The sequence below is a fragment of the Apteryx rowi genome, unplaced genomic scaffold, assembly GCF_003343035.1.
Source record: "Apteryx rowi isolate R43461 unplaced genomic scaffold, aptRow1 scaffold_153, whole genome shotgun sequence".
Lineage (NCBI taxonomy): Eukaryota > Metazoa > Chordata > Aves > Apterygiformes > Apterygidae > Apteryx > Apteryx rowi.
In genome coordinates this window covers 937,247-1,009,335 of record NW_020447786.1, presented here as the reverse complement: position 1 = coordinate 1,009,335, position 72,089 = coordinate 937,247, and the positions used below count along the sequence as shown (strand labels likewise).

Genomic DNA, 72,089 nt, shown 5'->3' with positions numbered 1-72,089 from the left:
GTCCTGCTAAGGCAAAAAAAACCATCTTCATCTTAACAGCTTGGCGTGCACACTCCTGCTGTGCATGTTTTCCTTGAAGAATTGCGGTTATTGGTAAGTAATTGTTCTCTCTACCAGATCACAGAGAGTATTATTTTACTATTTATTTGGAATGAAGAATTATCTAACAGATCATCTGTATCTGTTTTTGAGAGCTAATTTGTAATTATGTAGTGGTTCCCCAAGCCTCTTAAAATATTTGCACTTATACTTTGAAGTATTTAGCGTGACGTGGTTTATTATTTACAGTTATTTGAAGGTGTTTCTTATTTCTGTTCTTCAAGCTAGAAGGGAGGAGGAGGTATATTTTTTCCATTAATTATGCGTGAATATAGATATACTCTTTGTGTGTGAATCCTTGTAACTTTTTAAAAGAAAGATTCTGCTTCTTGTAAGGACTAAGTTATAACAGTTCCCAGGTGTGAAACGCCAGCAACAGGGAGATGAAAGAGAAAGGAGAGGATTTCTTGAAGAGGTTGCAAGATTTAATATATTAAAATCCATTGATAACTTCGTGCAAAATTGGGCAGGGAATAACGACTCCCTTGAGGAGCTGATCAGCTGGCATTCTCAAAAGAAGAGTAGGAAAAGGAGATCTCACTCAAAGGATCGAACATGGAACTCTCTTCTGTCTCCAGGTACTTTTTGGTTTGCATGTATTCGGGCAGGGAAATCATGTTCTCTTTTACAGAATATCTGTGTATCTCTAGAAGAAAAATAATCCATCGAGGCAGGTGGGTATATATATGCAGGCTGCATATTTAATAAAGCAGACTTATTGAATAATTTCTATCTGGAAAGAAATCATTAAATCTTTACTTCCAGTTCAGTGCTGTCTTCCTTCTTAGTCCACGTTTCTTAAAATTTGGAGAAATCCTCATAATCATCTCATCTATCATTGAAGGAGTGGCCAAAATGATTAATTAACAAAAACATGTCAGCTTTGGCTCAGTGCTGCAGCCCAGCCATATGACTGAAGCATTGCCAGATTTGGGAAGATGTATTGTTTTCACAGGAACTGGCGATCTTAAAAGAGATTGGAGCAATCAGATGATGTATAGATGCAGCACGTTCTATTCAATATCTCAAAGCAGTAGTAGTTTCCTGTACCAACTTCAGAAAAGCACAGACAGGCTTACAGCCTGTGTAAGCATCTGCCTAACACAGAGCTGACATGGTAATCAGGGTAGCACTGCCTTTTGTCAGGGCTAGAGCTGGAATTTTCTGCACTCTGCCTTTCACCAGCCGATTCATTAGCCTTTTGCAGTGTGGCTGAAAGGTGGTGCAAACTCAAATAGGCTTCATCTCGTTGAGCTCTCAGAATCTTTGCTTCTAATTTGAAAGTTTTAGTCGTCTTTATTACAGAGCAAAAGATTGAAAATGACCCAAACTTCAGGTATAGAGGACAAATATTAAAAGTTAGGTTGTTTTTGCCTTTGAAATCCCTTACTTCTTAGAGACTGTTGGTGAGTGATGCCCTGGGGCAGGGGAGGATGGCTCCAGAAAGAGATCCCCTTGAGTGTTTAATCAACCTTATACAGTAGTCTGCTGTGGATGGTGAAACAGAAATCAGTGTTTCTAGTTTTTTTCCCATGCCATAAAAAAGAACCTGTGGGAAGGTTCTGACTGTGTCTTTATATAAAACCAGGATATCCAGTAATTAGTGAGAGATACCTTCAGGGCAAGCTCAAATTTTGCAACACTTCCCAAGGCAGGGAGAATGCCCTGGGCTAGGGCAGTCTTGGGAAGAGAGTGACTCAGGAAGATTTTTTTTTTCTCTCTAGTCTTGATCAAGTCAAAACTTAAGAAAGCTTTGCAGAGATCTGACTGTTCCCAAATTTACTATACCTGAGTGAGGCTCTTTTACTGCTTAGGGTAGATAGCATTTTCAGGCTTTTTGTCTTTAACAGCAAAGGCTAAACTTCTTGTGGTTCTTAGCAAAAGCTGAGATTTGACCATGGCTCAAAGCTGGCAAACAGATTTTGGTGATTTTTTCCCCCAACAATACAGGTTTCTCCTCAACAAGGGCTTTAAACTCACATATAATTGGCATCTGCCTTGAGTGCTGATTCGATATGAAGAAGTTGAAGAAGTTTTGCGCTTAGGTAGGATGGGTAGGTTAGGGAAAGCAGGGACAAAGGGTTTCTGGAGCTGGCTGTGACTCCCCTGCAGGACCTGCAATGGGACTTTGTGCTGTGAGAGGTGGAGGGGTTGCTCTAGCAGCGGAGCTGTTGGGAAAGCTGGCTGCTGGGCAGTGAGCCAGGAGGAACCAACATCATCCAGCTGCTCCAGGGCCAACGGGCCTGCCCAGCCCAGCCCCAGCCTACAAGGGGCCCTTGGAGCTGCCCTGAAACTGCTCTTCCCCTCAGCTCTGCAAGTTTGGGTTGGGTGGCTCTCAGACATACGATGATTTCAGCACACAGTGTGTAGACTGAGCCAGGGTGGGTAGCCCAGAGCGAAGAGAAGACCTTGCTAAGGTTTAAGCCTGTTTTGGGTGGACTGATCGCTCTGTGCGCTCCTGGACCTGCCACTACATTCAGGCTCTTTTAATGTGTCCCTCCCTTCAGAGGTCTGTTTGACGAGCCAGCCTTAAGACACCAGCAACTCCTTACAACTTCTCCTAATTTCTGCTAATGATGCAAAATAATTTAATAGCCTTTCATACATAAGGGCCTTGAGCTCCTAACTTTGGGAAGTGGCATGAATATTCTGTAGTACTTTGGGCTCAGAGCCTCGGACGTGGCCATCTGAGATCTGGATGCAGTGACCCAGCTGATCTTTTCCACTTGTATGTGTAATCCCTTCTTCTTGTTTTGTGGTGTTGAATCTCCTTCTCACCTCATCCCCTCTCCCCAACTGCCTTAATTTTACATTTTTCCCTGTCCTGATCTCTTGCAACACAAACATGCTGTAGCTTCTCCTGTTTTCTTCCTTTACTGGTCTCCCTGACTACTGCCCATTCTCCCTCTCAGTGTTTTAAGTCCTTTGAATAATTTGTAAACACTGAATCAAATGTCTGCTTTGTCCAGACACTCTCTGACTTGGCTTTGACTTCTGCACTCAGGTGAAACTCAAGTGAAATTCTCTTTTGGCTGGGCAAAGGCCAGGATTGGCACTGCCACCTTCATCTTGCACAGCTTGTCAGCCACTTTTGCTCTCCCTGAAACCTTGCCTTCCCCCTCAGCTTCTATGACTGTTCCAGTTCTCCAATCTCTGAAATAATTTTTTTCCTTTGGATGACTACCATCCCATCTCCAGCTTTCTTTAGGCACTGTCCTTTGGTTTCCTTCAATAGGAAGGCATGTCATGCACGAACAAACATTCAGCTGCCGTTTTTCTGGGCTACTGGTGTGCAGATCTCTCTATCACAGAGCTGTTGTCCTCTGTGCAGATAGTAATTTTGAGCACTTGGATTCCCTCCATGCATGTTCAGACCTTAATTCAAATTTAACAGAGCTAGAATAGAGCTCAGTTACTTTCTCTGCCCGTGATCTCAGTTAGTTATTAGGCAATGTTGCTCCAATCACACCTTCCCTCTCAAGAGCTTAGAAATCTTGGCTTTGACTTCTGTAGCCCCTCAAGGAGTGCTCCCTATACAGATCTGCACCATTACCTCACTCTCCCTCCCCTCTCACAAGGTGTTAAGGACATGGATTTCCTTTTCCCCGGGTGAGGATGGCAGTAGTAGAGGAGTTTGTCCTTTCCTAGACCCCTGTGTGGATCAAAAGCAAAAATGAGGAGAGCTGTTCCACGCAGCTGTAGTTATTTTAGACTATTAAGTTGTTTTGAATGCAAGCTCTCTTTCGGACATCTCCTTCAAGTTCTGCTTTGCTGTAATGCCAACAAAAACTTGCTATTGTTAGGTTTCTGCAGCGTTACAACTAGCACCATGAGAAGGAAGCACTTCTCAGCAGCTCACAGATAGGTATCTAAATCTCTGTCAGGGGTTTCCCTTGAGCTAATTTTGGTAGTTCCCCACTCAGTATGCTGGCCTTCATGGATCTCCTTGGCACTTAACTGGAGGTTTGGGGTCCCAAGACATCAAGGCCTATTTATTCCTCCTAATATATACCGTAACAAAGTCCTTTTCTGGAATTAGCTGCAAGTCCAACAATACTACATTTCACTGCATCTCCTACCCCCGCAGGCAGCCTTTCCTGGCCTGGCAGCAACATTTGAGAGTGCGGGGCCAGGCTGAACCAATTCAGAGATGCACTTTTGCTATAAGACATTTGCCTCTGTAGGCTCCCATCCTGCCCTGCTGCTCTGGTCCATAGCGTGGGAGGGTTGCAGGCTAACACCATGCAAAGCCTATCTGTCGCAGCGGGACTCCCTTTTATTCTCTGACTACTGTTCTGTCTTCAAGTGGGCAGGGATCTCTTGCAGAGAATTGAAAACAGTCTCCACTCCCATGGGTGTGGGATTTTGCCTTTTATCATGCCAGCAGCAGACTGTCTATGAGAATCCAAATGGCACTCAGCATGGGCTTTGGATAATTAATATTGTTTCTTTGCATTAAGGTAGTACTTATGTCCTGACTGATATCTATGTTGATAAAGATGCAGTCCCTCCCACAAGTGGACCAAAAAGGATTTTAGGGGGAAAAAGGGGATTTTTTACTACCTGACTGACTATGGGGACAAAACTCCCATGCTTGGTCTCCCAAAACATAACCATCCTTCCTTTCTTGAGTTCTGGAGAGGCCTTTAGATGCTCTCCCATAAAGCTTACATGCCTGTGTGCACACAGGACCTCTCCTGCAGAGTAGCTAATGGGTTGGTAGGAGCTTAGCTGTTTCCTCTCCCTTCTGTCCAGACAAACAAGAGCAGAGAGACAGCTCAGAGAAGGCACAGCTGCCTGGGGCTTGTCCACCACCCTCTGCATTGCTGCAGCAGGGGGGACAGAATTTTCTCGCTTCTGCTTTCTGAGCGGAGCCATAAGAAGGTCTGTCTCCCACCGCAAGGCAAAGCAGAAAAGGGGGAGGAGTTGTTCTAGCCAGTCATGGTTATTTTAGACTCTAAAGTTGGGGGGGGGGGGTTAGTGAAAGCAGCTCACTGAGAATTTAATAGATGAGTTTTGCTATCAGTAACAACTCCCCTAACCCCCAAGCAGTTTATTTCATGTATACAGGAGTAAAAAAGGGAAAAGTAAGAACACCTCTGGGGAAAATAAGGGGTTGGGAAATGGCTCTAAATGCAAGCACGGGATTGCCAAACCCACATGTTCAAAAAGTATGAATCAGATCTCCAGGAATCACAAGACTGGTGGTCTGAATTTCAAATATGAAATCTGGGCAGTTTCTGAAGGGTATTTCCCTTCTTGTTTTTAAAGCTCTAGGGGAAGCTGCATGCCCTCAATTTGGGAGAGACATTGACAAGCTGGAGTCAAGGCTTAAATTCTTTTATAAGAACGCATTCTTCTCGCCGGCTGCATGGTCCCTGCACAGTCCTCTGTCCTGAGCTTGAGATGATATTCCCAAGATCCTAATCCCCTAAATCTGCCTCATTGCTCTGCTCTCCCTTCCGGACTCTTCCTATTACTCCTTCTCACTAGGATATTGCTGCCCCTCATATTTCTGATGAGCTGTGTCAACAGACAGCAGAACCCATGTAGCCCACCGTTATGGCACCACAGAGTCAGTGAGAGACCACAGAGTCCACCACTGAGCAGCTGTTTTTATTAAGAGCAGTCTTCCCACCAGGAGCTAAGCAGCAAGGAAGTGGCATCTCTGTTTCTGTCTCACGGACTTCAGCAAGTCACAATAGCCAGCACTTCAGAGAGTTCAGATATGTAAGTAGCCTCTGCCACAAAAACAAAATGGCACCCCCCCAAGGTGACAAGAGTTGCTCCTGCTGACCAGGTTCTGGAAGGCTGTGAATTGTTGGAGGTCAGCCAGACAAGCATCAAACAGGGCCTGATGCATCTACAGCACTGGGCAACTCCCTGCTTCTTACACCATCTTGCCATGACAGCGCCTGCCTTCCTGAAGACAGCAGAAACAGCACAGTCTAGTTTCCAGATTGTGGAAACTTTAGTCAAATGCTAAATCTTGGCATGGCCATCCACAAGTAGCCTCCCTTCCTGTCTCTAGAAAATAATCAGTCTTTTAGGCTGTCCTCCTGCTTTTATGACTATGTGAGAGCCCTCTATGAGCCAGGGCTGAAGATATTACAAATAAATACCTCTTTCCCCCAAAGTCACCCAAAGAACCCCAAGACCAGAAAAGGAGAGCGCTGTAGCAAGCTTCCCTAATGCTAGACTAAATCACTCAATCTGTTGGAGCCTGAACCCCTAGGCAGAGAACAGTCTTCACCCACATCTCCAAATATGAATGTGTTGGCAAAAGATGGAAACTTCCTCAGTCTCCTGCCTCACTTGAGGGCTTCTAGATCTATACCTGATCTAAATTGCTGTTGCCCAATTCAGCCTTGCAAAGTCAGCTTTGCTGCAAGTCCTTTCTTGTCTATCCCCACTGAGTCCCAAAGTCACTGCCAGCACCGTGATACTGGGCCTTGTAAGCTCTCTAGTCACGCTCCAGCTACTCAACTGGAGCTGTCCACACAAGAAGACCTGCAAAGTAATCCCGATGGGAGAGGACTCCCAAAGACAATTGCCTGCATAGCACCATGAGAAGACCTTCATAAGACCACACATGTTAGATTGGCCTCCCCACACTGGACTGACATCTTCCACTTCAGCAGAACCCACTGTTCTCAGCAGAACCCTTATGCATTGCCCCTGTGTTGCTTGTAAGTCCCAGCTCATAGTTACATGAGCATATCCAGCAGGCCTTGTCAGTGTGAAACATGGGGAAATCCCAGGCTATGCGGCTCTTCCCGTACTCCCGTCAGGTAGGCAAATTACCTGTCACAGGAAGAGCATTCAGGAGTTAGAAGGAATTGCATGCAAATGGGAAGAGCAGCCAAAGAGTTTCAGTTCTCCCAGACCTGCTGAGACTGAAATCTGCAGTCAGCAGTGCACCTGCTTCAGTAAAGGGTAGAGCTCCAGCTGTGCAATGGGTAAAATTTCACAGGCTTTCTCCTTCGAAGCTGAGCAGTGTATTTTGCATCGAAGCATTTGTATCACTCTCTCATAAAGACAAATCCAGTTTACTTACAAGCCAGTGGGTAGAGATGGTAACCAGTGGGCTGTGAAACCACTAAAATCTAACAGGAGCATTAGCTGTTGCAACGGTAGCTCATAAGCAAGAGCTGGTCTGGTTCCAGAGGGAGGAATGACTCAAAGCTGGTTTATGGTTACCTACAAGCCATCATGCCCATCCCAAGGCTCCCCAGGGCCTAGTGCAGTAACTTCTGCTTCCTGAGTTCAGTGGAAGGGAAAAGGTGCCTAGGTGTCTATTGATGAGAATGAATCCACTCTTGCCATAGGTTGGAGGTAGTACCAATAGCAACAAACACTCCTTTCTGCTGCATAACAAGCAAGTGTGGGAGTATCCTGGCCTGGAGGACCAAGCATATTAGCCTGACCTGTAAATGAAGTGTCTACATCAAAGAAGAGGTGAGAATAACGCATACACGCACAGCCAGCAGCAGCAGCACCTCATAAACATGCCTGCTTGCCTCATTAGAGGCTCTTTATCTGGTAGATGGTCTCATTTACCAATATAAATACACAATTCTGCTTCCATATTTGTTAGTGGAAGACAAACACTGTGCATGTAGAACAGCAGAAGCCGAAAGAGCGAAGTGAATCCTCATCTTGTAAAGATCCAACAAAATTAACGCTGTCAGAGCCCTCAGGGAACAGACCTAACCACACCCCAAATAATTCTTGCTTCGATTCTTATTCTCCCAGTCTCTCTCAAACCACACCTACCTAAGGGGGAGAGAAAAGACTAGGAAAAGTCCTTTTTAATACTCACTGTGTTCACATGCCATAAATAAGTCTACATCATTGGTTGGAGCAAGGTGACGAGACCTTTAGCAGCTACCAGGCTGAGTCTCTGTGGCGTAGCGTCTTCAGAGAAGAAAATTTAACCTTCTCTTCACTCTCAATCAGTAGTTGGCCCTTATGATCCTCTCTTGCTTGCTACAACAGAGCAGCCTGTGTGGGCTATGCTTTCTAGGAGAACTGAAGATACAAATTCATGGCCTCTTAGGCTTTGTGCACAGCGCGGGCTCCAGGGGTAAAAGATGTGGAGCTGCACAGCAAAGCCACCTGACTGTGCTCGGTGCCAGGGAGAGCTACACCTGCACCTCTGTTGTAATGCTCTTCTTAATCAAGGAAGCAAATGTCTCCGTAGATCCATATGCATCTTCCTCATCCAGGAACTGGGAGTACACCATGCAAGGTGCATGGATTATCCACTCTAGTCTTTTTTTTCCCATGTTGCAAATCTATAGGATCTGGTGAGCTACTCAGTGAATCCGATCTTGATCTGTCAATGTCTTGAAACGAAATTACACTCCTTGGAGTTCCTTGGTGCTGCCTGCCTCCAACCTGGCAAGCAGTTACTCCCAGCCCTCTTGCATACTTTTCCAGCTGCTTCTGCCATTGGAGCTGTACCCTGTGGTTATTTTGGGACTTAGAATGTCAGTCCCTGAGCGCTGAATGAGTAATTTTAGTCATTCCTCCATCAAGTTCCTCAATGTGTTCAGGCTCTGGAAGAGCTCTCTGGCCGTTTTAATGAGGCAATATCTGTCTGGTTTTAGCAATGTGTGCCATCAGCCTATTCAAATCTCCTTCTCCTTTGAAGGAGAGGGATTTCCTTCTCTTTGCTGTGAACTTTCACTGCTCAGCAAGGGTACTGTGGTAAGATGGCCTCGTAGGGCACAATTCTGCTCTTGATTTCTGAATACCGCCGACTCTTTGAAAGAATGGATTTGCTGCTTGTTCTTTGGCTTCTTAACAGCAGCCCTTACCCAACTAAATTCAACTGGGGGAATTCCACCTGTAAGACGTGCAAGTAAGGGCAAAGACATCCTCTGCTTCGTCCCTGTCAAGTTTCTGCTCCCCAAGGCCTTGCTTTCTCTGTTGGTAGTTCCTGCATGCAGCAGCAAGTCTGTTCTCCAAGTGTTTCGCTAAAGCAGAAATGCCCACACATTTTTTCCATTGTGAACCTGGCTACATCTCTGCCAACTCACGCAACAAGTTATTGTTAAGTAATTGTTTGAGTCATCAACTGAGCCCACACCCAAGCAGGCTTTTTAGATTTGACACATGGAAGATTCACTACTGTTGGCATGGCTTAGGGGTACTCTGCCTCCTACTTTGGCCTGGGACAGTGACAGTGACTGCCTGAAGACACTGCAGCTGGGCTAACTGTGGCAATTTTCATGCCTCCTGCTTGGCTTCTCTGCTCCCAGCCACCACCAATCCTTTTCTTTCCATAACAAAAACTTAATGTGGCACAAAAGAGCCACCAGATTGCCCCCAAGGAGGGGTTTCTTCCCCCCTTCCTGGTAGCTTCCTTCTGCCTCCTCCAGTTGCTGCAAATCAGATCTCTCTTTCTCTCCCTTGTCATAACTATATAATACACAGTAAGTATCAGAGCTGCTTCCCCAACTAGTGATGATACCTCCTACTGATCTCTATTTGACATGTGGGATTTACAGTTCAATTTAAGTGTGGCACTGTTGCTACACCCCAACTCCAGCAATCAGAGGATTTGAGAAGTGCATTATGGGGGGCTGATTTTTCATATGGTCATTCTGTCTGACACTACCCTTGTTACCACCTTTTTACATGCACAGCCAAAATGCTCAACACATTTTCAGAAGAGAGAAGATTAAAAAAAAAACAAAGAAAAACAGAAAAAACCAAAGTGAATTACTGAAATTTATAAGGCTAATACTTTTTAGGGCTAGTATGCACAGGCCTGAGGCCTTCCAGATAATATAATCTAATACTTGGAGATCCCCTGATGAAAGGCACTATATATGCAAAGTGCTTTATAAACATTAATTAGTTAATGTTGAAAATTTTGCCCAGGGCAAAAAAAGAAAAAAAATACCAAAAATCCCCCTTCCCTCCCTCCCTCTAGTCCCTAACCATACAAACTTAATGATTCTGTGTGTGCAAACTTAGAGCACGTTTTAATTTCTGTTTACTTCTGGGGAGATGGAAGCACAGGAAAAACTTTCATATATATTATGCTTCTGCAAACATTGGTAATGTGGCTGCTTCTCCTATCGTGTGATTTAAGCTTTGTGAATCAAGACACCTGAACACCTATTGCATAATCTTGACCACAGTGTTTGCAATAAAACTGCCCAAGCTTCATTAACAATTTCAGCCCATCCCTTCACAAACCCTGTAATAACCAACCAGCCAAACCATGTTTAGATGTCTTTGTGACAATAGCTTTCATTCTAGGCCACTTTTCCAAACCTTGGGGAATTCAGAGCGCAGGGCAGCTGGATTTAGCATCATTACACCACTTAACAGAGGGCAATGGACAAAGTAATAAACTTACTGCAAAAAGAGGAAAATTAGGCTGTATAAAGGGAAAAGTAGACCATGTTTTTTGTACCTTGTTGCATGTGGGTTGAGGTTATGTTTTAAAGCAGCTAGTGTAAAAGGCAGCAGATCACACATTCAATGATATTTCCAGCAAGACACATACTTCTCTCTCTCTTTCATGGTCCTTGCTGGTGAAGCAGTCAGCTCCTACATAACATTGCAGGGGCTGCCTTGGACTAAAACCTACATCTGCACTGGTCTGCTGGCTCTTGAGTAGGTCACCCTGGCATAGAGAGCCAAGCCTACCTTCCAGTACAGTCCCCCACGGTCCTTTCAGAGTATTGTGCTCACCTCCATGCTTTGCAATGTTTAGGAGCCCTCATGTGCAGCATTTTATCACAAAAACCCTTAAATATCCCCCATGAGGCCCCTTCAAACTCAGCTCAGTCCAAGCAGGTCTGCACCACAAATGCTCTTAGTACACCACAAATGATCACATGGGCTTGCCTGGCTCTTGCTACTCTGAAGAATAGCAGGACTCATGACCAGAGGGCAGATTTCAGGACCAGGCAGTCCTACTCTGAGCCCAGCTGGGGCAGGTGGCCATCTCCTACCACTCTCCCCCCAGCTGCAAGGACAGAGGACACTCCAAGGGGAACAGAGGGGCAGGCAAACCACCTCCCTGAATACTGATGGTACCTTGTGGAGCCTTTTTCCCCTGTCTATCCTGTTTTAACTCCAAACTCAAATCATGACTGCCAGCCCAGACCCTGGGGTAACTATGCTTGAAGAGACTGACACAGGCAAACAAACTAGTAAAGGAGAAACTTTGAAGACAGAATGGCATAACCAACTTCCCCTGCAGTGCTTCGGCCTGGTCCAGTGGCTGTTTCCAGAGTCCTGTCACCCAGTACCCATGGCAGTGCCCCATCGGCTGGGGAGCTCTTCACTCTGCAGTTGCAATTGTCTCTGCCTGACAGGCTCTTGCACTGACCGATTTTGGGAGCACTGCAAAGTAACCAGCGGTGCGTCCCTTACAGTGGGTCTTCTGCACAGGATGATCTCTCCTCACCTCCCACACCTGCCTCATTTGTGCATTTCACCCGCAGCAGTTCACCCTCCTCACACTGCCATGGCTGGGAGAGCCGCCCTGCAAGAGATTGCTGTACAGGAGCAGCAAAATATCCAGCAGGCCACAGCCAGCCATTTTATGTTTAACTGGGCTGTCCCTGGGAGAGCCAGGGGTAAGGGACAAGCTCTCCCAGTCCATGGCACAAAACGGTGGTTGCTGCATGGACAGATGGTCCCTCAGCCTGGTGTGGGTGCTGTGTCCCTCCAGTTCCTCGCCCTGCTGCCCTCCTCCCCAACACAGTGCCTGGGCCAAACCTTGTCCCCAGGAGGGGAAGGCGTCCTTCAGTGGCAAAAAGGTCACTCCTGGGAGATGGGCTTTGCACTGACAGAGATTCCCCTGGAAGATGGGGTGAAGGTGAAGCAGGATGTGAGACAGCCTAGAAGCAGTGGTGCTGGGATGTCACGCGGGTGTAGCCACAGGCATAGCCTGTCTCATCCACCCTGGCGCACAGCGCTGCCATCTCCGTGCTCTCATGCCTGGTCTCAGGCTGAGGAAAACAGCTCTGCAGTTGTACCATCTAGTTCATTGCCCATTTCCCTGACACCGTGCAGAGCTGTGCAGTGCAGGGAGAACCCAGCTGTGAACAGTCATTGCATTTCGCTGTTCTCTGCCTGCAGCTCAGTGCGTGTGCGTGTTGCGTGCGAGGTGGGAGCAAGTCATACCACGAGCCAGGGTGCAGGGTGCAAGGGCACAGCTCAAAGCATGGTATCCCTGGCCACATAGGCTGTGGCAGCTGCAGCCAGCTTGCTCCATGCCGTGCAGTGGCTGAGGGCACATGAGGATGTGCTGGGAAGACCCCTGTCAGAGCAATGCGCTCCTGTCCACCTTGCCTGCCCAATGGTTCAGAGGGGTGATCTGGCAGGTGCCTAAACACCACGTACCACACGAAGCAAAGGAACTGGCCGCAGGAGCTCCAGCAAGGTGGTAGGGCAGCCGGCAGGAAACTGAGGCAGTCCTCAGGAAACTGAGCCCTGGTACAACCTCTTGCTGTGTATGCCTGGGATGTTTGGGGAAGGAACCAGAAGTCTCATCCAGACCATCCTTTGAAGATCTGTCTCTAAAGCTAAATATGTACTGATTTTTGAAACTTTTTTTAACTTATAAAATGCCACAATTAATTAGCTTTCCATAAACCATGAGTTGGGTCTCTTTCGGGTGTGAAACAAGAGAGCTTGGAGAAAGGATTGAAAAAAGGATCCTTGAGATGATGCTGGGGAAGACAGGAGCTGATACACAAGGGTGGTGCCAGAGGCTTTAGTTGTATGAATATGAATGATTGAATTAGACCAGTTAGATATTATCCTTTCCCTTAGCCTGAGACTTGATAACTGATAATGACAAACACTTAATGTGAAGCAGGGTTAGCCCAAATAACCACTGGAAGTTCATCCACCCCTGAAGAGTAGTTAAAGCTAACTTCAAAACTTACATTACATCCCCAGTATGGAAATGGGCAAGGAACCAGGGCAGCACTTGAAACACAAAGTAAGTGTAGCCTGAGCCCTTGCACAAGGACAGTCACTGAGCTGTAGAGCCAGCTGCACTGGCTCTCCACTGCTGGCTATAGCACAGACTCTCAAAGGTCCTCACCTGCTCTAAATTATAAGTAACAGCTATTCTGACCCCACCTTTCTCCTGAATTGCAGAGCTATAAATTAGTGCAGCTCCAAAGCACTGCACAGGCCCATGAGCTGCTGACAGTTATCAACATGAACGCTCACCTGTCCCAGTACAGTCATGTCATTGAACAAAAATCACCTCCAAAATAACAGCAAAAAGAGGCCTAGTGGGGTGAGGGTTGGCCTTACCTGACCCCTAGAGCTTCTGGAATAGAGGTGTGGAGCTAACCATCACCACCTGAGGAGTCAAATAACCTGAAGGGCAGCCATAAGCAGACCAGCAGCATGCTTGGGAAGGAAGTGTGCAGGCAGTCTGGTCCCTAACCATGGCACAGGGCTCTGCTGATCAGCGCTGGTGGTCTGCAGTGCTGAGGTAAGCAATTATTACTCATGTTTTAAATGTGGTTTGATCAACTTTGGATGAGACATTTGGATTCTGTTCTTCCTCAAAACTTGCTGCTTTACTACCAGCAAAGTCATACTTATGCTGTTTCCTGTCCAAGCTTGGTCCAGAGCTGCCATACAGTTTGCACTGGGAAATGAGAGAGAGAAATATTAAAAACAACAGTATTGCTCTGTCTCTCCCAGCATCTGGGCTTTGAGTGCTACCGGAGCGTAGGCTTTCCAGATGGTGCTGGGAGGCAAATTTCAAATGGTGCAAGTAAAACAAGACCCATCTTCCCTGCCACTGAACTTTATGTTCCCTTCTGTGAACAATCATTTTCTCTTGCTCACAAAAACTACTTATGCTCTTCAGTTGTGCTTTAATTATACAGCAGCAAAGGGGTGCTAGCTTTGTAGCAGAAATAAGATCAGCTGTTGCAGGAGAGAGGTTAAATAGTGGCTGCCCTTGTATGAAGTGAGGTGGAGAGCAGGTGCAGGGTGGCTTTGACCACTCTGCCATGCTCACACAGAGAAAGGTGAGAGCCTGCGTGTCCTGCCTGCGGAAAGGAGGATCGCCACCACCCTTGGGGGCAAGCCAGGGAACAGCCAGGTCCTACCCCTGGCATCAGACGGGACTGAAATGCAACGTGCGGCTTCTGTGGGAAACTGTTAGTGAGCTTGAGGGACCAGAAGAGAGGAAAGGGGATCAAATGCCTCCATCTTAAATGCAACTGAAATGTCAGAGGCAAAGGTAAAAGAAGCCCATGTTTAAAGAGCTCCTCTCCTGTGACCGAGCAGAGCCCCGGTGGCAGAGCGCAGCCATTGCTGCCACCACTCTTGGCACTTCTTGTGCCCTCCCGGATGTGGCAGGACGTGCCACCTGCCCCCTTGCCACCCTCTGCGGCACCTTCCCCATGCGTGGCTGCTTCCAAGAGCGCTAATTTAAAATCTGTACACGCTGAAGTGCCGTTCCTGGCTCAACATGCCTTTGATGAGTCTTTAAATACAACTCTTATTCATTATAAATGCATCAAGTTTTGCTTCAGTGCGCCTACAACTTAAAAAAAAAAAAAAAAAAAAAAAAAAAAAAGAGAGAGAGAGGGAGAGAGAAACACCCCAACAAGCAGGAAATCACTCTTCCAAGGCTCTCATCTCTGCCCAGAGGAGGGTTAGAGCAGATGAGTGTTAAAACACATCTTGAGGGTCAGTATGCTCGGGACACTTTTGGCAAAGACGGAGCACGTGTTTCCATGTTGCAGTTGCTCTCGGAGGTGTCTCTTGCTCTACTGGACTCATCCAGTGCTGGTGTCTCCATGGCCACCCCGTGCCAGGCTTTAGCTCCCCCACTTCTGTGCCCTTGGCAGGCAGCACTCAGCAGGCCAGGCCAGGCTCGCGCAGCTCCAGTGCTGCTGCCCTGTGGGCATGGAGAGCAGGTCTCTTTTCACCATTTTTAGTTACTAGTGAAGAGGTGAGCTACTGAGCTTTAACTCTTGTTCTAGCGGTATTATGCCCAGCAGGTAAAATTATTGGGCCACAAATTGCATTCCCAAGGACCCAAGCCTTGATGGCAAGCTCCTAAGTATCAATGACAGCTATTGATGGGGTCATCTGAGAATCAAAGGCTGCAAAGATTTGCCCTGGCCTCGTCCAATTGCTCCCACCTCCAGGCATAGATACAGTTCATCTGTACATCCGATTCAGGTGAGCCTTCTCATGGGAGTTTTGTCTGCACGTGAATACAAGATTCAGCTAGCAAAGAGTAATCACTTACACACGTATCTAATACAGAAGCACCTGAATGAACTAAGCTATACTTTCATGTTGTGCAGTTAAGGATATTTAATTTTAATCCTGTGTCAATGGGGAGAAAAAGATTGCACTGAAGTTCTAATAAATAAATCATGCCATCGAATGCTCAGATCAGCACATCCTTGCTAGAAGCAGTTCAGAAAGAGCAGCCTTCCAGCACTGCAGACTGCTTTAAAACATCCCTTCAAATAGATACTACTGCAAACCAGTGATACACCAGTGTTGTTGCATTGACTTCAGATCATGAAGTATTTGCTATTCTGAGTGCATGCAACACTGARACAGAAGAAAAATGCAAAATATTTAGATTTCAATATTCAGCTTGAGAAGATATCTGATTTTCAGAAATCATTGAGCATCTGCTTTCAGATAAGGTGCGTGATGCTGGGCAACYGCCAAGGCAACCCCTGAAATCACTAGTCTGCTTGGAAAATCTAGATCGGAGATTGTGAGGGATTGTGATGGAGTAAACTGTTATCACTAAAGTTATTGATTTTTACTTCCTCTGTTTTTAAATTACTTTGCAGCATTATTTGCTCTCAAAAAGAAAATTGGAAATTTAAAAAGAAAGAGGAGTCATTTACAGTGCAACAGGCAAGAAACTTGATTTTCCTGGGATTTCTTAGACCCTGGTGAGGCTCCCATGATAGCCTCTAGCACTGTGAATCACTGTGTCTCAGTCAGGCACTACCAATTTTACCAAAGCCATCAGTCTGTGCCACAGCAGAATATTTGCAATATGTATTAGGACCAAGGCTGTTTACCACCCACTGATGAGCTTTTATGTGTAAAACGTCCCTTTCACTTTCYGTGCTGAAGCAGACACAGGTTTGTTGCTTTGATAGTTATATGAAAAACCTTAACTTTGCTTCAGGATATTTATAACCAAAACATGCAGAATTATTGCACCATAAAGTCTTCTTCACTGGGTCTTGCTGATGTGTATATATATATAAAGGTTAATATGATAAAGAAAAAAAGAGAGATGAGTACAGTGAGCACAGTTCAGATCTACAGCACTGTGTTGTCCCAGCAATKCTCCTGATTCAATATAAATCCTAAGGAGAAAGCTAATGCTGTGGAAGCACTGCAAATTAACAATAGCCTTGGCCTTGTGCATCACCTCTCCAAGGCAACAAGCCCATCAAATACCTTTGCTGCTCCATGCAGAGACAGAGCACAGGAAAAGTAGCATGAAAGTGAAATGGTTTCTCTTCCTCTGCCATGCCAGAGGCAAATGGCAACTCTTGCTGTTGTAAAGTGTAAGGCAAAGCAATCTAAAGAGTTATGGAAAGAAAATGAATACCGCACTAGCAGGCAGGCAAAATGAGACAGAGGTATTTTTAATTGATGCTAGGAGAACATAAATGTATGAAGCTGGCATTAAGTAGCACAGCCCTTTTTCTCTTTATGCAGGTACCCATTTACTCGGGCTCATAACCAAAGGCCAACATGACATCAGAAGCCCTATGGTGTTTTGCCTTTGGGCAACAGCCGGTAAAACTGGTTTCATCTGGCAGATGAGCGTGTGAGCTGAGATAATTGGTGTGTTCTTTTCTGCCTCAGATTTCTTATCTCGTATTGAATATTCCCATAACCTCCCCTTTTTCAGCCCTTTTGTTTCTCAACAACAAAAAATATTTACATTGAAATAAACAGTGGGAGCCTCTAGATCACATCACAGTGAGACGCAGGTGCCCGTAACTTCAAGAACAATGAGCATYGCAATGACAGCTGCTGCAAAGATAAGCTGCAAATAGGGGACTTTTTCTAGTGGGACATTGCATACTGAACAGAAGGGGTTTAAACAGATACCATTTGATAAAGGAGCCGAGCTCAAAAACAGCTGCCGCTCTATTTTTCTTTCACTCCCGAGATCAGTTTGGATTGTTTTTCTGGGTTGTTTCGTGGTGGGTGTGAAGAATAAAAACCATCTGACTGTGATGGCAGTACCATGAGGGAGTCTTTTTTCCTCTACCAAGTCTAGAAACAGCTCTGGCTGCCTATTTGCAGGGCTGCATGAGAAGTGCTTTGTCTGTGCAGCCATGCCAGGTTATTGCAGAGGTTTAATGGGCATCTTGTGGCCACCCCTTGCCTCAGTGACCTACCTAGCTTGCTGAGGTCATAGAAAAAAATCTGCAGGTAAAAGCATATTTTATGGCATATAACTGAATCTATATTACGGATTTTTGCTAGCCTGGCTATGTGGAAGAGGGGCTTCGCCCACCGTGTCCTCATTGCGGTTGGCTTGAAGCAGGGATGGCTGCAGCATGTCGACAGGACACACAAGAGCAGAAACCCATGGTTAGGGCAGCACCAGAGCCAGGCAGTGTGTGAGCGTGCGAGTGGCTGGGTTGATAGGACAGATATTTCTGGTTTGCCTGGAACAAGCGAACCTGTAAGTGGTGCCCCTAGAAAGAAGTTGGAAAGGCAAAAGATTTTTTTTTTCCCCCCTTCCTTGAAAATGTACTATTGATAAATATAAATGTCGAACAAGTACTTGGCATGATTCCTAGCAGAGACTAACAAAAGATAAGGTCCCTGCTCTGACAAGTTGGATCAAACCTGTTACCCGCTTCCATCATTTGTGACATAAGGAAATGTGGCCTGTTTTTAGAAATATTGTTCCACTTACAAATCCATCTGGAGCTGCAGGGTACTGGAAGCATGGAGTAGTTTGGGAAATCTGGCCATATATAAATCCAGAAACTTAATTTCAGCCTCTCATATTGCAATATTTGGAATTTTCTCCCGTGCTCCTACCAAAATCACTGCTGAAACTTTCCACTGAAGTCGAGTTGGATCTCAGGTTTGTCAGCCCTGACCTATTTTAAGAGACAGAAGAAAATGCAGAACATAAGATAGAAAAAGGAGCTTTTAACCTGCCAAACAAGGCTAAAATACAAATCTTGTGGTTATATTAAACAGTCCAAATGAAAATTATCCAAATGTACAGGATTATAGGAGAAGAAAGAAAACAGATGCCTGGAAATAGATGATGAAAAATGGGTTAAGGGAGGAGGAAGATGATATAAAACATGGGAAAATCCACCTCAGCAAGAGGGAAGAGGCCGAAGAAATGCAAGGAGGACACAAGTGGAGGCACACGACTGTGAAAAATGTGACAGACACAGGATGCACGGACAGGCTCAGCATCTTCCACATCAGGTCCTGCACCCTATCAGCGGGTCAAAGAAACTCCCCGGAGAGGGGAAGGAAAGGAGAGGAGAGCCCTTGCCGCTGATGGTAGAAGGAGACCTGCCTCATCCCTGCTGCACCGCCGGGCTTGGCCCTGGCAGTGCTGCAGAGGCTGCTGGTGTCTCCTGAGCAGCTTCAAGGTCTTCTCCCCAGATTCAGGTGCACCCACACACCCCTCCCATGCTCCCCTGCAGCGACCTGCTTCCTCCCCATGGGACGAAGTTATCCGGGAGCACAACAGACGCTTCTTGACGGGGCAATTTTAAAGGAGGTCCCTGACCATGAAGTTAGGAGTGCAGTTTTGGCCTCTCTTCCCACTCCTGCCGCCTCTCCTGTGTGGTGAAACTGTTGGCCTTTCTCTTCTGCCAGGGTCTCCAAGGCAAAGCGATGTGCTTTCCTCCTGCTTCCCCCCGCTCTTCAGTGAAATATCCACCAGCGCACAGCTTCGGGGAGCGGAAGAGACAAATGTCTCACATTCAGAAAACACATTTTGGACTTTCAAGAACTATGAAATGAGGCAGCTGTCCATTGTGGGCAATTTGGCTTAATGTGATACTGAATTCATCTGTTTAATACACCCAGATGCTCCAGCAGTGAGTGCATTAAAAAAAAAAACTTCAATAAATAATGGAGATGTGAATAGTTTTTTTCATTTCTTTTTTTAAAGAAAATGGCAAAAACAGTAATTTGCTACTGTACATCTGCATCAGTTATTTAACATGACATCTTGCTGTAGTAATAATCCATCAACATCCAGTATTACATATGGATTCATAAAAAGGTTTATGCTTGTGTCGGTGCAGTTGCTGTCTGCCAAACCAATTATATACATTTTACAATAAATTATACATATTGAACTGAGAACCTGCTGTGTTAATTGCCCACATTTTTACAGGGGAAAAATGTGGTCATGGAGTGACGTGTTTTAGCATATTGAGAACGTTGTATAAGAAGATGCGAAGCCTTCAGTTTTTCAGAGATGAAAAATCAATATTTAGTCCTACAATTTACCATCACTAAAACAAAAAATCAGGAAGAATGAACGTTTGGGGAGACTTTCTCTGGTGTCCTCTCTCCCCTCTTTTCTTTAGGCATCTGTGTTTTTGCTTGGTGAGGTATAGAAACATAAGTGCAATTTCAGTTCTGTGAGTGTCCCATTGAAATCAAGACTAAACTTCTAATGTACTGAAAATTAAGTACATGCCAAAATGCCTTTCTGAATTGAGGCCCCATAAAGGAAAAAAGGAGCGCTGGGCCTACCTCTCTAGCAGCTCTGCTGTTTGTTCATTCTTCAGCAATAACGTGATGTAATTATGAGCTACAGCTTTGTTGTTCACAGGCTTTCTGTGAGTAATACTTTAAATACAGTTTATTACATCAAGCTCAGCACTGGCACCCGATGGCTTTCAACCCCCATTAGGACTGAATCCCCATTCAGTTCCCTACAACAACAACAACAGAAAAAAAGTTGTAAAAGATCTCTCTCAGTTGAAAAAAAATCAGATGGTAGAATTAAAAACCCAGAGAATGTGATGAGGGAAGGAAAGCAGAATGAAGTGCTATCTTAGTTTTAAGAAGATGCAGGATGATTTTGATGCTCCAGAAATAAACAATGTAACCTATGAGTGACATTTGGAGGAAGAAATGTAGTTATGTCCTGTCGGATCTCTGAGAAGTGCAAGGAAGCATGAAAGCCCTTTCCCTGCTGCTTTTCATTTTAGAGACAACACATGTAGACTGTTCTGTGTTTTCAAAGAGACTAGAGAACTGTGGCAATTACAGCTTTGCAAAGGAAACTGCGAGCTGGAAAGGGAAGCCGTCTTCAGACGTTGCTTGAAAGGCTTTGTTTATATTTATGTTGTCTAATGAGAGTGCCCAGTTGTCGCTTTGGAGAAAAGCTCTTCTGCAAAAGAATAACAACTTAATCCTAGTGCATGGAGCTGAGAAGTTCTCCCTCCTTGCCCTTCCCAAAGCAAACCTTTACTCGGAAATGGCCACTGTTTCTCCAAACTACACAATTAAACCCCGGGTGTGAGCTGGGGGAATGGACAGACACGGAGTGTACATTCATTTTGAAGAAAAACAGTCATGCAATGGTATAAATAATTAAAAAAAAAAAAGTCACATACATATTGTTTCTATTTCTTTTGGTGAACTTTCTTATAATACACATGTTGAGTGAGATAGTCTGAAGTGATGGCAAGACAGACTTTGTAATTAATATACGTATGATGGAAGAAGAAAATAATTAAAACATAATCTGTAACAAAACAGGCTTTTTCAGAATGGCTCTTCTTTTTTGCCTACCATAAAGTGGCTGGCCTGTCCTTCTTTTCCACAACAATAAAGGGAACTGTAATTGTTTTTCTCCTGTACAGAATGAAAGCTGTCAAGACCATTTTCTCCTCCACACACTATGTTTCACTTAAAGTATTGTCCTCCTCCTACTCTTACATGTTAACAAAAAAGTGCATTCTGATCACTTCCTCACATGAATGTTGTGCTTGCCCTCATCATTCCTAAGTTTTATCATCACTAACCTGGCATCCAAAATATAAACTGAATACCAAAGCTGTTAGTGATCCTAAATGCTCATTAATGTTTGTTTTATGACCTTGTTGTTAAGCGTTTTTGAAGAATTTAGCTTCATTTTCCCACAGTGAGACCCTTTTTTGTTTACGTAGTTGTCTTCTTTCTGTAGTCTACTTTGACATCTCAGACTTCTGCACTCCCATCCAGGCTGCTGAGCAGAAGGGCTAGGGCAGAACATGCTGAGCCCTCCATCCACCTAACTACCCAAAGATGCCTTAGCTGTGACTTGAGGACACTGCGGGGCCATTCCACTGAAGCTCTCCTCCCTGCTCACATGTTACATGCTTTGCAAGCACCTGGGAGGCCCCCATGCCTTTTCATGGCAGGCTCCAATGGCCTTCTCTGGCCTGTTTTCTCTCTTGACATTTTTTTTTAAACAAGTCTTGCTGGTTTATTTAAGGCACTGTGAGCACTGGGTTTGGCGTAACGCTCTTTCATGTAGATAGTGCTTCTTCTGACCTATCCACACACTTCTGTAGACAGTGCAATCACGTCACAGGAAATTTTTTGCACTGTGGATGTGTCCTTCCACAAAAAGGCCCTTGATACCACCAAGTATCAATAGGAGGGGTAGGGCCATAGTGCTCTCTCTCCCCTCGCAAATGTTTCTCATCTCTGTAAACSCTTAATCCTGGGGACAAGAGGACTTGTCCTTGGAGGAGATGAGTCAAAGGTGGCATGGAGAGCTTGGCACTGGGCTACCAGCCCTCTTTGCCCAAGACAACCCCAAACACCCCCAGGGAGCCCCTGATCTGCCCCGGTGGCTCTTGGGAAGCAGGTGCTGTGGGACGGAGGAGCCACACATCTACCTGGAGTTTGCAACAACAGCGCATTTTAGGTGGTCTTCCCAGAGCGATGCTGCTCTCGCAGCACTTGCTCCTTCAGCAGCCCCTGGCTAGCTGGAGAGGGCACCGTTAAAAGGGGGCTGTTTGTTGCCCACGCTAAGTGATGACCACATCTGCTGTGCAGAGCACTGGACTGGTGTAGACTGCTGCAATAAAAATAAAGCCAAGCCAAATATTGGGGAGAGGTAAATGACCTAATTTTTAGTGACATGCATTGAAAGGGCTGTTCACCTTTATTGCAGTTGTTATCAGGCCACTGAGAAAGACAACAATAACAAACAAGCAACAGCCAAAAATGTGTCTGAATCTCTATAGTAAAAAAATATATATATAGCAAGGTAAATATGTTTTAAATGAAGGCAGGTTGGCAAAGAGATTATAGAAAAAGACTAAGATAAAAAAGTAACATATACTACCAATATGTACAGAAACATCTTGCTTTCCATCTGCTCATCACAATACAGCTCCRATGTCTTTGATACGTCTCATGGAATAGATTAGAAGAAGACCCATACCATACAGAACAGGGAAGAGGAAAGAAACATTTCCTAAACATTCTGTGAAGTATAATTTTTGTCTTCTATCAAAACAAACAAGTCTGATTTATCATCTCGGCATTGCCCTTTGGGCTCAATGGATATATTAACATTAAGCAGGTAACGACTTAAAATAATTTAATATACAGCTTACAGCAGAGTAGCAGATCAGACTGATTTGCGCAGTTGTATTTGAAAAATCAGAAATGCTCTATTAAATTTAGGCAAAAAGACAATTGTGTTTAAAAGCATCAGTGGGAAGGTAGTGAGACAACAAACGTTAGTGATCTCACTGTCAAGCCAGTGCATGCAACAACTCAATGCAATTGGTTTGGTCACACAGAAAAGGTCCTTTCTATGAGTCTGATGCTCATTTAACTCTCCAGAGAGTGACTGGAGGATTTCTCTTTTCCAGCAAGGGGATGATCAATCAGAAGTGAACTTGAATGCATGAAACATGTTAAAACACCAAGTTACATACACTATATTTGATTTTCCTTAACCATTGTTTCTTTGTACTTCCTCACTAGCCTTCAAAGTACTCTGCTCATGCAATATCTGGTTTCAGGCAAACAGCATGGCAGTTTGCCTGAGCCAAAAAAATATGCTTGAAGTGTGCATTCACAGGCAGCTTCAACATCCTAAGGAAAATGCTTTGTTTTTGTAGCCTGAAAGTATGTCACAAACATGAATAGAATTATACGCTCACTCTCCCTCACCCTCGATCCTCTTTACCTTAGGAAAAAATTATACACTTCCAATTACAGGGCCAGTTAAAATCAATATGAAGGTGGGAGAAAACAGATCATTTTTCTTATGGAAGTAACTGTTTTCATTAATTTTTCATTAGTCCTGCTTTTGTTGTGCTATCCATCACTGAAGGAGCTGGTATGCAGTAGATGATTACATTTAGGTTATCTTACATGCTTCCAGGATTTAGTAGATATTGCCTGATAAAGCTGCAAGCTTTATGGCTTTAACTTACGTCTATCAATAATGCATCAGAAGAGAATTTTTCTGCACAACAGTTGTCCCTGAGCCAAGCGGTTTTCTACTGGAATAGTTGCATCGGTTATGTTTGATGATACTATAGCACAGGTTTTAAACTACTCATCCAAAAGCTACAACTGTGAGAAAGATGAGCAGATGCTTAAGGAAGAAGATAGATAGTCTGTAAGGGTTTAAGCCCCAGTTTCCTGGTGTTGTGATTTTGAAACATTTGAAGCCAAGAGCCAGATGTGCCTTGCCTAATGTCAGCAGCCAAGCTCAAAACATCCCCACCACTGACCGTCCTGGTGCACATCTGGATTTTGTTGTGATCCCTATGAACAGTTGAAGCTCTTTCATAAATTATACCAGGGATTTTTTGTTTATTGCTTTTTTTTCTCTCCTGTGATGGCTGAGTTCTGTGGTAAGGAACTGAAATATCATACATAGAAAATTACAGTCATTACTGAAGAGCTGAGCCAGAGAAAGATGAAGACATTAGTAGAGCCTACTTAAAACATGAAAGGTGAGGGGATTTTTGTTCATTTATTTTTATCTCAGCTGGGAAGGAATTAGGAAAAAAAAAAAAAAAGAGAATATCAAGCCTAACATGCTTGTAGTGGTATTTTTAAAGCCTATTCAGACATCTCATGGATGCCTTATATTTGCTTGAATAGCTTTTAACTCTCAGCTTAAAAAAAAAAAAAAAAGTCATAGCACCTCACTGATTTCAAAGTCTTTTACACTCTAAGAGTGGTTGTAAAAGATGGGGTGGCAGTTAAACATAAATCTTGAAGTGTAGCTTGCCATCAGTGTGCTTGGAAGTCAATCCTCTTTAGTTTCCCCAGCTGTAAGATGAGCTTATTGCTACCACCTACTTCCCTTGCAGGTAGAGAGATGCTTAATTGAAGGTTTGTACAATGCTTTGAAGAGACAAAGTACTGCATTAGGGCCAAAATTATTACTCTTGAGCTGCCTAGGCACAGCCCCAAGCAGAAGAAAAACAAGCCTCCCGAACTGAAGAAAGTGAGGGGAAAAAAATGCACAGCTAGTTTCATTATTTATCTGGCAATAAATGTATTTAATGCAAGACATGCAGATTTGAAGTATTTATTTATTCAGAAGCTGTAAGGATTACTGGAATCCTTGCTACAGATCTTTAGATCCTGTGTCCATGCTCTGCTTGTTTTTTTTTTGTTTTTTTGTTTTGTTTTGTTTTTCTGTTGAGCTTAATTTGTTTGGGATTAATCAAATGAAGTGTCAAACATCCATTTGTGATCCTCCCTGAACCCCCTGGTTTGCACGGAAGGCAGAATGAATACAGTATGTGAGTTTAGGRGACTTCATGAAATGTAGTTTTTGTTTTAAATCAATGCCCAAACTGTGGCATGCACTTAACACATTGCCATACTCAACATATTAGACTATTTTGTAATGGTGACGGGGCAAAGCCAGGCAACCCACATTACATAGTTTCCTCAGAAAAATTAATAATACTGGTAAGATAGATAATAGAACAGAAACCAGAAGACCACTTGGGGTTATAGATGAGATATTGTTTATCAGCCCGAACTCGAGTACAGAGACAAATATCTCTCTGTCTCCCCCCTCCCTCCCACTGCTCACCCGAAAAAAGCAAACTGGAGTTGTACTCTGAAGAGCAGCGGAGCAGACTGGCTCGGATTGACAAGGACTAAAGCACAGACCGCTTGCAAAGGGAGAGCACCTGCAGCAGTCACATATCAGATTTACAGGCAATCCAAAAAGAAGAGCTCAAGAACGCACAACTTCAGTGCGGCTGTGAGATAAGGGTCCGATTGAATCACACTTCCTCTGACCCGCAGTGGAAAAATACTGTGTTTTTTAAAAAGAACACGCAATAGAGATAACACACAATTTTTGTCTATACAACATACAGACAGCTGATCATCGTTCTGCACATCTCCACATAATCCCCATTTTCCACAAATCTATAATTCAGTTCACATCTTAGGTGAGGAGTCACTGCTTGCTGTGAATAGAGGCAGAAAGYGGAACCTGGCCCTTCACATCTGATGGCAGTTAAAAAATAATATATTCTTATTTTAGGGGCATAACACTTTAAGCTGCTAGCAAACAAATCTACAGGGAAAAAAAAATCACAAATGTAAGGAAAACCAGACTATCTACCATCTCGCAGAGGACACCTCCATTTCTGGAGTCTGATCTTGTACAAGCAGAGGATGCTTCAGGGGGCTGGTGCTGACATCCCCCCCAGCGCAGACGTTTTAGCTCCCCTAGCTGGTGACCAGGACTCCAGCTCAGGTTATAACTACACAACTCTGGGATGAATTTTTGCGCTTTACATGTGCATCTTTATTGGAAGAAGGGTAGGGACACAATTTTAACAGTTTCAATCTCAGATGGAGAACCCAAAATGCCAAGTCTGTTTTGGGGTCTTCAGTACCCAGATCAATGAGGCAGCAGCCAAAGCCAACACAGGGACTTGCTGCAAAGTATTGATTTTTAGTGGTGGTGATCCCTCCAGACCCTCAAGAAATAATAAACCACTCAAACTGAAGCCTGAGAAAAAGCAACTGGTCTACAGGGCCTAAGGGTTTCTTGGTTTCATTTCCACTGCAAATAAACCTCAGGCAGCAAGAATGCCTACATATAAATACCAGTTGTCCCTAGAAATAATTCATAATATAGAATTCTGCAGTCAAGAAATGACAGGCGGAAATAAATGTTTTTATTTCTCTTCAAAACTGACCATTGGTCAATAAAAAAATCCTTTTTTTCCTGCCTAAAACCAACTCTCCCTCCCCCCCAAATACTTAAAAAATGGGAACTTTAAAGAAAAATGCACTTGACAAGTCATGCGGGTGATGGTAAAAATCCTGTAATCAGTATATCAACCAATTTTTAAAGGTTGCTGCAAAAAAATTAGGCTCATGAACAAAATGCTTCTCTTCAAATTGAAATCAGTGCTTGTTTAACATAAAGAGAAATAATTGAATGGGTGTTTCAGATTTCATGTTTTCACATGGTAGTAGGTTGTCCCCATTGGATTTTGTAATGGATTCTCATTTTATGGATCTGCAAGATCAACCTGGTGGTTTTTTTTTTTTTTTTTTTTACTGTAATAGGGAGGGAACAGGATTCTATCAGACATCAAAAGATAATGTCCTAACTATAAATGCTTGTGCTAATCAACCACTGAAATTATAAGTAAGTTTCCTTCTAGACACATGGCAATGGAAGGACATACTAGCTGGGCCAAACTACCTGGCCAATAAGAACCTGGAGGTAAAAAAATTAGTAGTACTTGTTTATGGGTAGCATTTCTAAAAAAGAGATTAACATCTTGACTAAAAGTGGGACTTCACTTTGTCCTATCTGGTGAAACTAGAGCAGAGTAAATTAAGACAGTCTTCGATGGGACACTGACAGCCTTAAAGGTTAACCCGAGACCGCCGGGATCTGTGCTTATGTTACGTGGTTGTGTAGTATATTAAGGAGGCATTAGGGAAAGAACTAACCCCTGTGGTGACGGTTGTTGGAGAAATCCGGCATTACTGTTACAAAAAGCAACAATGAAGACAGTTCCTCTGCCGGGGTCTCACTGGAAGGAGGGGTGTCGTGGGGCATTTGCACTCTGCGTGTCCACAGCAGTTCTCCTGACAGCTGCTTACTTGAGTCACCAGCAGCACAAGGTCGGCAGCTACTGTTTGCTGCTACTCTTCCACTTACTAGTTAAATAAAGCACCACTGATGACATAAAATGCAGTTATATCTTTTATAAAAAATTAGATAAATTTAAACTATTGTATATGTCAAAATTACTAACCTCCAGAAAAGAGCTGACCATAGTCTGGTCTTTTTTTTCTTTGCATCCTTCCTGGATATATTGGTCATTTGTCTGTTGATCAGTTTTTCTAAAGAACATGTTAAAAACACATTGTTACGAGCCTCAATTGCAAACAGGACGACTCTAATTTACTCTCTAAGATCTACATCTAGTTTATTACTGCATATCATTTTTCATTAACCATTGCTTTGTTTTTTGATGACCTCTTACTCCATGACTACCATGTAAAAGTGCAGCAACACTGACATTCGGGATCTGCAGGCGATTTAGGACTCAATCCACAGCAGTCGTGCATGCAGTGGAAGGGCAACCAGTCAGGGATGGGGAAGGAGCACAACGATCTCTTCCGTGCTGTCGAGCCAGACAGATATGTGCTGAACAAGTAAAACCACCTGCTTAGCAAAACCTACGAGCTTCAAAAACAACATAGCAAACGGCATCAGCAGCAAAGCTTGGGAGGGAAGACCAAGTGAGCTCTTCCGCTGATGCCCATCTCGCCCGCACTGGCACTCCGCACTGCGGTGCCCCTCTGCACCCCGCTGCTGGCCCTGCTGGAGCTGGGGTGCCCATTTCGGAGGGGTGAGTGGTGGGGGCCAGCCGGCGGGTGCAGAGCCGCAGCCCCTGCCTGGGCATCTCCCTCCAACACCTCTGCCGGTGGCTGACTGCGGGAAGGCCGCAGACAGCAGGGCACATCGGGATTTGGGAGTACCTCTGGCTTTCAGACAGCAGAACCATATCCTCAGGTACATACACTGCTTCTGGTACGCACCGGAAGGACCCCAACGCTGGGAAGCGTCAGCAGGGTTTCTGCAAGAAATAAATAGTCTCTGCAACTTCACACCGCTTTGCATCAGCATGTTCGCAGCTCGTGGGATTGACCTCTTTCTCAGCTTCACAACTTTCGTGGCGCTTCCAGCAGTCTGGAGATCTGCGAAAAGTATTTATTTCCCATGGTTTTTGCTTTCTGACTTCTACGCAAACTAACAACCAAATTTGGGGCAGGAGAAGCAAGTGTTTGTTTATTTTGTAAGAGGACTACTTGCTGCTAATTGAAAACAAGCATTTCCAACGATGCAGCTGCTCCAGTATTGTGTAAATTTGTACCAACAGATCAGCATCACATGAAGATCTAATAATCAGCTAATGAACTTTAATTTTTGGAGTGTCCCCCCCTGCCCATTTCCATGTTTCCATAATTTCAAAACCACACTGATATGTGCTGCCAGACAAGTATTGAAGTATGCCCTCTGACAAATTTTAATAAAAAACAGAAAAATGCTAACTGAGTTATCAGACTATATTAAAAACCTCGTTACACATATTTACTTTAACAATTTCTTTTTCTTTTCTTAAATAAATAGCAAAGTGTCACCAAAATGAATGGAATGCCTGCACCATTGAGTCAATATAAATTTCCATACTAAGATGAATATACAGTCATATTCTGTAATATTGCATAAAAAGATACTTTGGAGGAAAAAATGTGGTTGCTGGTGCGTCTCCTGTGATGGAAGCGTCAACCTGTGAACAGTTCGTGCAGCAGCACCGTTACATGGCACGTTTGTAAAATCTCACCGAAAGGAAGCAAGCAGGCGCGTAGCTGATCTCGGTGAGACTTTGCAAAATTACAGCTCGCAGGGTAACTACACAGAACTTACTGCCTACTAATAAGAATAATGCAGGCGACAGCGTAACACGAGGGGCTGACAGTCCTACTTTCTGGAGAGAAGAACGTTTGTCTTAAACACGGGAAATTAACAACATTAAAAAACAAACAGGCTGACTAACACTCATCAGGGCAAGGTATTTGAGAATTAAAGCTGCCAACTCCTTCCTGAAGAAGGAGCGATGCAGCTATTAATGGTTACATATTCGCTTACAGAACCAGGAATCATTTTCTTGACTGGTTTCCCTGCGTTGAACTGGCTCTATTTTTATGTTTGACCAACAGCCTCTCTTTAAACTGGGGCAGAGCTTAAAAGAACAGCGCTGGAGGAAAATCAGCAACATAAGGCGCACCAGACAGCTCCTGCAACGCAAACCCACAACAGCGTCTGCTGCCTTTAACTCGCTCTGCCGTGCCTTGGCTTCGCAGCATCCCGCTGCCGGCAGGATCGCTCACTGCTCTGCAGCCACTCGCGGCACGCAGGGTGCGCCGCTCAGCGGGCTCAAGCGCAGGGAGCGGCACCCCACCTTCCTGCTTTCGTTGGCTTAAATCAGACCCTCGTTATTTTAAACAGAGTTTATTGTATTTAATACATTATAAAATTTGAAAAATTGTAGGAAAGCAGCAGATTCAAACCAGAGCATCTCTACCAAATATTAATTATTCTGGCCCCCTTTGAAAAAAAAAAAACACAAAACAAAAAAAACAACAACAAAAAACTCATTCAAAAGAAAAGTTAACCTTTCACATCTGTGAGGGCAGACAAAAAGTGTGCGACTTCTGTACAAACTACATTTAAAATTTCAGTCGACTAGCTTTCCAATGCAATGGATGGTCGTCTCCTGAACGCCTGCCCATCCACCTCTAAAAAAGACAGACATAAACCTCCATATGCAAATAAAGTTGAATCAAGGTGTACACACTAAAAAGTGGATGGCTGTTCGGCAATGAAAAATGTGTAAGAGTAGTCTATGTATCCCCCAATGGTAATGGCTTGTATACCGTTAAGTGGGCCCGAGTAAGGCCTAGGACACTTAATGGCCATCACAGCACCAACCTCATCTACCACTTTTTTTTGTTGCATTTCCTACCTTTTGACATATACATACGTATATATATGTACATACATACATATACATACATATTTTATATATGTTTTCTTTTACACCTTGAGGTTATTATTATTACTACTATTCCAAATGTTCCCATATGAATTCAGGTGTGGTCTCTATATTTGATATAAATGTGTCTTTTATTCAATTTTAKGTTCCAGGACTTGTTTGGAGTCCCAACTGCACATGAAATGTCCCCCTTTTTTCTTTTTTTTTTTTCTTTTTTTTTTTTTTTTTTTTTTTTTTTTTTTTTTTTTTTTTTTCTTTTTTTTTCCTTTTTTTTTTTTTTTTTTTTTGCATAAAGAAACATGTCCATTTTAGTCCAGAGGCTCTTGCTTTATTCGAATGACGGAGGGTGCACGAGATGTCCTTCTGAGTTCTCGTCTCAGTACGTATTCACTGAATTGGGAAGAGTCCACCCCACCTCCACATGAGCCAACAATCTCAAAGCCTCTTTGCTGTAACCTCTCAAGTACCTGCAAAAAAAGCAAACAAACACCTATGTATAAGTAAATAAACAGACTATTTGCTGTCCAAGGACGATGCCTGCCTTGTGCAAATGGATCCAGCTATGAAACAAAAGTTGTTATACAGATCCACAAACAACCTCTGCTGGAATGCCTTAACTGGGTCCCTAAGCTTCATCTGATTGGACTGGTTTCTGCTGACTTTGGTGACTGAACAGTAAGAAGAAAAATGGAGAAAAAAATATTTTTAGTACTGTCAACAAATACAGTATTTTTCTATCAACAAAAACATGTCTGAAATAAATAATGCATTCTCTGCTTCATATTTACAATGCAAAATGGAAAATACAGGATTCCACAGCAGACAAAGGAGAATGCTGAATAAATATAAACTACATAGTGATAACACAGTTACTATGATTACAATTTAAGAAAAGTTACCATTAGATTTTCCAGAGGCTTAAAAACTGACAGTGATTTCAAAGATCTGTGGTTATAATGTTATCTGTGGTAAACATAGGACCTTTTAACTTTAATTATAGGACTAAAAAATTGTGCCTACACAACATCTTTCCTCCCTTTTTACACCCTAAGTGCACTTGCAGTGGAAGATACGCTGGCACAAAAGAAAAAAAGGAGTCAAGGGAATTCAAAAAGCCCTCTGTGGGCTTTGCTGATAATCCTAACAAGACAGAAAAGGCTTGTGAAAGAGCAAGAGGATCCACATGTTGAACAGATTCCACAGAGATCTTGGGTCCTAACATCAGTGCTAGGCTGCTAAGAGCATGCGAGCACCAGGTTTCCTTCCATACCACAGTTTTTTTTAAATTATCCTTGTTCATGCTCTTTTAGCATAACTTCAGGGCTTATGTGTTCTTTCTCCTGTTTATACTCGTTGGTACTTTCATCTTCATATGTCCATCTATTCTGCTTTGTGGACTTCCTTCTCCTCACCTGCAAAGGAGACTATCATGGGGTGTCACCAGGGTCTACTCAGGGTCTCCTCCACTGCCAGGGGAGGCAGACGCTCGCAGACCACCCCCCCCACAAAAAAAATTGGGACCCTGTCCAGTGTGATTGGACTTCCCCGGGATTGCGCTGGGAATGGGTTTGTTCACGGGACTCCTCTCTGCCATGAGCAGCTTTCACTGCTCTCTGTTCATACACAAGAAAGCAGGGGGAATACTGAGTTTTTCCTAGCTATTTCACCAATTAACAAATTGGCTCACAGCATATACTAGGACAGCAGGGGAAAACAGAGTGGCAGAAAACTGCAGAGCATTGGGGCGGGGGGAGAAGTGAGCTGTGGTTTAAAATGCCTAAAACTACAAGACTTGCCACGTTTTTACATGCATTGCTTCAGGTCGGCAAATGTTTCTCCAAAATACCTGAGCACAGCTAATTATGCAGCAGACAAATCTCAAAGAAGAGGGAGTGGGAAAAGAGAAAAGAAATTCATGAAAAAAGTACACATTAGAATTTCAGTGCAGTTTCTATTTATCCCCATCTTTAGCTTTTAATCTTATAAGCCAAAATCCCCAAAATATGTCTGAATGCAAACTACTGAGAAATACAGCAGGAGAACTTAGCTTGTGAGAGAAAACATGATGGTAATAATTGGTCAGGAAACTAGCCCAGCCCTGGGAAAACCCTTTAGTCTGCACATCACTCTCCAGGTCTACAAATAGTCCCTGTCCCATCTCACACTGTTAGTAGGATTTTGAGGTGCTTATGTCCCCAAATAACGGAGGATGCATCAACAGCAACACAGGTACCATGGGATCATCCTCTCTCCAGAAGCCTAAGCATATTTTTCCACTCTGACTTCAGTTTCTCACATGAGTAAATCTACTTGGCAATTCTTACTTGCATGATTAAACATCAGGATAAACAAATACTGCTTTGACAACTATCATAAGCTCTGTGGACAAATAACCCTCTCTGAAGTCATATCCCTTTTCAGTTATAAATCTAAACGTTGAAGGAATGCCTGAAACGTGTATCAGCCAATATGACAAAAACCCTTGTTGTTTCAACACGATAGTAAAGGCCATCAAAAAAAAATAAATAAATAAAAACTCCTCTGAAACACAACTGTCCAAGCATAACATATGTTAACAGTGTCTTGATAGGTCTTGATAGGTCTAGCTATACTGCTGCGTTATAGAACTGGCACATATACAATACCTAGTGAGCCCTCAGAGCATATTCCAATGCTTGGCTCTCTTTCTTTGGGGTGAGGAGCAGAGCTTTTCTACCAGGATGGAAAGAGCTGGTAGATGGAAAGATGTCAAGCTCAGTTTGCAAGTCTTTTCTGTAAAAGACCTTACCTGTGAGTCTGGAGCATTTAGTAGGTGAATCTAAACCAAACAGCATCAACTGTACTAATGACAATTTCAAATTAGCACAGGATGTGCTAATTAGACGGAGACAGGTTTGTTTGTTTTCTGTTTTGTTTTTAAACCAACACAGAGGACAAGACAGATGATACTATAACTTGAAAGCTGATTACAGTTCTTCCAAAAATTACTTGAACTTGTCTCCCCAAATTTTTCTTTCATTTCCATTTCATATTAGATTTTTTTAAAATAACTGGTGCTTTTTTAATATATTGCTACATCCTCTACTATGTCATAATAAAACAGGAAAAATACTGAATGTGAAAGAGGAGGACCTTCCTTAAGATCATGAAAATACAGATAGGTGCCCATCTGCGATAACAGACATATCATTGTTTTTATTAGCTCATCAAGAAGGGAAAAAGAATGAGCTATCTTCATCCTAAATTAGAAAATATAGGGCAACACAATACATCTACTCAAGAAGTATTAGCATCTGAGGCACTGAGATGCTTCTACATCACTAAGACTCAACAGATGCCTTCTTCCACAGCTGCAGGTATCTCCTTTCTCCAGAAGATACTGGCTTTTATTTCAGGAGGAAGAGGAAGAGGAGGAGACCACCCATGTTTTCCCTTCATGGAAGGGATGCCATCCTTTTGGTAGCCAGTATCTGAATCCAGCTGTCTTTTACTCATCCTAATTTCCCTTTCCCCTCACTTCTCACTTAATACCCTGAATAAGAGACTGGGTCTTTACTTTTTTGTTCCTTTGCACTTCCTGTCTAGTTTCAGAGCTCCTACAGACTCTAATAAATCAGAGCATCTCTGCTACCTTTCTCAGCGTGTGGAAGTTGTTTCCTTTGCAGGTGAAGGAAGGAACAGAGCCCTCATCTCCACAAGAGGATACGATAGCTCTGTCAGGATGTGGTATCTTCCCTCCTTGTCTTGAGATGTCCCTGTGGCTTCCCGTCAGTCCAGAAAACAATTTATAACAAGCAGGGCAAGGGACAGGAAGCAGGCTTGAATGGTCACCTTATATTCGAATGTCAAAAAGTATTTCATCAAGTACACAACGTCTTTATATTCAGGTAAACGTGTACCTCCTAAAGCAGGTTTTTAACACTGCTGTAGTTTGTTTTGCAAAGAGATTTGGTCACAAAGCATGCGAATTAAGTTGAGAAAGCAGGCCTGACCCATAGAACTAAGTAAGTAGCTCAGAGTCTCCATTTGATTTTGTTCATTGAAACCCTCCAGTGACAGAGAAGCAGATCAATCCACTGGCACCCCATCAGCAAACTCCCTTCCAAAAATTGCATACGTGACTTCCTACCTGAACTGAGTTGAGGTGACAGTATCCATTCAATGGAAACCTGATGACATGCGTCGAGTCATGATTCCAGCCAGCATTGACAGAATTACACATCACATCACCAATTTCTGGAAACACTTCTTCTATCAATGACTTATCACCACTCAGTGTAATCCTCTCTCCAAGATCTGGGGCAACTCGCACCACCAAGCACTCACAAGACTTTGAAAAGCGGCCAGTTTCCCGGTCTTGTTTCCACCTTTCCATTTCTCCTAGCATCGGCTGAAGCTGAAAATATTTTGCTTCTTCATATAACAAACTGTAGTCCTGAAAGACATATACGTTACTGTGCACAATTAAGAAAGAGGCATTGCTAATGCACCACTTAATATATATGGTTATTCAGGCTAACATTTTTCTAGATCTGGAACCCTTCAGAAATGCTTCACAATTACTGTGTAGGAAGGTATAATAAAATAACAGTGCAAGCAAAAAAAATTATCACCAGCCACTTGAAACAGACTGAGTATGGTAGCATTTGTGAGGGGAGGGGGGAAAGTTATGCTCACTTAACTCCCTCATGTCATGAAATAATCCAGACAGTCACATCCCACCTTTTCCCAAATCTTTATCCCCATAGTGATGTCATAAAATAATGACCTCATTGAACAGATGGAACAGAATTCAATCAGGATTCAGAGAATCCATCTTCAGGATCCATCGCATCTTACAGCGACACTAGCAGGCATAGTAACAGGTATAAGCATGTAAATGAAGGAGCCTGCAATGGTTCTAAGTGTGAAATGATTCAGATATTTGCATAATGAATTGCATATATTACTGCATTTTAAAAATTAAGTGTTTTTTAATACCTCCACATTTTGCCAACAGTATTGTTTACTACATTGTCTTAAACACCAGAGCAGAGAGAATGCATTTCTAAGCATAGCCAGTATAGAGGTAATTTAGAACTGATGATCTGGAGTTCATCTACAGCCATATTTTAAATACAAAAAAAAAAATCTTGTTTTTCTAGGTTTAAGAGCATAAGATCATTTGGAAAATATTTATACAGAGAAAAACAATACATGAGAATTAGGGAAGACAGAGGAATAGAATGACAGCAAGGAAACAGTGGCACCATAGTCAATATAGCACTGAATTTGAGCTGCAGACAGAATACTTTATGAGCACAGGATATCTGAATTATGTTCAGAATACTGCTTACATTTAATGCCTAAGAAAAAAATCATCTAGAGTCTATATTTCTAAGAAAGAAGGATCACTGTTCATTAGAAACACTGGTCTTTTGGACAACTTAAAGCATAACTGGAAGGGACCCCTTTGAACATCATGTTGGTTGGGTGAACTTGCCAGGAGTTACATTTTTAATTTCAGCACTGCTACAGTATATTTATGTGTTTAAAAGGCTCTGCAAATATGATTTGTTAATCCTATATGGAAGCAGTTTTTTCCTTTTACTGTATTTCTGATTACCTTTAGGACAAGTGCTGAGAGCAGCACAAAGACATTCTAAGGCTTCAAAAGAGGGATATGATGCTTATCAGTATCAGTTTCTAAACTCCCACATTATTTAGGTAAGTCTAACATTGTCATGCATGGAAAAAATAAGTATGTGTCTACCGCAGATGATTCAAAGATTGCTGCAATATAACTCTTAAACTGAACATAACACCTGTTATGCCCCAAACACCTGAAAAATCTGTCTCTTAAATATGAGGGATAAAAGGCTGCACAACAGTGCAAACTGCTCTAACCCTTCCACATCACCTCTCCCGATCAATCTGAATTGCGAGACTTCCTACTGTGAACTAATGGCACAGCAAACTACTTTGGTATGCATTCATAAAGTCATGATAAAGATCTGTTCTGATTGTAACTGTGGTCTCCAGCTCTCACTTCGTTGACACCACGTATACACCCACATACGTACAAGTGGATAAACACAGAACATCGCAACGCGTCTGAAACTCTGCCTCTGTAGGCTAGTACCTGACGTGGTGAATTAGCACAAATTTAATTTGTTATTAAAAAGGAAAAAAAAACAGACTCTTCTATAAAGTCTAAATACTGAATGTGGAAATATTCATCCCTGACTTCTCTTCTAAAATTAAACTTCCAGCATGTATTCAAGAATTTAGAGAAAAAAACATTCTATGACCCAATGTTCAAATATTACCATGCGAGCAGTTTATTTTGTTGGTATCATGGTTTCCCCCATCATTCTCTCAATTTCAACGTGGGCCTGGAAGTTGGAGTCACTGCAATCAGAGGGGAACCACAAAAGATGGAAGGGAGAACCACTAACCTCAAAACTAACAAAGAGTCAGTTATAAATTGTAACATCCTTTCTATATTCCACGAGCATCCTATGATACTTAGTTTCCCTAGGTCAAATATGGCAAGGGTGCTCCATTACGCTATCATCAGGAGAGGAAGATTTAGTATTGATGTCACTCTAGGAAAGGTTAACAGATATCACTTTAGCAACACCACAATTACTTCTGCCAAGTACCTGAACTCAACCGTCATATTCTAAAAGCCCCTCCTGTTTGCTGCTCTATTTTGATTAGGCTGTCAAATTCTTGCAAGGTAAATGCAAAACACTCAAGGCCCTTGAAATCTCACCTTGAAATCATCAGGAATGAGGAGTTTTGATGTTCTTAAAAAATTCAAGATATATCTGAACATTTGCCCATCTCTGTCAATGAAATAATGCTGCTTGAGACTGTCGAGGACAATGGGCTCTGTGCCATCAAAAAGTCTTCCGATTCTGCAGAGGAAAAAAAAAAGGCAATGTCAAGGTCAGATCAAGCCATGTTCAGCAGTTTTGTGCCCTTACTGCGACTGAGCAGGAGCTGCAAAAGGCTGGAAGTCAGACGCACGCTGCAAAACTCTCACATTTAGTAAAACCCACCCATGCAGAGTCCCACAGACTTCACTGACATAGCTCTTGGCTCCAGTTCATAAGGAAAGGGCTACTTTCAAACCATCCATTTTTGTGTTTCATAGCACGGCCTCAAACTTTTTGCAAGCCCAGCTCAGGGACAGCTCAGCTGGGGAGAAGCTTCCCACGCTAGCTTTGCTGCCCAAATCCACCTCTTGTGAGATGACAGCCCCAGGCCACGGTTTGGGACACTTCTCAATGGCCTTCAGCTAACCCTAACACTCCTCTGCACCAACCCCTCAGTTGCATCTGTTCTGCTTCCTGGGGGACTGCATGCTAAACCTGATTTTGGTTGAATCTCTGAGGAAAAGAAAAAGGTTATTTTGAACCCAGATTGGTTTTTTGATGCACCAACACTTGTACAGGCACAAATGAGGGGGCAGCACATTGTGGGAATAAGTAACTGGGGATGCAAAGGTTATTATATTTCAATGTGAGGCAGTGATTTCACAGGAAAAAGTAACACTGTTTGTGGCAGGTATCAATTAGCATGCTCTAAAAATAGGAAAAATATTTCCACTTTTATAGAGACCACCCGCCCACCACCAGAACCATGCTGTCACACAGAGAGTCTTCATTTGCTAAAAATTCCTGCAACATCAACTGTTGTTAGATAAACACAAGTTTTCTATAATTKTTTCTCACAAAACCAGATTTAATTAGAGCAGTAGGAAGAGCTGGAAATCCTGAACAAAATCCCTGACATAGCACATGAAATTCATGTTGCATTTTTTTGCACTGAGGTGTTTGCAAAACACTCCTGAGTCACTAGAAATTTCCCAGTGAAAACATCAGGAGTGACTGGTATGTTTGATTTTGTGTGTGTTTATATGCCCATATGTGCATGTGGAAGTACTTCCTGATTCTTTCCAATGCCCTGCCTCCAAAAAACTGTAAACAAAACTGTCTCAAAAATAGCTCATGTTTGAGACTTCACATGGACATTTTGCATGAAATATTACTGACATTTTTGGACATGATTTTAGAGCCTTGTCACAACCTGTTACATTCTGCTATATTCTGCAGATTCTGTGTTTTCGTTATTTTAATGAAAATGGTCATTCATATGTAGCTTTTGTACTAATTTAACCAGTCTGATTTGAGAAGCAGCATAATAAAATCTATGCAGTGTTCTAAAGAATACAGAGCAATCTTGCTGTACATCAGCATGGACCTAATGATGTAGAGGCACTTTATTCCATGATCACACTCAGTTTGTGGGCTGTGGCTGAGCAAAAGCCACTTTGCACCCACAGCCACACAGCCTCACTTTAGAAACCATGCCGCAAACCCAGACGGACTTCAAGGAGACATCTATGCGCGTAGCAGGTATCCCAACAGTATACTCGATAATAAATTTTGACTGGAATACCAATCTCATTTATTCTTTCTGACCAGCTGGGAGAAATGAAGACTGGGAAAGAAACAAAAGGCCATTAAAAATTCTGTAGGAAATGCCTGAACCTATTTAATTTGCATGAAATCTGTAACATATAAGGAATTAAATATGTTTTGCAGAATGATCAGGTAGCAAATACTTTTCTCAAGGCTATCGCTTAGAACAGTTCAGGCTTTCTTCCATGGGTATTTGTTACTGTCTGCCCTGCTGCTCAAAATAAGATGTGACAGGGCATACAGTATAGATACCTACTCACTAAGTGGATGAGCAACATTTATAGTCAATATGGTAACACTCCATATTTAGAATTAATTTTCCCCTATATCCAAGCATGTAGTCTTGGAATCTATAATGGAATCCACGCACACAAAAATATATATTTAGGTAAGTCATTACTGAAATGTATAATTGTAATTGGCTTCTGCAGCATTTTCCTACTTCTAAATTACTATTATAATTACATATTTTAAACCTCTAGGCTTTTTGTTTTCATTTTATTAATTGTTTAGGAGAACAACAAGATAGTATCAGAGGATGGAGTCTTCTGACAAAATCAGAACACTGACAACAGTGCACAAACATTAGGAATACAGCCTGGGACCTGAGAGTCATTTGATCTAGTTCGGAAGAGTTACCAGGAAGAGCGACCGTAGCACACTGTTTCTTGCAGCTACACTCCCCCCCCCCCCCCGGAACTGCAAATTGCCTTTCCGTTCCCCTCCTGACAGTCACTTTACAATATGCAACTACACTTTCAAAGGTTAAAAGAGCTTCAGAAGATTGGACCCCAAGCAGAGATAACACTGCAAATAAAATTAAAGTTTGTTTCCTTTTTAGATGAAAAACTGCAGATTCTAGCTTCCTAGAAAGACTTGTGATAACACGGGGACCGAAACCCAGTAATGCGGTCCTGCCCTGAAGCAGCATTCACTACACCTGCCACCAGAGCAGAACTGGCTACACCAACACCAGGGGAAAGCCTTTGCCCTGCATCCTCCCTCCGCACTCGAGGTTTCCTGGAAGCACAGCGGCAAACTCTGCCGCGTCTCTCCCTCCAAGTTTTGAATACAATAACGTTTGAATAACCATTCCCTCCTTCACTCAGAACTCAGCTTTTCCTTCTGCTTGGTCTCACGTCGAAATGATAAATGCTTAAGTGACATCAATCTGCTGGCACRAAACTGGACTGTGAAGTCATGTTTATTGTAATTGCACTTCCCAAGAAAGCCTGAAAGATGTTTTTCCCCATCTCCTTCTTGACAACTTTGGCTGATGATTGGCAAAGATAACAATTTTTTTTTAATGACAAATATGTGACAGCTGAATGGATTTCCAAACAGGAAAGCACTTTGAAGGCGGCTTGCAAAATAAGCTGATAATTATATGCAGAATTAGCCAAGTATCAAGGGTAAAGGATAAAAAGCTGTAGTCCATTTAGAAGAAAATGTACTTCTAAAATATTTAATTAAAGCTAACAAGCTGGAATTTTCTGTATATATGGAAAATTAATGTCCCATGGGTTGAAAGTGCGACCTCCAATGGGTAATAATTAATGTCTATGGCTTTAAGTATCATATTCCACTGTCAGAAATCACATGCTTCAAGGGCTGAAAATACAACCGCTGTAAAACCTCTGCTTCCGTCAGAGAATTTGCTTTTACTTTGAGGATGTAAAACAGGTGCAACCTCAAACTTGGTTTTAGTGGGGAGAAAACAACAGGTCATGGAAAAGATCAGTGTTTTATTTCCATAAAACACTATAAGGACAACTTTCCCCACAGATCAGTGCTCACATAGCAGCATTTCCAGAATGAAAATCTACCATGGGAAGATGACATTGCTTATAGGATTTCTCAAATACTTCAGAAACAAGTACTGTTTGTCAAGTATAAAAACACACTCAGTTTGCAGCAAAACTGTATACATGGTGTGAGTGTTTATAAACTTGCACTCTAAAAGTATAAATGTTTATATGCATTACTATACACAGAGAAAGAAAGACTTTCCTTTAGTGTATTCTGCTTCAACTGACAATTTGGGAAGGAAACAATAATTAAGAAAAAGATGGCCAATATTAACAAAAGTAGTAAACTATCCCACAGCTTCCTTAGCACTAAGAAAAATGACACAGTCCTGCAGATTATTTTAGTGGCTTCACTGGATATAGCAAAAATTCTCCTCTTTCGTAATAAAAGGGATGCAAGGAACATGGAAAAAAAGCAAGCCCCAATGTCTGCAAGCATGCAGAATATTACATTACTTTTGATCTAAGGCAGAATGAACCTAATTTTTTATTCTGGGAAAATGTAGATTCCTTATTAGGAAATATATTCAGCATATTACCATTACTGTTACCAGAGAACACTGTCAACTCAAAACTGACTGAAAAGAATTGTAATAAACCATTTTCAACAGTTCTAAGCTGTTAGCTTTCCCTTCTCTCTCCGTGTCTTTCATAAAACAACAAAAAGTGAGGAAAATACCCAGTCTGAAGCCTTTTTAAGAAACTGACAGAAGATATTCTTCTCCTGCAGGTGGAATATCTGCACTGTTGCAGCGGTCAGAGGCCCATGCTAACGGCAAGGCAGAATCACTGCCTGGGACTTTACTGAGGTCTGATACTCAGTGTCCGGGAAGGTGCAAAGTACTCATGAAAACACATCTTTCTTCCTCAGATAATGAATTTCATGACAGAGAATTACAAAAAAAAAAAAGTTATTTTAGATGAAGTCTTACTCACCTGGCTGGAGCCACTGAGGCAAAGTTGGTAGGGGCTGGTCCACAAAGGATAAGCGAATACAAGTTTTATGATCACTCCATTATATTTATGTGGCTAATGGAAATGCTTATTTAACACTTCGGGGTGAACAGARAGTAAGTTGGAATAGGCTTGTACTTTTTTCTCCTAGCGACTTTTTAGTCCACGTTGTCCTTATTAATTTCTTTTCATTTTCTTTTACTGAGTGCTCAAAGGCAATTTGCATAAGAGGCCATTATAAATTAGATCTATTTAATGGTATACTCATCTCATGGCTATTTAATTTTACTTCCTCATATGTCTAAATTATATAATTTTGGACTATCTACTAGAAGCTAGAACGTCTGGAGAGATATCCACATTTGGGAGAAACGCAGGTAGCTATACTACCTGAGTGGAGAATGGCCGTAAGTTTCTCTTCATCTTTCAGAGGACCACTCTTAGGAGTAACAAGCTGCTCTTCTTTCCTGAACACCGCATGTCATACGGATCCAGAGTGCCAGAATACCTAGCAATTTCTGTAATAACTCTGCATAACAAAAGTTGCCTCGTAAACATGATATAACTGAATAAATTTGCAATTTTCAGTAGCACATTTATTAAGAAAACTGCATTTTAACCAAGTACCCTGTTGTAATCGCTTGCTCTCAGTGCTATTATAACTTGTTCTTATCTCTTCCTCCTTACATATAATTTAAGGTTTCATGTCCATGAGTCTCAGGAATTCCTTGGCACAGACAGTTCCTACATTATTAGAAGAGACATGAATGCACTGATTAAAGAGAAGGTAACAGGGGAAAATTGTATTAAAACCTAAAATCTTATTAAACCTTTTACAGAAAAAAATATTTATACAGGATCCAAAAAAGACAAAGCAAGAACAATGTACAAGAGGAGGTACTAAAACATCAGGTTTTTTGAGATTTAAAAGAAAATCTTACATGGCATTTTAGAGAACAGATAAATCGTAGATACCGAGTGGAAGTGATGTCAGAAACCTTTGTGGAAATAATTGCTGGAGATTAAAGAACTGAATCATTTACATGGAGACCATTTCAAACACCTTAGGATTGTTATGTGAGCACAGAGGCAAAAGAAAACACAAGGGCAAACTCAGAGGGCTAATGAAACACTTAGAGGAAATTGAGACAGACAGGGAGTGGTGAGTGGTCTTAAATGCAGAGTGAACTACGTAAAGAACAGATGGGAAGGATGTGAAACGATGAGTGAGGCGGTATCGTTACGGAATACAGCAGAGACAACACAACGAAACATGGGATTTGCTATAACCTGCCTGATCAGAGACAGCACCAGGAGCAGAGATGAAAGCAAAATCAGACATATTACAAAATGAACTAATAGTCATTGGATCTAACCCACACGGACAAACTGACACATTAACTGGAAAAGAATATATTGCACAACACCATGTAGTCATGTTGCAGGAATGCTGCTTACACTAGAGAGTGAACTACAGCTTTATATCCTGCAGATGAGGGTGAAGATGTTGTGTCAATAAATGAGAGTCAAACAAAAGAGGATATGTGGGTCACAGGGAACATTGGGATAAACTAAATAATCGACAGCAAAGGCCCCAGAAGAAAACAGCAACACCCCAAGTTCTATTTGCTTGAAAAGGAAGTTAAAAAAAATTTAAATCTGCATTTTCCCTGTTAAACAGGTGATCTAGCAACCTATGAGACTTACACCAGAAATAATAATTTCTTTCTAAAATAAAGCTAGTACAGGAAGTCCCTCTGATTTACACAACATACTGATTTGCAGTCTCATAGCGAGTGCAGGTTGGAATAATATCCTGCAAAAGCTGTCTAAAAGTTGTAGACTCTGTCATATCCCTGGCACATTCATACACTCATTTCCAAATTCAGGACTGTCATCCACCCAGACCCAAACGGCACTCATAGAAACGCTGACAATTTAGAAAGGGAGAAAATAGTTGGGATGGGATGTCAAGAGCTTGTGACTCATGGCTAGAAATCTATACATGTGGGCAGAGGGAAAGTGTCTCCCACAGTCGCGCTGCTCCGGCGAGGGTGAGGCCAGGAGAAGGCTGTCCCAGAGCTGGCAAAGATGGGACATGAAGTTTTGCTTTACCATATACCTCCTCTCTCTCCTCAGTACATCTTGCTCAGTTTCTGCTCTACCAGAGATACCGACAGATAAGAGAGACAGGCTGCAACCCAAATTTGCATCTTTTCACACAAGGCCAGGCAAGCAAGGGTTTTAAAAGCACTTTCTATACGGTGGCAGCCAAACTTCCTGAAGCTCTAGGTTGCATTACAAGCATTACATTTGGCTGAGGGAGGTCTGTCCTCTGCTTTCCAGCTGTCCCCCCAATGCCACTGAAGAGCTATCCTCACCCCCACAACCCCCAGGGCTTCTGGCAAAGTAAGGCTCCTCCACCTGACAGACACCGAATCTGCTGGTGCTCCCCCAGACATCGCGTCCATCAGGAACCCTCACCAGTTCTGCTCACCTCCAGATATCGAGCAGTCCTCAAACCTTTTTCGATACCATACCGACTTCTCTTTCCCCCAAAAGCCCAAAATATTTTGTTGCTTCAGCTAAACCACTACCTACAGGGCAGAGGCACACCCCTCTAAGATCCGTGAGCCCCCCACCTGGCTGGCCAGCTCTCTGCCCTACCACCACCGCGCACTAAGCCGAGGAGACCCCCATGCAGGGCAGAGGTGGTGGAAACCCTCCTCCGTCCCTCTTCTGTCAGGAGACTTTTTGCTTCAATGGTTTGCCAGGATGTAAGGCAAATGACCACTGTATTTTACGAGTTACAACTCCATCTCTCCCTGCTACGTTCTTCAGGTTCACTCACGCACTGGATCTACTGACGAGCATACTGCAAGTCTTTAAGCTCCACATCTCCAACAGTACTTGATATCTCACAAGTCCTCAAAAACTTTAAAGTTTTCCAGTGCGCATCAAACCCAGTTTTCCCAAAATCATTTAAACCAATGAAATGTTAAATCAATTATTCACACAAATACTTTCTCCATCTTTATTTTTTTGTAACCAAGTTTTCTTGGCAATGATAACATTTCACAGAAAATTTAAAAAATACTCTGTTTTCTTGCCAAGATAATTTTACTAAGCTCGAATCCAGTTTCACTGAGGCACATTATTTATGTTTTATCTTGAGGGAAGCTGCCTATTAAGTTAGTAGCAACCGTATCCTTTTGCTTATGATACAGTTATTACCAAGTTATCAGGAGTACCTTTAAGTTATTAGGGTGCAATGGCAAATTAAGTACTTTGCGTTATAATTAGCTAATAACTTTTGAATTATACTTTAATCATGTTTAAGATGGTTGGGTTTGCTGTGAGTACAGATAACGGAGGATAGGAGCAGAACAGGAGTATTTATCATTCAATACCAAAAGGCGAAAGCAGCTAAATTGCTGAATACATAGCATCYCAAAGGCCATGATAATCTGTATATTCAGAACACCGAACCCCTTTGCAGTCAGCAGTGCAATAAAGTAGAACTTGTGTGTCGGGATCACGTTTAGGGAAAAAAAAAATAAAAATAAAAATACTAGCTCCAACCCACTCTCCTTCGAGTCTGGCAATTTTTCTTAAAAAGATATGTTAGTAACACCCATCTTCAAATCTCTATCAATAAACCCTGTAAACTTAAATTCCACAAAGAGAGAACACACACACACACAAAAACTTAAAAAAAAAAAMCAAAAAAAAGCTACAAGAAACATTTCACTTTCAAAAATCTGGATGTAGAAACAATCATTCTCAGAATGGGGGAAATTCTTTGATGTCTTTCCTTGGTGCATCAAATTTGCACCCCAGCTTTCATGAATTTCATTCAGAGCATTGCTAACTCTCAGTATTTCCTTTGTACACTCAAGAACATTTGGTATCAAAATTTCACATACAGATCACTGGAAATTAGGAAACACACTCTGAGAGTCCTCCATTAAATCCCTTAGAAAAGAATCAGCAAAATGAGTTCTGGAACCAAAAACATTAAATATCACAGGGTTAAGAGTGCATGATCTATGATAACCCTAACTCTGCCCTTTCTCAGAAAGTTACTTCAGGAACCAGGCATCACATTTTATTCGTCTGTGGTTGCTTTGAGCCCCGGTAAATAACAATAATTGCAATGAAATCACAAGCAACCAGACATTCCAAGATACTCACAATTCTGACTGGTCACTTAGCCAGAAATCCTRTCTATTTTGTTTTGTTAACTGCCGCCTCCTCTACGAGGAAGGACAACGCGTTGCCATAGACAGGACAAGATGGCACATGCCTTTCCCTGTGCAAGAGTTGCACAAACTCCTTTGCATTTCAGTCCATAAAGGCAACAGATTTTACAACTAACCTCTGGTACCGTACAAGGAATCCTATGATAACTACTCCTCTAGGGAAAAAGAGACCACTTCTACATTAAAGCTAAAGTAACAGCTTCTCACTGTCTAATCAATAAAATCCAAAGAGAGAAAGTGCTTCTAAAACCTTTAGCTCTTAACTGCGAAGAGTCTGTGTCCCCACACAACACTCTCCTCCAGAACCCAGACAGGAATAAAGTATTCCCAAACCTCCTCATTCCTCTGCTCTCAATACCTGTGAAAGTCACTTGCAAAGTCTGAATCATCCTTCTTGAGTATAATTCACAAAGAGGACAACAATTTGCTACTACTAGCTTGTGCATCAGAAGCCTGTAAAACCAATTAGCAGGTTTCAACCCTGCAGCTGAACACGGGTTCTTACCGTCTTACAAGAAAAAAAAAGTACATGTATAAAGAACATTATTAAGGTGATCAAACCAAGTGTCACAAGTTAGGAAATGTCAGATATAAAGGTGCTTCTGCAACTTTAATTTGCAAGCCTCCCCCTGCACAAAACATTTTAGACTCAGTCTTTAATGACATGGCAGTCTTCTTTTTTCCCCATAGTACGCTCAATTTTGGCAGTAGACAACCTGGAGATAAGCCAGGGTTAGACAGTGTAGCAGACCCTTGCCCACAGGACCCTTGCTTCATTTGCTGTAGGAATAAGGGATGTCTGACGAACGAGGCAGGGGTTGCAGGGAGGGAACGGAGGTAAGGCACAAAGAGGCTGCCCTGGAAAAGTTTGTTCCGTCCACTTGTGTGCTGGAGTCCCTGTGTGATGCCAGCCCGAAGTGCGCACTCCTCTTTTTCTGAGCTCTTACTGTAAGACTTTGGGGCTGGTTTGCAGAAGTGCTGAGAGCTCCTGGACTGAACTGCAGGGGAACTGTGCTTCCCACAAAAAAGCGGTACACAGCGCTAAGTGCTGTGAAGTATCAGATAGCAGTGGCCTCACATCCAGCACTCTAAATTATTCACAACTTTCATGTCTTCTGGTCTCAGCTCGTTTCATGTTATATCTCTGTCCTCAAACACAAATTGCCATGAGTGAAACAAGAAGGTCCTAGACTTAGGAATGCTGCAAAAAAGTACGTGAGAAGACTGACGACTGTCTTCAGAGCAGGACTCGAATAGTGAGCAGAAAATATGGCTCAAGGACACATGCTGAACCATGAGGAGAACAGGAGATGTTGAAGAGCTGTTTATTAATTGAGCGTCATATTTCTCTGTGCACTGAATGAAGGATTCCCACAGAAGAAAAACAGCAGTAGGCAACCACGTATTAGAGATGATATCACTTTGCATATACGTGAAGACGACAAACTAAGGCCGCCCCGRCAGCCCTAATCTTCTTTTCACATAAAGCTGTCTAATTGCACTGAGAAAAGCTGCAAGGCCAATTACACAGTATCTATGTTATTATGCTTCTCTCTGTTCTCTCAAACATTTGTGCTTTGCTTTACTTCTTATATCATCTGCTCCTACAACCCTCCACCTGGACTGAAAACTGTACTTGCAGGTTACCATGCTAGATTATGAATTCTTTAAGAAAATCAATCCAGATAGCATGAGAGGATACACAATAGAGGCAAGGAAGATGTGAGCGTTATGCCCACAGAACACAGTATTAGACACACAAGGCTACATACATGGCTGTTGTAATGATTAACTCTAGCTTATATGCCTTACAATTAGAGCACCATGAATCCTAGTGTGGACACACATGTGCTGATATAGACACCTGTTTATACCTGTATAATTTATTCTCACACCTTTACATGTTTAACTGCTCCATGCTAGAGGTTGAAATGATTTAAGTATTTCAGTAACTAGGAAAATCACACCATTGACCAAATCAGCTAATACAAAAGCTGTGCACTAATCAGTTAAGAGGACAGGAAAGTCCACCTAAAACAGCTTAGGCAGTGGCTCTGAGCAATAAATAATGCTTAATGCACAGGTTCGAAACGCCAAAGCTGCGGCTGGCATATTCTGCTGGTGGTGGGGGTGATAAAAAGCACATAGATAACATTATTTACATTGACAAACTTTACATATACAAAACATTGGCTTTATTGTTTATTAAATTAGATACTGTTATGGTGTAATAGTCCCTGCAGCCGTACCAAACCCAGCTGTAAAACGTAGTTCTGTGGAGGAGGGTAAAGAGAGAAGAAAGGAAAAGAGCAGAGATACTGTTCAGAAGCAATACAGACTCATAAATAAGGGCGTAAGGAATAATTAACCAGTGCACGTGAAAATACATGCTATGATGTTTTTCAGTGAATGAAATCCTCGAAAATAACACATGCCAGAGCTAAAAGTTACATCAAGATGCCTTTAATATATGAGAGGCAGGATGCAATTCAGCTGCCTAAACACAGGTGTTGGGTGCCACTGGAGATTCCCTAGGGTGTCCCAGACACCTCTGAAGGGCTGGTGGATGGCATTCAAAAACCACCACTGACTCGTACCTGCACCCAGAGGCCAGGCCAGGCAGGAACCGGGGTGTCTGCACCGGCACTAGATGCCTACGCCAAGGCCAGGGTTTCCCACCCACAGAACGACCAGAAATTAACTGTACTGAAATCTGCATCTTAAACAGTCTAATACTATTCTTTTTGGATACCAATTTCAACAGAAGAAAACCAAGCTTTATTAAATATAAGATAACAATTTTATATGATACAAAATTACAAGTAACTGTTTGTAGTGCTCCTCAAATGTGCAGGAATTAATAACACATTTAACCTAAGCACTATTTTACCCTGCATATCAGGCTACCCTCAGGCATATGAGCTGGCTGTCCTTAGTTCCTTCCTAAGATATAGCTTAACCAAAGGAAATAGGTAATAGTGCCGTTGGAAGTAATATTATGCTGCAAGTGCATTAGGATCCACGTATTTTAAATACATGTAGTTGTCCTCAAATATTTTTCCAAGGTGTTTAAGGGAGCTTACTCTAGGATTCAGCTATAGTCAATGGACAGACTCAGACACTTCTAGAGGGCCACTCAGACCACCCTGGTTATGTGGGACTGGATCTCATTCCACGTATGCCTTGTGCACCACAAAACTGGGATCCTGCAGGCTGAAAACCGCAAAGACTCTATCGTATAACAACTAATAAATTCTGAATGCATGCAGACAGGCAGGAGGAGATCTGTGAAGAAACACTCAGATATACTAGCTTCATCCATCTGGAGGGTTCACACTAGCTGAGGATACAGATACATATGTCTGTTGTGATCTTCATGGTAGAAACCAGCACAACCTGACAGCCAAAATTTCACGGTGGCAATTCCAGGTTGCTAACAAACAAAAAGTTCCCTATCTGGAAAGCTGAGCACTGCTTCRGAAAGATGTTGATCATGGAGCAGTCTGCTGTTTGAATCTATAAATCTTCATCATCGCATTCACTTAATTTTGAAGCCTTTCTCTAACAGGACAGAACTGAATTCAACTAGACTTGGACTAAAAAAAAAGGGGGGGTCATTGCCTGAGGGTTTTTCTGTATTTGCCCTTACCCCAGACATTGGTACTGCTGCACAACTCATACTAATAAAGTTGCAGCTTGCAATAAGTATTGACTGATACTGAAAAAAACCTGATCAGCCACCACCATGGGTATGCATATTGCACAAGGCTACGATTCCCTTACCAACAGGAAGAAGGAAAAAAGAGCTAACAATTCAGTGAGAAAAATCTTGAATTTGAAAACTAACAATTTTCAGAATAATTCAAGTTCCAAAACAGACATTTTCTGGAACAGAAAATTGTTTTAAAATGCTTTCTTCCTCTGTGTTTGCTGTAAAATAAAACATCTTACAGCCACCTCACATTCTCCCTCCACTTGTGTAGCTACTTAAATGTGATATTTTTGCTCTATTCCTGARTGTAGTAAAATTTTAATTTAGCAGAAATCTAGGTGTTCTGTTAAATTTCTGATTTTTTTTTTTCTTGCATCACCACAAGGCATAGATACAACTGTTTTCAACTGTCTTTACAGGAGATCCACAGAACCACATTATCGAAAAGTGAGGAAGTCTGAAAAGAGTTTGGGATAATTAAAAGCTGTACCGTTTCATCAAAACTCACCCCTAGCCCCCACCCAGAAGCCTCCTCTGCTACAATAAATGGTTTGGAATTATGGAAGGGTTCTGGTCATTTGCCTTTATCCTTCCTAAAAAAAGTACTTTAAGTTTAGAGACAAGCAGAGACTAATCAGCACAATGAAAGGAAGAAGTCTGGAAAAAGCCAATGTCATTTAAAACAAACAATTCGGGCTATGAAGCAAGACTATCAGACCGTATCCTCTTGCTAACCACTGCAGCCACAGAAGTCTGTATTTATTTGCATTAGCCAAGCAGCCTTCTGTGTACCTACGGTGCAGCACTTGGCCACTCGCTTTTGCACGTTTTTTTTCCGCCACACACAAGTGCTCTTTGCTGGGCTGAGGGAGCTTGCTGCCTCTAATTGCCACCAAGCAATGGCCAACTGCTTTGATGTTAAAAGCTCTTTGGCAGGGATATATCCCGGGGATTTACACTGCTGTAAGGAAGGAATGAGTAGTTACTGATAGCTTTGCAGAGACTGACGAGAAGTCTCGACTAAGATTCAGGCCTCATATCAGATGGCCAAAAAGAAGGGGTATTTCTCCATCGTGCTTCAAGGTCTGATTGAACTTTGTGGAAAGCCTTCTGCTAAACAGTACTGAGTGGTCTAGAAACATTCATTATATCACTCAGCTCAGATGTCTTTACAGGAATAAAATAAGTGAGGGCATGTTTGTTTCTGAAAGTCTGTGAACCCTGGCAGAATTAAATTCTAAACATTTAATTTTAGGAGTATATCTCTGGCTTATTATCATCATCACTGGCCATTTAGACAAGACAAGGAAGGGATTTCATTTCAGTTTCCAAAAGCAGAAAGCTGACAGGAACGCCTTCCTGCAGGCTGAACCGCATGGAGCAGGGATTTCTTGCCATGGGGACTCCCTTGTGCATTACCCTCCTTCCCAGTCCTGTTTCCACACGGGCCCTGCCCCCCGCAAATGTTTTGTTACTACGGCAGAATAATATTAGGACAGCAATGAGGAAAATAAACTCTCTCTCTGCTATGATGGATGTGCCCTCATTTCATATGTACACTTAGTCAGCAGCGTGCTACAACAAACTTGACCTTTATGGGGACTAGATTTGCCCTGATCCTGTTTTTCCAGATCCCACCCCATTTATTCTGTTCTGTGTCTGCGGCCTCTTCAATTTTCACCTGATAAAGCTTTCATCACCACTCAGCTTTCTCGGTGGAAGCACTCAGCAGGGAAAGAGATTCAGGCTTGCAAGCCCAAGGGTCCTTCGAATGAAGTCCCCCTGGGTTCGGCCAGAGCTAAGCGCTGCTGCTGGGGAGCAGCCGGCTGCCGCAGCGCTCTGCAGCCCACCTGTCCTGCAGACTTGGGGACAGCGTTTGAGGACATGACTGATTTTTTTCTCCTGCAAACGAGAACTGCGTTACCAGCTTTGTTTTTYGCATGGTACAAAAGCCTGTTGTATGTTCTTCATCAAGTCCTATGGCCTTTAAGGTTTGTCATGTTTTCCAGAGTTAATTAGCACAAAGAAGGACTCACACCTCTGATTTAGCTACTTCGCGTTTTAATAGGAAATAAAGTCACCCACATGGAGGTTAAGTGCAATTGGAAGTTGCAGCCATATCAGCTCTTTCTATTTTCAAACCAATGTTTTAATGCCTTGCAACGATGCCAAGACAAGTAGCAACTTTCAATAACATCCTCTGCAACTTTCCTTTTGTGAAGCCTCCCAAAGAGAGAAGTATGAAACATATCTGATGGGGGGGGGGGATATTTCTATTTCTTAGGAGAAATAGGGAAACATTCACTTGGAACCAGAGCTCTGCAGCTCAGAGCGCAGCATCCGCTCAGTTACTGAAAACTGCACATCAGTCCAAAGTGGGAACGGGAAAGCACAATTCTAGCTCTCCTAATGAGTTTAGCTGGGTTAGCTGCTAAACAAGAAACAGCTGGTATGAGAGGCAAGGCCCAAGGCCCATCTTTATGAGACAACAGTATTAGAAGCTGGAAAAATGAGAATGTCTGATAAAAATCAGAGCCTCCAAACAAGCTTTGGCTACAGAAAAGTAGCAGCTTTTCTCCTCTTCCTTTCCCAGGACTTCTTCCAAAAGGGAAATGGAAGTAGGGAGGCATCTTTCCTGCGACAACTCCCCCAGCTATACATATTCCTATAACAACATTTATCACCATTTCCCTAACCGCACATCTCCTTTGCACTGAAAAGGTGGACACCGTCACAAGGTTTTCTGCTGTGGCAGCATGCTGGAGCCAACAGGACTCTACAGTTTCACTGCAGCAAGGCAGAAAACTGGCATGACCAGCAATCTGGCACAACACCTACTTTCACATTTTGGAAGGTCAGAGGGAAGATTAACACTCAGGGGAGTTTATCTGCAGGACAAACTTGTAAAGTAAAATAACACAATATTCTGAAAAGGATGAGGTCATTGTTTGTGAAAGCATAAGCAAGACTTGAGAAAAATCCATTTAATAGCAATAATACATATGCATATTGGGAACCTATCATGATTAACAGCAAAAACAATTTGAAAAACTAGAAGAGAAAAAGAAATATAATACATGGCTAGCATGTATACTTTTCAAACACTTGATGGCTACTTCAGGCATATGCACCTGTATTAACAGCACTTGGAGAACAAGCAAATCTTAGTTTTTTAAACAGAACATGAGCAGTTTTATGGGGACAAGCTCAAAGTATACAATGAAAATATATAATTTAAATTATTATATTTTTAAATTCTGAAATTATACTGGTAGCAAACTAGAATTGAATATCAAAAGCAAAAACTATCGCTTCTGAGGCTGAAGAAATTATCATCATGGTGTTATCTAATCTCACCCCAGAAGTTAGGAATTATGACTGAATCATTCCAACATAGATATAGCCTGAAATTCTATGTCAGAAGTATGTCCAACTGCATTTGGCAACCCTTAGTCAAGAAAGAAGCTGAATATAATTGCATGAATATTTGAAATGCTTCATTATTCATGCAGGAAGGCTAGGTAAAAAATGTCTTATAGTCCCAAGACACTTGAGGGTGTGTGTTATTGGGTAATAACCAATTAGGAATGTTGACAGCACTCTGCCTTTAGGATCATCATGGCCAACAACACACTGGGGCGTTTATTGCTGTGCAAAAGCACACACCCACTGCCTACTGCTCAGTTTATTTAAGTAAACCTTTCACCAAAGGAAGTGGAAGAGACCCAAAAGGATGCATGTTTGACAACTCACTTTGATTCTACAATACTTTTTCTTCATTCTTCCCTTTGCTGCTACGCTCCAAAAATACATCTTTCAATAGCACTTCTGAATTATTGATTACTACCCATTACTGCTTGGAAACAAATCTGATTATTTCTTCTCTGTTTTATTGCATATATTCTTCCAAATAACAACATCCTTACTATTTGTAGCAAGGAAAGACTGACAGCCAAAGATCCTAACCGCATAATCTGTCAAAAAACATCACTACACCATTAAATAAATATTGCAAACTAAGAACAACAGAAATCAAGTCTTCTTTTCATGCTAGTCTAAGAAAAACATAAAAATCACTAATACAAGCATATAAAAATAATTTTTAAAAAGTTCAAAGTTTAAAAACTATCAGTTCTGACACATTTACAAGAATCAGAAATTCAGCACAAATTTAGCCCATGACAGTGCAGTCTAATGCCTTGACAACCTGCCAAAATAAGGCTAGAATACACTGAAACACTAATTTTTCTTTCTTCCTTTTTCTTTATCTTTGGAATGAAAAAAATCTGAAATGAAATTTGTATTCTGACCTAAAGCAAAGTAAGTATTGTAATAGATGCCTAATGGGACTTTCACACCTACAAAAGAAACATTCAAAACTTTTCCTGAACAATTTTTTTGCTTCAAACATGTATAATATGAAATTTATTATACAAAGAAACATATTGTTTTTTTCTACAGCTCTCATTTTCTGGCTTGTATCATATTCAGTCCATCCTGTGGCACTGAGTACTGCAGCATTTTCTCTGAATTTCCCCAAATGCTACCTCACCCTCTCCCCTCTGTATCACTGAGATGATGATGTTTTGATGAAGTATCACACATGGGCCCTCCAGATAATGGATTCAATGGGACACACTTAAAAGATCATTTTTCTCTTTTGTATTGACTGCCTGCACTGCTCTAAGACAGGAAGGGTTTTCATTTTTTATGTAAGCTGTAAGACCCTGAGGGCCCTCTAAACTGTTTAAAAGAAATCAATTTTCAGATGGGTGAAAGGAGCCTAGCAGACCTTAATGAGACTGTGTAGCCGTTTTGGAACTCCTTCCACTCGAATCTCCAACAAGTTTGGGCAAACTTAAAACTAGCTTTCAGCTGAGCCTCTCTCTGGCATGGAAGTGTTTCCTACTGTTTAGGATTTGTGGTTAGCATTCACACAGAACTATAATTTATAGTATGCATATGGGAAACAAAATAAGAAAAAAAAATTCACAGAAGCAAAATAATCACTACTGCTGATGAAGATAAACAGCACTAGGGCTACTAAGCAAACCAGGACTTGGCACTTGCATAGTGGCAGGAAACCATTATCCCGTGACACGGTTCTAATACACTGACATTGTTGCAATTACATCCAGGCAACCTAACAAAACAAATTCATTGTATGGCAAAAAATATTTCCAATTCAACATTGCAACATTTATTTTTTTAATTACAGTACAAAGAATACTGTTGGGGTGTGGAAGGACGTAATCCATCATTTGCTCTGAAATGACACACTTTGGGAAATGCTATGTATTATAACTTCCTATGCCACAATAAGTAACTACAAGCAATTTCTTCAGCAAGGAATGCAAAGAGTTTGGGTGTGGTCTTGGGAGATGCTGCTTATCCCTCCAGCTCCCTCGGTGGCAGTGGGAGCCAAAGGCAAGCCACATTTTGCTGCACTGGGATCCTCCTGTTTCATGTGTGTGTCTCACAGCCCATACAGCTCTCTACTTGCAACTCTCCTCACGTGAAAAGAGCTTTAACAGTTCAAATATGGACTATGCAAGAACATAAATACAATTTTTTAATTAAAAGGAATGGCATTTTAATAGGTCATTTAAAGAACGATTATGTCTACCGTTTGACTGACAGACAAGACACATTTTAACATGAAAACCCCACTGGGGTCTAGGATATAGAATGAATCTGTGTCTTTATAAATTGATGAACCACTAAAGTATACCCTCTTGCATTTAATACTGTTATGCTCAACCATCTCATCTTAAGAAGAAAAACTGCATTTTTTTATTACTCTCCTTTCACCTCTTCACAAACAGAAAGTTGTTTCATGGAAGCTATGAACTGCCAGTGTCACTTTCCTTCACTGAGTGCCTGTACTGCAAAATGCAGTGCTATGTAGAAATATAAAAGATAGGTCTTCAGTAATTAGCTTGGGTACCAGACGCAGCACAGCTGAGTTAGCTGGAAGCAGGATAAACTAGTCCAGGTGGAGTGCTGTGCTGAACTGCTTCAAGCATCTGAGCTAGCCTACGTACACTGCACTGTCAAAGGACTAGGTGGGAAGGCGACCCTAAGACCACTGTTTTCCTGAAGGTGAAAATGTACAAAGCATGCCAGAAGAATTAGCTACAAACTCAGCTTAGCTCCTTTCAAACTGTTACTGGAGCTCCTCTCCCCACCGAGGTCTCTGAGGTATGTAGAAAGTGTCCAGGTTTTGGACAGGTGAAGATTTTGGTAGGGTGGCTTAGAAGACCAAGAAAATTGACCAACTGTGGTGTAGCAACAACTGGGCTCGAAGACTTCCAGAGATCAAAGCTAACCTACAGACCACAGCTGGAAACAGTTTATTTTGATCACTAATTCACAGTTTCTGTGAGAGAGAGCAATACTGATGGGTCTGAGCATACTTTCAACTGATGTTGCTACAGTTGAAAGCAACATTTGAGATATTTGCAAAATATGCTAGCTGACTAACTACTCAAAGGAAACTCGCCATCAGCAGGAGCCAGACGACAGAGGATGTGTGGGGAGAAAGGGACAAGAAGCAATAACATGCTTTGATCTGGTTAGGTAAAGGTCACTTGTGACTTCTGTAAGCTCTGCTTCCTTTCAATAGAGATATAAAAATGTAGATGAAGAAAGAAATGAAGACAAAGCAATGAGGAAGTTCCGATGACAAAAGCAAGCTCGATTCTCAGAGCAGACTGGGGACAGAAGAAACATACTGGGCAGTAACTGGAGAGGCATCCCGAGAGTTGGAGACTGAGGGAAACAAAAGGCTGAGAATGAATGACAAAGGAGAAATAAAGCTCATCAGATGACACTTGTCTAGTCATGACACTGCCACATTTGAATAAACTGCAAAGCAGTTAAGTTAGAGGGCATGTTCATGTAACAGGAACTGGTGACATTCCCTTGGCCAGCACAGAGCACTTATGCATTATTTGCATTAAACAGAGTGCAGATAAACATTGGGTCCTAAGCAATTTTCCACATTTCCTATGCAAACTTTTTAAATATATCCCCAAATGGCAAGCATACTTGTATGTAAAACCCAGCCAGAAGGTTGATCCTTACCAGAAAGAAGTAAACCAGAAATTGGAATCTATATCCTAAAGCTCCAAACACACCCAATAGGTGGCCGGGTGTTGATGGCAAAACTGGAAGCCAAGTGTTTACTTCTGCAATTACGTACATACTAGATGCCAATTTGCTTAGCAACTACATTGCAATTTATGAAAGACCAGTGAAGTACAAACAACTTATGTGGGAGCAGGATCATATCCCAGTGTTAACACACAGAGTTTGAGTGCAAAGACTGAGCAGAGCAAAAGGCAAAACAAAACACTGAACCTCGAGACTGTGATGCAAATCTAGATGCAATCAGAAATGATCCATGAGCAGAATACTTCAGTGCCAAGCATGAAATTGCCCACCCAGTTTCTAATGGCCTTGTCCTTATCAGAGCAGCAAGAACCATAGGCTCAGCGCTCCTTTTTTCTGAGTATTTTCTTGGCCAGTTAGAAAGAGAAATGTTGTTTGGGTGCCTTCAAGCCGGTTTATGAAGCCATGCTTTTGGGTGAAAAAGCGTATAATGTATACTACAACCAGCTGTCCATCACTGACAAATTTCCATCCATGAATGGATGGATATCAAGCAGTCATTAAAGTCAAAGGATTTCTTAAAGCGCAGACCTTTCAGCCAAGTTACTGACACCCTCCCCTCTCACTGACAGGTTGATCCAACCCATACAACCTCACACAAACCTACAGGAAAAGGGATCTATTAACCATACTGACAATTATCAATATAGATTTTTTTCTTCCCTCAAGAAACACGTTTGCTGCTGAGAGGACTAAGAGCATCACAGGAAAGAGCTGAAGCCTTTAGCTCTGTAACACTCCTGAATGTAGAAATTTATTCCCCTGAATATTTCCATCCACAATGTCATACTCATGTAACCACAGCTATGCATGGTATCAGCCCCTGTGATAGTAGTCTGTTCATCTACCTTCTCTCTATGTCTGCCTATGTGCAAAACGTACTCTAACAATTCACTATCTTGATTTCACTGCCATTTTATACATTTGAATGCAAAAGCATTTAATAGAAAGCCCTGGCTTTTATCCTCCGAATAAGTAGTAGGCAAAAATGTTTTTACTGACACTTATAACACTAAGATACCCGCTTGATGGCCCCTTTTGGTGATGACTCACTCTACCAGTTACTGAGTACATGATATAAAAGTCGGCCAATCTGATCATATTCACTAGTCAGCGGCCACAAGCAACAGCCATAACATGCTGACCTAGCACGTTAACAAACATACTGCAGGACTAACACAGAAAATATTAACTTCTGCTGAGGCAACAGTGACAACTGACATGTGGTGATCATTAATTGATGCAAAGTGAGGTCAATATATACCTTGAGTTCAGTATACACACCTAGAGATAAAATTAATCTGGGCACAGCCAGGACCAGAATATATGCCTTTGAGCTCTCCATTGACAAGCATGTATTACAAAAGATTTCTCTTCACAATATTAGTTGCGTAAATTCTCAGGATTTCTTGAAATTGAATAAAGGACATTATCCTACACCATTCTATATTTTTCCCTCCAAGTTTACAAAGGTGCCTAGACCAACCAAAACAAAATACGGAACAGCACCCCAGGAGTCAGAGATACAAGGTGATAGCACAAAAGTTTTCAACTATGTTGGACTAACCGTGATAAGTATGGTCCTTCTGGATCAGCACGTCATTTTTTACTAATATATTACTGATGATACCAACATCATCAACTGTTTCTATCTCAGTTACTGGCATCTATAAATATTTACACTTTAAGATAGTAATCTTTTACACTTTCAATCATCATCCCAAAGCATTTTACAAATTGATTTTTGTTAACCTTGGTAGGAAGTAAACAAAGCTCAAAGCTTTATCAGTTATCTTGGGTCACAGAACAGGTCAGTAATAGAGTCAACGTATTTCCCTTTCCGAAACCCCTTCCCTTGCCACAAGACCATGCGACAATCAAATGATGAAATAAAAAAGGCGAATAACAAGACGTGCAAATCAGCATAGGTAACAAAGATTAAATTGAGCTTCTGACAACCTCTTCTGCTTATTTCCCCTTGCCATGAACGTTACAAAATATTATGAAACTGCCACCTAGACCACTCATGCTAACACAGCAGATGGGGCTAAAATACAATAATATTGAAAACTCTCAAGGAAACTTGCTCTTTGAAAGCTAGCAACACTCAACGTTTGCTCTCAAAAAATGAAGAACTACTTTAGTCTTTAGCTACTGTACTGTCACAGATATTTAAGAATTACTTCTTCATTAGATGTGAGTTTTGCCGCTCTAGAAAGATCACCAAATACTTCCACAAATAGAGATGTGCCTTTCAGGAAGATGAATCCAGATATTGAGAATGGAAGTCAGCAAAGATTTAATAACACCCATCCAGTTAGCATTTCCTTAAAAAGCAAAAAAGTTCCTTAGCTAGAAATCTTTAATTTTTATTTATTTTTAAATAATAAGCATCACATGATTACAGTTTGAGAGGTACTATTCACACAGTCCAGGAAGCATGACAGGACTGTTCCCTTGGCAATGCTGCAAAAGGTGTCCTATGCAAAGTGCAAAACAGCCCCACCACAACAGACCTCCTAACCAGCAGCCTCCAGCAAGCTGTTGCACCATGCAGAAGCAAGAAGTAAGGACCGTACTGGTGTCTTATTTGGAACCAGGGACAATCTTCAGACAACAGAAACAGTGAAAGCTCTGAAACAGGTAAACAGTTCTAACCTGCCTAATTCACAATATGTCTTATGTCCCTGGAGGCCCATGTATGCAACCTGTGAAGGATAAGGCTTGCTCCCAAACTGTCAGTAAAATCCAAGGATAGTCTGGGGGTTCTCCTAAATAATTTTGTACTCCTGATGGAGAAAAAAAAACCCACACCTCACCAACCCCAACCCTCCCACCCAAAAAAACAACCAACCAAACAAAAAAACAGTGTCCTAACTGGATCCAAGTGTGTGAAATTTAATTTCGTTGAGGGCTGAGAGTAAAGATTAGGTAAGAAAACTGGGACATGAATGGATTGGTTCATATGAAAACCTGAAACAGCCTTGGGCAGAAATTTGGGAGTATTGTGAAACACTGTACAAGAAGAACCCATCCTCTTATGCAGGGAGTAACTCAAGATGGGAGATGCAACTATACCATTAGATACCCCTCAAAAGGTTTCAGAAGGTAACATAGGCTTTAATTAAATCTTCCCATTCTATGACAAGAGTACAGAATGTGGCAATGTGATGCCATGGTATTATGCAAATATTTGTACTAGATGACTTGGACAGCACTAATTAAAAGTCCAGATGCTTTGAACCTATGAGATAGATGACACTGCTGATATCGCTGATATCAGAGTTATCCGACAGCCAATGCTCATATGACCAAAGCTAAATATCTTCCCATTTAGTTATGCCAGTCAGCTGAGGTGCTCCAGTCTGGTGCACAATAACTTTTGGTAGATGTCAGACAGACAGCATTAAGGCTGAGAATGTAGGAATGCTGGCTCCAAGTCAGTGTTTTATCCTACTGGAAGATGATAATGCTCTGCAAGAAGAAGAAAAGGCTGTGCAGGTTCAAATATCAGAACTGACCTGTGCTTACTCTATTCATAATCATAAACCCTAAAACCTCAATTCACTTTCCTCAGACTCTCTGGTGACCATAGGGAACAGTGGAAAAGCATGTGTTTGCCTCAGCTCTCTGAAGAAAGGCCCCTTTAGCAGACCCTCAGCTTGTATCTTTCCTTCCCTGGAAAAAAACATTTGATGTTTGTTCTGGACTGTGGCAAGTAGACACATTTTTGAAAATCCTCACTCACAAAAACAAAATAATAAAAAAATCAGTATGCCCAAATCCCTGAGAGGTAACTTCGTGTTACCAAATGTCATCCTGCAGACCTGGTCACTTAAAGCAAACCACAGGTTGTCAAGAAGAGGAGGACATAATCTGGTTCAAAACAGAACAAATTGCAAAACCACAAGACTCCTCACAGAGTAAAAGTAATATTGTTTGGTCCATTGACATGGACATAAGCATAACACGGACACAAGCGTAACCAACGCTGCTGGTCAACACTTGAGAAACAGCAGGAACAATCTACACGAGTGATACATTCAAGGTCTACAGTCTTGATGGAGAGATCTGTACAAAAGTACACCTACCCTTCCTCAGGCATTTACAGAAAAATACCATTTCTTTAAGAAGAGTGACTTTACGTTAGGTCTTCTGCATAGATATACTGATTCAAATTGTCTTTTCATGAAGCTTGTGTCTGGCAAACTTATTATTCAGCTGGATGAGATCATGTCTGAGGCATGGTCTCACTGGTAGCTTGGGAGAACATGAAGCCAGTTGACGAGATTTGATATCATATGTGATCTTCCTTGTGAAACTAGCAAGTTCTCCCTGGTCTGGAATATAGCTGGGCTCATATGAATTCTTTTTTATTAGTCTTCTTTTTTAGCATTATTTCAGCTTCAGAACGTAAAATTCCAGGAATACTCAAACTGTTAGACAAATGGTTTGTCTGTTGGATTATTTCACTGTGTCAGCCTCAGTCAAAACACAGGTAGGCCCTGCTTCCTTGGGTTCTTCAATGACAAAAGCATTTGGCAAAAGCCATTAGCGATCTTCCTATAGCAAAGGGCAGAGACACAGCATCAGTTGCAAGACGCTCATATAATCTCACCTAGGTTTTCTTTGGAGGAATGGATAGATACCTGGCAGTAGGTGTTTTATAAATCAAGTCACAAACCAGTGCCGCAGATCTAATAAAAGAATCATGGAAAATGTGCCCAGTGGGCCATAAGTCTCTACCTGATATCATTTAAGGAACCCTTTTAAAGTACCCTCTCCAATTCCTCCCATACTGTCCAAAAAGGGAAAAATGGAGAGGCATAAGATGTTACTGAACCCAAAGGAGGAAGAAGAGTACACTTGCTCCAAAGCAGAGACTGCTCTATCAGGATAGCTCTCCTCCACACAGGCAAGTCACAGTGACTCCAAAGCTGCTGGTTTGGATATCACCCTTTCAATCTCTCAAAGAAAGATGACTCTGGTACCTGGCTCACAGATGAAAGGTTCATTTTAGGCTTCTGGCCCTTAGACTACATGTAATACGAGTTAGGAGTCTAATGACTTTCATGTCTCAACCTGTTAGATGCTGGAGCTTGCAACCTATGCCTTGACTCATCCCTGGAGCAGTGCTCTTCCAGGCCAGATAATCAGGACCTTATTTTTCATGGGCAATACTTCATATGACAGTAAACCTTAGGAGACTTCAACTCATCCAAAGTTCTCTGCAAGACCCTGCTTCAATTTGGACCTCATTCACACATGTGATACTGGTAGAAAAAGAAAACATTCAAGCAATGCTGACTGGAAGCTTGGATTAGAATAACCCAGCATCAGCAAACTGTAGAGAGACTGTAGATATCCTCTGACCAGATCAGACTCTAAGGAGCAATGTGTGTTAAGGACCAAATACTACTGGGTAGCGTTTACCTTATGATACATACACACACACAGATACATGCACATATATATATTAAAAAAAAAAATTACCACAGTGGAAAAAAGTTAAGGAAAGATCTCACAGATGAAAAACAAACTATAATATCGTGATTGCCAGCTTATTGCCTCACACCATTGTCTTGACATCCAAACTAGTTTAGTAACTGCTCTTTTGAAGCTGCTAATGTTAAAAAAAAAATCTGAAGTTCTAGAAGTGGCTGGGAATTCCAAGTTCTAACAGCTATGCTGGGATTATTCTCTCATCAAGGGGTTCAAAAGACACTTACTGTCAGAATTGAAACACAAACGCATGTCAGAATGACTTGAAACAGAATGACTATAACTTAGGGTTTGGGGGTTTTTAAATTATGTTTGAAGAGCTTTAAAATGTTTAATTTATTAAACGGGCTTTGACACTACAGGCATAGCTTCTACTTTAAAGTGTTACAATAGCTCAATTGAAAGCAGAATATATTAAACTTAAATTCCACTGCTACCATACACACTTATGAAAGACATTTTAGTTTCTTCACTTAAAAAGTAATATGCTGTCCCAGAGAATTTAACATGGGAACAGAAGCTGCATGTTTTTAAAGCAACAGCCTCTCATGCTGCACTGCAAGAAGGCACCCAACACCAGGAAGACATTTTACTACAGTTTCAGACACCACCAGCACTCCATCTACTGAGAAATGCTAAGTAATCACAACTCCTGGTAGTTGAACACAACAGTCCCTAAGAAAAGGTCCCAAAAGTGGCAGATTCAGTTTTTGAAGAACAGTTCAAGTTTTTCCAGACATTGCTTCAGTCTCTCCTGGCAGACCTGTGCTTTGGCAAAGCTTCTATTACTTTGCTAGGCCTGGCCTTCCTTGAGGAGGTCATCATAAGACAGGCCATGTGTCCAGGTATGTCTCTTTCATATGCTTATATTTACCATTCTCTTCCTCTAGCACCACCAGCTCTTACTGTTAGAAGCACTACTACAGTCCTAGGTAAAACTACATAAGCAATGCTAGAGGCAGTAATATCAGTGAAATGTATGCTTAGAACAAAAACATATCCCATGAAGTGTATTTTGTACTCTTTGGAAAGGAAAGTTAGAGCTGAGGGATGCTAGAAATTCCCAAACTTGCCTCCTGCTCCTACCCTCCATCCCCCAACAACAAAAGAGCTGATGGAAACAAAAACTTACCCAGACAAAAGAAATTCACCTAATAAATGCTTCAATTGTGAATCATTGTTATTAAACTAACTCAAAAGAATGGGCAAAGGTGACACTGGAGAGCAGTCATGTGACAGGACAACAATTGATAGAGGGAACTGTCTAGCTCTTGAAGGAGAAAGAGAAACTCATCTTGCAATAAAATGTACTTACGAAGTGAACCACTTAACTGTGGTTCAAATAGAGTGATAAGATGCCACCCAGACAAACTATATTACATGAAACAACTTGAAGAGTTCTATTTTAAGACGCTCTTAAAGCCTTAGTAAGGAGTGACTTAATTTCTTTAGCCCCCAGCTAATTACAAGAATTAAAATACCTAACATTCTCATTGTAGGGGACGATATCATTTGAACCCTTCATAAAATCTTCAGCAAGGAAAAAAGATCCTGGTGCTATCAAGAATCACAATGTTGGTAAGTGCCTACAGCCAAGGATCCAATGGATTACACCTCTCCTCTCTCACTAATCCCCCATGCACTAACCCACCCATCCTTTGGAGAAAATGAGACCTGGTCTCACCTCTCTGATGAAGGACACATGTCAAGGTAGCAGCAGGACCCCTCTGGGTTCTCCTTCCCCATGAACTCACAACTTTATGCTGCTTACCCTATGCAGATTTTCTTTTCTGCTTTAGCATTGAAGAGGAGAGAGAAAGGATTACAAATGGCTGGGAAGAAAGGGGAGTTTTATCTTAATTTCCTCCTCCAACCAAATGCTGGAGTGGAAAGACGATGAAGGTAGCACTGTCTTCCCTCTAAAACAGGATCAGGCAGTGAAGAATAGGGTATAAGAATAATATTGTGATACAGTCAACATCTAATAAATGATAGCTGTCATTTAGAATTACCATATCACTGCAATGTCTATCTGAAATCACAACCATGAAATATCCACTCATTACATGTTCCATGCATTTTTTTAAAGATTATTTATAGAAAAGTTTTCTAACTGCTTAATACCAATAACCTACCAGAATCACCAGTGTTTCATCTAGAAGATATATGCAGTGAGAGTTAAGAGTCTAATTATTTAAAAGGTCCCAAGTTTCTATAAAAAGTATTGTTAGTACTGTTCTATATTTTGTTGCATACAACCACACCTTTATCTCTAGAGATACATTTGAGATTACATGCTGATAATACAGGATAGCAGTTATTGCTCCAAAAACAACAACAACACAGAAAACCCCCCAACTCCCACCTTTGCACTTAAGTGCAGGATCTATATAGTTTTTGAATGTAATAAATCACAGAATGGGTGCCCAGACATAAAACCAAAATTCTTTGGGGAAGAAAGAAAGCATTCTTTATCATTGACTTCATTTTAGCACATAAACACAGGGATTTGCAGAGGTGCCATTTGTCTGAAATGCAGTGAAGGAGGGAAAGAAAAGTCAGTCTCTAACCTTCTACCAGTACAGAAACCTAACTGAATTTTGAAACAAAAGGAACTAAATTTAACATTCTGAGACAGCCCCAGGATGTTCAAGGACAAAATTGAGGAACAGGAGTTGCTGAAGACATGCAGAACAATCTTTTTAAAGTTACCTGGAATCAGGATATTTTGTAAGCGTGGCCAAGCTGCTGGTATACATGTGCCCACCCACATCAATGTGAACTGGTGCGTTGGATTTTGTGAGTTGTGCTGGAGTGGGGATGCCTTGATTGTTCAATGGAGATGCAGGGGATCTAGTGATCAGAGGTCTTGACATATTGGGCCGACTGTCCTGTGAAGAGATAGACCTTGGGTTAATGATCTCCTTAATAACCTCACAGAAACCCCCAGTCTAGAGTCAATAGCACTGTCTCACAGTCTCAGCTTATGATTTTCATCTTATTAAATTGTAGACAAATATTTGACAATTTTTAAATCAATCCAGCTTTAAACCTTTTAACTGGCTATGTTTTAAATAGGTAAAGTAGGGCAAAATGCAATGATACAACCCACAAAATAGAAAACAAGTTCAATAAAACAAGCTGTTCCTGAACACTGCTTACAACAGACAATCCATATTAAAAAAAAAAAAAAAAAACCCTCATTCTCATATTTAAGAGCTGGTAAAGGCTCTGAAAAAATATTACTAGCTGTAGACAGTTTAACTGGCTATGTTTTAAATAGGTAAAGTAGGGCAAAATGCAATGATACAACCCACAAAATAGAAAACAAGTTCAATAAAACAAGCTGTTCCTGAACACTGCTTACAACAGACAATCCATATTAAAAAAAAAAAAAAAAACCCTCATTCTCATATTTAAGAGCTGGTAAAGGCTCTGAAAAAATATTACTAGCTGTAGACAGAAAGACTGTGAAAGTCACTGTTTTCTTTAATTAAAAACCACAGGCTGAATTTATGTTCCTTCCCAAGCCCTCTGCCATTGCTCCACAGCCAGAACAGAAATACAAACCCTTAACTCCTCCATTCTGCACAGGCTTCTCTCGATTTTCCAATTCACATATCACGAAAACTGAAGCAGAAACACCTGAACTAGTCAACTGTTCATGTACTGCAGCACACTGGACACCGACAGCCTTTGAGAAAGACATTTTCCATTTAAAAATTATACATATAGCAGCAGATGGCCCTGTGTGCCCTGCATAGGCTGCAGGTCGGAGCGACTCCCCGAAAAAAGCAAGCTCCGAAAGCAGCCCAGGAGCAGATGCTTGCTGATGAAACCAACTTTTAGTCACAAAGGAAGAGATGTAACGCTGGTAAACAGCACACACTCGGGCTCTGCACACGGCAGGGTGGGGCCCGGCAAAGCGATTTGCTGGAGCCAGTAAGGCAGGCTGTATTCAAAGTCCGGGATTAAAATAGAAATGTATTCGAGAGCGGTTTTGAGACAACTGCGCTTTCTACGGCGGGGAAGCGCCGTGCATGGTGGAATCTTCCAAAGATGCCCTGAGAACTAAAAGCCCTTGCAAATTACTAAGTTTTACATTTAAAAGGTAAGCAAAGCAGCAAGAAGTCAGATACACTTCATCACAAAACTCTCTTTCTTCTTTCGACACGTCTTTTAGCTGTGAAAGGTAATGGATTCCTCGTAAACATCTCGGCAGAGCTTGCTATTAAACCTCGGCGAAGCAGAGGAGAGCACGACTGTGCGAGACAATTACCGAGTGCTCACATTAGCCGAGTCCTTCGGTGTTTAAAACATCATTTACACATTTTTCACGGCTGTTAAAGATTCAAGCTATAAAGGCGACACGAGCCAGGTAAGTGTCTAACTGGAATGATTTACAGGTCAATGTTGCACAATAAATCCAAGTAATATGTAACAAAAGGCATCTGTAAACCACAAGATACTTAACTAATTTTCTTTCATACACAAAAGCAAGTTTAGGTCAAATACAGATAAAAACTGAAGGGATGAAGTAAAAAACCTAGTTGAGATGTTGGGGAGGGTTTAGGGACTTTTTTTTTCTGTTTCTTTAAAAGCAGAAGTTAATATAAGTTTTCAGAAATACCACTCTTAATCACTACAATTGCTTGAGGAGGTGCCTGCAGCACGATGAAGACAAGTCCAGGCAAAATAAGGTACACACGCTATGCAAAACTAACGTCTGCTATAAATGCTATGTGGTACAACCACCACCCAAGATGCTACTGATCTGCAGTATGATATTGAGTAAAATAATGAAGAAAAAAATTAAAAGCAACAGCTGAAAAAGTGAAAATAAGACTGCAAGAAGAGATACAAACTGGGTAAAAAAAACAAAAACACTTTTGATGAATAACAACAGGAAAGCAGCCTGTGGGGAAGGGAACACATTTCAGTGCCTAAAAGCAGACAGACAATTTTAAATCAACGAAGAAGGCTGAGACTAAAACAAAAAACAAATTCCGTAACTTGTGTGAAATAAACAACATTACCTCCCTTATGAGGATCTTTTTTGTCAGAAAAACACAACCCTGTTGCAATTTAGCACACTGCAGCACCATGGAGTCCGTAATAGTTTTTCAATTGGACACATCTACTGTATATCCTGCCTCAGGCTGTTCAGGAGAAAATGAACAGATTTGCAGGGTTAATATTGTAGTTAGGCTGGGACCTCATTCAGCATAGCTATGATAGTGCAGGATGTATGAAACGGTAGAAAAATGTAGAGTATAAACATCATTGCAAGGAAGGGAGATAGGCTGAAGAACTGTAGGCATTTTACAAGGCAAAAGAAAAAAAAAATCATAAGAAAATGAAACTGGTTTCCGAAGTAAGATGTAACCCAGCTGCCATTTACACAGAGCCTTTTTCTACTGAAACTCCCAAGAATAAAAAACACTCTATAATAAAACCTTTGCTATCTTGTTTCACCCTCCTCCTTTTCAACACTCTCCCTTTCAAGTTACCTGAATTTACTCTGCCTCAAGAAAAAGTTCCTATATGCTCAATGTTTAGATATTAAATACAATAATGCTAACCTTACTCCAGCCTTAGCTCACAAAGCACATTTCCCTGGATACAATCCTTTCACTGTTGTTTTGGAGACCACACCAAAATTAGGCAATGGTATCAACTGCAATTAGTTGCCCTGGAGAAATTAAATCAGAAATGGGATTCAGAGAACTGTGTGCTTAACAAACAGCTTCTTGTACATGGTGCAACCCACTAACACAACATGGAAGATCACTGTAGATCATCAGTGGACACAGAATTAAGATTATTTTGACACTTAACAGGTCAGAGTTAAATTGTTTCACTAGTTGAATTATGGAAGGGATAATGGCAGGGCAATAACAGTGTTTCTAAAGAAATTCACTGCTTGCCTTGGTTATTGCAAGTAAGGAAGTGAACAGGCTTACAGAAAAGTGGTTAGAACAAGGCACTGTACATTTTCATTGGATTTGGATGGCATCTCTCCGTAACAAGCATTTTGGCACCAAAATTAAATTTCCGCTAACCTACCATGATTACAAATATAATTCCTTAGAAGCAACTACAGGAGGAGAGAAGGGAATCTCAGAAACTAAGTTTAATGGAATCCAATGGATCTCAAGCTGTTTAGAACAGCTGATGGCAAAAGGATCAAAATGCTCTTCAGAAGTCTGTCTTGATATGTTTGATCTTACACAGGTCTCTTGCACATTGAAAGGGGTTATATGTAGTTCAAGCACTGCTGTTCTCACATGGGAGGTCAGAGATATTGTTTTCTGCTTCAGGAACCACATCGAGTTCATTCATGAGCGAGGCACAAAGCACAGCTGTATAGCATGTGCAGGCTGTATGGGCAGCAACCTTCCTGATCTGTATTAATAGTCCATTTTTCACTTGATACCTTTCTTTACAAATATTTCAATATTTATCCTATTAAAAATGAAATAAGAACAGGAAATCCCAGGTTTTATACCATTTCCTGTCACCTGAAACACTTAATATACCCTCAATATTAATTCTCAAAGATTTTTTTCCTGACCACTTCTCAAAATGAAGAATTCTGATTTCAAAACTGAAATGAGTATTACAGAAACAAGATGCTCTAAAGTGCAACTAAAGTGCTCTAAAGTTCTCCCCCTTATGAGGCATTTCAGTTTTGATTCGGCACACAAGAACAGTGTTCTCTTTATTAAAAAAAAAAAAAGAAAAAGAGTTTGGGGTTCTTCCACTTTCTTGCTGACATTTGAAGGAGTCTTTCAACAACAAGGAATCAATAGGCCCACGTCCTTTCAGCATACTTGAATCTGCTCTCATTTTCTTCTCTAGGCAAGCCTTTCAAGCAAAAGAAGCCCTTCCTGAAACTTCTCCCTGGGATTTACAGACATCCTTGGGATTGAAAAGTCTTTCTGCAAGAACGGGATAGAGGATCAGAGGAAAGCTCTCAGATCTCTTCTCTCCTCTCTACCTTTTCTTCTATTCTACCTCCTCAGCATCTCAACTCAAGAATATTGATAAAGAACAAGCCTTCACACCTGGGCTGAAAAACACACTGGTTGTAGGGTTGGGAAGCACACTGATGCAACTGGTCTACCAAAGAGCAACCTAGGAACCATGCCAATCTTCTGGTGGAAGTGGAAGAAACTCCAGAGATCTGAAGAACACGAAGAACTATTATAACATGCTGATAAGCATATACATCCAAGGAGACAGGAAGCTTCCTCCCTCCTACCTTCCCAAAATATTCACTCATGTTAGGCTACTATGATTAGAAGTGGTTTCACAAGTGTTATTTACACTCTGTGGTCTTGAGTAAAGTCACACCAGTTCCCTTCCTAAAGTCAGAAACCTTGCCAAATATATACCACTACAAGACAACTGAGCTCACTCACTGGAGGACAGACATTCGAATATAAAACATCCACTTGACTCACAGGATAGGGAGGATCATTTCTGGTTGCAGGCTAAGGCCTTATGATCTAGGGTTACTATATCTGACACACTCCACATGAGTTAACCTAGCTCAAGCAAGTGTGTATATATTCTTCAATATACTATAGCCTCTGTATTCAGATTCTTGGATTACTGGATGCTCTCTGTCACAGTTCAAGATCCAGCAAAGATGCCCAGCTTAGCTAACAGCCTTCAATTGTCAGAGCTGAAAAACCCCCAAGGTACATATTTCATACTTCCCTGGATCTTTTGAGGGAGATGAGGACAAACTTCTCTCACCTAGCCTGGACATCAGAAAGGATAATCATGCAATAGCTTATTGCAATGCATCAGATCCATCTGTATTCATTATCTTTTTTTATGGCAGAAAGCCACAAATAGTGTGTTTCACTTCACAAAAGCTTGGTGCCCAGGAACAACTTAAAGTGGCAAGAGCAGTCAAAATATTCATGTCAATCTCATGTAGAAGAGTTTTCTCTGTATATACGCAACCCACTTAATGGAAAACAAATTCCATATAGTGAAAAGTTTCAGAAGTTTATGACACAAATCCCTGTTCCTTCAGTACAAAGTAGAAACTATTAAAATTTCATGGATAGTCATGCATTCCGACCCTGAAATAAATGTAGACTTAGGGGTACCTTTGGGGATGTGGGAGTCCAGGTTCAAGTCCCTCATTCGAACCAGGAATAATAGGATGACTCACTCTTAGATTCAACTCCTGCAAAAGTGTCCTCATTTTGAGGACTCACTTTTTCAAAATCAAGATTTTTTTTTTTTTTAATTTTCAATGAAATGTTTATCATCTCTCACCACAATGCTTAAATAAGTAACTCCCCCTTTTTTGATTCAGCAAAAAGTCATCACAAAGAGGCTGAAGAAAGCATTTATTCAATGTAAACAATATCAGTACAGAACAAATACCACTTCTGGAAGAAGGAACAAGCATGCAGAGATACAGAGCTATGCATACAGGAAGTCCAGATGCTCGTTCTGTTGGAAGGGAAAAACCCAACTCCAGGCACCTCTACCAGCTGGCAACTTCCCCGCACAACAGTGTCTGACTATGGCCATAAATGACACTAGGGTGAAGGTGCTGGGGTGAGCTGGGCCCTCAGAGTCCCACAAGGTCTTCAAAGACAGCTTCGTGTCAGCAACAGCATGGAGCATGTGAGCTGCATTTCATTCTCCTGAGGCACACACATGCCATCAGTGCCTTCTCTTCCTTTTCACCTTCACTCTCCAAAGTGCGAAGAACAAGTCTTAGCTTTGGCCAGAAGTTTTTATACACGAGTGCATCCATACCCTTTCTTCTGCTTCTTCACTCATACTGATGGCCGGTAGCTCTCCGAGATAGCTGGGTTGTACTGCTGCCACTGGGTCTGCAAAACAACAACACGCATCATTTTTCCCAGCCAAAGTATGCTTGATGCACTATAACATTTTGTCTTTCATCAGTACAATCTGTGAGTGCCGTTTCCCTTGCAGCTTCTGAGCTTTAGAATTGCCGACTCAGAACATTATTTATTTATTATTTATTTATTTAAGCACAACTCCAAAACAATTGTGTTCAAGTGTTGTGTGATGGACAGGCCTAAAACACCATCAGATGCAATTTAGTGCCACAGAAAGCAGAGATATTTGCTCCCCTGAGATTCAGCAGTAGTAGAAGTATTGTTTTAGACCTCTGAAGGAAAAGCCTTATTTGACATCTTGAATGTCTGTCAACATCTTGATGGAGGGTCAAGTTATTCCAAACAAGATAGTCAAATACAATGGAGAGCTTGAGAAGTTTGGAAGGTTTCTTGAGATACTGAAGCACTTCAGTGTAGCAGAAGACTGACTGCTCTGCCAACTGCTCGCTCCCACCACTGCTCCCATGTTTGCAGCACTCAGTAAATTTGCAGCAATACATGCAACAAAATATTTTAGAAAGGTAGATGCCAGGTGACTGCCTGAGAAAAGGGACAGATATTGCTGGGTATGACGACCTCTGGGTGTAAGGTACAGGCCATCAAAACAAACAAAACACTAGCTGAAGACTTTTCCTGCAGACACTAGAAAGACTTTAGAACTGCATCTCCTTGCCTTTATATGTCATGCAATAGCCAAATACAGACTGAGCCTACAAAGGCAATGGACTGGACTGGCTACAGCAACGGTGACTAAGTGCTTACCTGTTGAGAATGTTTTAACTGCTCCCTCCTCCTGCTCCCAGAGGTGCTGGCCCCAGGGTGAAGCACTGACTCTGCCCCTCGCAGAAAGGGGTGCCTCTATCCACATCCAGCACGCTGGCTCTCACAGCCTTCTCCAGGGGACCCAAGAGCTCTTGGGAGCATATGCTGGCTCAGTGCTTCAAGTGCCACGGAGGATCTGGTTGCACTTTCTTGGCATGATGAGCCTTGCTGGGATTTTGGAGCAGATCAGGATCTAGAATAAATACTACAAGTGCAGAGAACCAAATGCCAGGCAAGGGCCCATAGGAAGTGAAGTATTTACACTGGATGGAGAGAGCTGCCTAC

At 41.8% G+C, this 72,089-nt stretch overlaps 1 protein-coding gene across 1 annotated transcript; it reads right to left on the bottom strand.

Annotated features, from left to right (window-relative positions):
* Positions 1-30,468: 30,468 nt before the first annotated feature.
* On the bottom strand, positions 30,469-65,965 carry KCTD1 (potassium channel tetramerization domain containing 1). Its single transcript, XM_026059178.1, has 5 exons — positions 65,701-65,965; positions 64,795-64,973; positions 36,958-37,102; positions 34,330-34,635; positions 30,469-30,667 (listed from the first exon to the last, which is right to left on the bottom strand). The coding sequence occupies exons 2-5, from the start codon at positions 64,956-64,958 to the stop codon at positions 30,509-30,511; spliced, it is 774 nt and encodes a 257-aa protein (XP_025914963.1). The 5' UTR covers positions 64,959-64,973; positions 65,701-65,965; the 3' UTR covers positions 30,469-30,508.
* Positions 65,966-72,089: the final 6,124 nt, after the last annotated feature.

Excerpts from the sequence above, each read along its gene's own strand:
- KCTD1 (XM_026059178.1), bottom strand. The coding sequence starts at position 64,958 with ATGTCAAGACCTCTGATCACTAGATCCCCTGCATCTCCATTGAACAAT. Across the intron at positions 37,103-64,794 it reads ACAAAATATCCTGATTCCAG|AATCGGAAGACTTTTTGATG; the intron begins GTAACTTTAAAA and ends TTTCCTCTGCAG. Across the intron at positions 30,668-34,329 it reads GTCACCTCAACTCAGTTCAG|GTACTTGAGAGGTTACAGCA; the intron begins GTAGGAAGTCAC and ends CTTTTTTTGCAG.